Source organism: Cupressus sempervirens, chromosome 1 (assembly GCF_028749045.1).
Source record: "Cupressus sempervirens isolate cs-2001-9-10 chromosome 1, ASM2874904v1, whole genome shotgun sequence".
Lineage (NCBI taxonomy): Eukaryota > Viridiplantae > Streptophyta > Pinopsida > Cupressales > Cupressaceae > Cupressus > Cupressus sempervirens.
In genome coordinates this window covers 194,385,212-194,457,300 of record NC_143118.1, presented here as the reverse complement: position 1 = coordinate 194,457,300, position 72,089 = coordinate 194,385,212, and the positions used below count along the sequence as shown (strand labels likewise).

Below are 72,089 nucleotides of genomic sequence, written 5' to 3'. Positions count from 1 at the left end.
TTTATACATAATGTCCACTACATTACTTGGCATCATCATGTATTCAATAGAAGTAGAGGCATGGTCCATACTAATCACTTCAACGTAGCTTCAAACTTGGTATACACTGGAGACTTGGTAGATATTGTGTCACTCGGTAGAAACTGAATTCCATGTTTACCATGCCTGCACTTAGTAAACACTATGCATCCCATCACTTGGTTAACACTTGCTTCACATCATAGGAACTGATGACTCGGTAGACACTACGAAACTTGGTAACCACTGAACAACTCGGTAAGAACTAAACAACTCAGTCTGAACTGCTAGATTTCACACTACTTGAATTCACTTAGTAACCACTAGAATGCTTGGTATGAACTGTGAAACTTGGTAACCACTGAATTGCTCAACAAACACTAGAGACTGATCAAAGAGTTTGGTAACCATACAAAATTTGAATAAGTTTTGTCACTAATAACAAACGTGACTTAATTCCAACAATCTCCCCCTTTGGCATTAGTGACAAAAACATTTATTAGCCAAAACTTATGTACGCTATCATGCTGATTTTGATTTATGATTTTTCAAAATTAAACTTTGTATCTCTGTTGTATATACATTTTGCATATATCTCCCCCATACAATGTACTTATCATATTAGGCATAATATCATACTGATTTTATATACAAATATCTGTCCTCCTTATATACATGTATCTCTCCCCCTTTTTGACAATAATGCCAAAGATTTAAAAACTACTTATATAAAGACACCAAAATATGAGAGAAACTCATAATGTACCTTAAGAATAAGAGTTAAGGACTTGTCCCAGTTTTCTTGCAAAATTTTGCAAGTTTGAAGTGCAACTTGGACTTCTGCAGAGAGTTCAATTATATGATCTACAACTAAAAAGTTATTGTCATGGATCAATGTTTTAGAATAAGTAATGTGCTTTTGCATTATATCCATGATAGGAAGGATCATGTTCTAGATGTCTATAAGTGTAGACCATATCCTTGCTTCTTCTCTTAATAACTTTTCTTACATATCTGATAGGAATCTAATCCTCATGTGGTGTGCAGAGCTTGAACTGGGGTCAAGCTACAACTTCTATGAACTGGCCTTTAGATCCTCCTCAATCTTATTCAATTTGCTCTTTCTTTCCTTTGTATGCTAGGTAACATCACATAACTTAGCAAAAAGAGATGTTACATTTGTGTAAGAATTTTCAAGTTTTGTCAAAATTGAAGAGAGCTCTACTTACTAGATAGCTATCTGCTGAGCAATGTGCTCAAGCACTTTATTGTCAAACTTCTTCTTTGCTTTCTCTATTAGCTTTTCTTGGCCACTGGAATCCTCATTGAATTTATTAACTACCTCTTCTAATTGCAACAAAATGTGTTGAGAAGAATCAACATCAACACCTATAGCCTCGGTCAAAATGTTTTTAGCACTCTCTATAATTCAAAATTCTTTGTCTCACTCTTCTCTTAATTGCTTCTATTTAGCCTTCTTTTGAAGGAGATGACAAACTAATCTCATCTACTCTACAATAGCATTGTCAAAATCGAACTTGGGAATCTCAATCTCCTTATCCAGATCTATGTCTTCCTCTATTTCCTTTCCACTAATTAGAAGTTTTAGTTGTGTCTTTTGTTCAACTTCTGACATTAATGCCTTAGATTTTGAAACAAAAACAATAGCTGAAATAGTAGGGCTTGTAATAAAAACTTGTATAGTGCTTACTAATGGAATACTTACTAAAACTGATGTATTTACCACATGTCCCAAAATTGAAGTATTTACAGGTAGAATACTAACAGAAGTATGCACAGTAGAAGAACTTACTAGAATATGTACACCTGTAGTAGTCAAAACTAAAGAACTAGAAGCTGTACTTACTGTTGATGATCCTGACTCGGGAACTGAAGAAGTAGAAGGTTGCAACTCGATAGATGAAGTGGTAGACACTTCCATTAGAGATACCTTGAGCTAAGAGGGAGTGAAGAGTGATTGGATATTTGATGTATTTGTTGTGGTCACAATCAAACTTGGTGAAGCTATCTCCATGCTTGATGATGTTGCTATTATTTTTGGAGAGTGAGGAAGGGAGGCTATGATAGCCACATCTATCTTAACTGGATCACTTTCTTCTTCTTCCTCTTTAGCTTCATCCTCTTTTTCTGCACCATCCTTCATCAATACCTGATAATCTCCAGCATCAATGGTGACACAAGGAGTATTGTCTTCTTTATTTTCTTCATCCTTGTCACTATCGTCATCATCATCTTTGATCTCAACTAGATTCTCACTAGGTTTGTGAAGATGGAACACATTCTTCCATAAGTTTGTAGCATTCTTCACAACATACTCAACATCTTTCATTAGAACAAGACAAGTATTGAACTTTAGAGTCATTTTGCATTCATTGTCTTTCAATGCTTTATTCACCTCTGCATCTGTCAAGTTGGGCACCAACTGTTTTAATGTTTGAGCAAAAATGTCCTTGACAGTCTAAATGGTGTTCTCTCATCTAACCTTGACCTTATCCAACAAAACTATTGGGATTTGTGAGGCAAACTAATCAGGAGAGAATTTCCATTCGCCTAACTTGTCCATGATTAGATCTTCAACCTCTTTCTGTTCTGTTGGAGTCCTGGTCTCATATTTGAGTGCTTTGAAGTTGTTTATTCCATCACCTTCTCTTAACTATTTCAATCTTTCTTGAAATGTGGGAGGAGGTTGGTTAAAGACGACATCACTGTCATCTTTTTCAGCTTTCTTCTTAGATCTTCTTGTGAATATAGCTATGGAGGGCTTGGGTGGCTTGGTAATAATCACCTTGCCTTTCTTCCTTGCAGACTCTTCTTCCTTTTCTAATTCCTCTTCTTTCTTAGATTCTTCTTCATCTTCACCTTTTCCCTCGGTAATCATAAGAGGGGCATTTTCTGTTTTCAGTTTTGATATCCTCCTCTTTCCTTTATTCACTACCTGAGGAAGCTTGATCTCAACTTCTATTCTTGCTTTAGCTTCATCATAGGTTCCAAAGAGAGGTTTCTTTAAATCTATAGGCTCATTAACCAGGGCTTCTATTATTTATTTTGCCTCATCAATATTGACCTCATAAGGAAGAGGTTTTAGCCACACTATTCTAGGCCTTACTGCCTGGATGTATACTCTGTCACTATCAACCATAAAATAGACATCATCCTTATAGTCTTCAACCAATTTTTGTGATATCTTGAACCTGTTATTCATCTTTTCCTTGAAAGCTTCAAAATAATTGTCCATGATGCTATCAAAATTTTCACCCATTTTAGCAATAAACTCATTTATCTGATATAAGACGGGCGTGTCTTTTCTCCATACCATTGTGCCTTTAGAGGGGAAAAACTTATGAACATAAAAGAACAAACATGTCAAAAATGAGCCAAAATTGCATGGATTATTCTTCAAGGTTCTAATGCTTTCCATATTCTTATTCAGTTGTTTCAACATCAAGTTTGCTAGGTCATATTCCAAATTCTTCTTAACAACCTTATAAGCTAGGTCAACTACCTCACACGACACATTATTGAGTCAACTAGAGTTGTAAATCTTATGAGCTATGATATGAATGCCAAATTTGAGTTCTACATCAAATACATTGCTAATTTTCATTCCTCTACCATCCTACTCAACTAGGGTTTTCTTCTGAAGCTCATCCTAACCTAGGGTTTCTGTGACTTTAGCCTTGGTAAGCATAGGGAGACCAGTAATGCGATGAATCATCTTCTTTGTAATCAAAACTGGCTGCTCTAACCACAATTGACCATTATGGACTTAGCTTAAGATATACCTAATCTATTTAATCTAAAAGTTTTGTGGTAGGTGAGGAATGTGGGTTAAGCCTTTCTCTTCCAAGTGTTTATGCTCGGGTTTAAGAGTTCCATCCACATAGAGTTCACCTAGGGCACTATCCATTTCTAGGGTTCCTATCTCCTATATAACACATTTGAAATGAGTTTGGATGTCATTGATAAGAAGTACCTTTGGTGGAATCTATGACTAAGCTCCATTTGGATCGAGGGTTTCTGCGATCGCTAGCACCAATTTGAAATTTGGAGCTTTTCACTCAATGCCTTGCACCAAAATTTTAGATCCTTTCTTTGCCTTGCTGCTACTATTGCTAGATGCCATGATCACTTGGTAAACTAAGAATTCTTCAAAAAAATTTGGCTGCAAATTCTGCTTAAGATTGCTAGAATGCTTTGCAAATTGTCCTATTCTCAATATGCTTAATTCACAGTGGAAATGAAGTTGAATTCCTACCTTTTAATAATAAAAATTCATTAATGCTTAGTACGATGAGAGCCATAATGACATAGTGCATGACAACCTGTCATCCACTATCTACACAGATCACTTGGTAAAAGCTTGTAACTCAGCAACCAAACAAAACCTTGTTACTCTCAACTTCGCTCGATATGATCTTACTTTACTCGGTGATTACTGATGCTAAAATTTTGTGATCCCCTTGTATCTGGAATATTGATTTGGATCTTTTGCTTCCTTTCAATTAGAACTGTTTAAGATGTGACCTTGAGAATATAGTTCCAATTCTTCCTCAAGAACTTAATTGGAAATGATGGAGTCACCCACTTCTTGAGTGACTTGACTACCATCACTTGAACTAGCTTGCTCGGTAGATTTAGGAATCCACTACTATCTCATCTACTTCATGATGTTATCATCTTTTTCTTTCTTTTCATCTTCAACTCTACCTATATTCATGCAATTCTTAGCTATATGACCAAGTTCAGTACATGTGTAACATCTTATTGTAGTATCCTTTCTTCTCATGTGATGTCTAAGACAATTTATGCCAATGTGTCCATATTCTCCACAAAAATGACATCTACACCAAGTATTGTAGTCCCAACCAAATATTGCCTTTACAAAGTGTTCAGCTAGATTGAATGGTTTAGATCTGCATTCAAATGCCTTGTGACCTAGTTTCTTGCATTTGTGACATTTGCCTTCAAACTTTGGTTTCTCCTTGCATTCATTAGCTTTATGACCATGCTGACTACAATTGTAGCATTTTCCATTGAATTTTGCCTTTCCATTACTCCAATATTTGTTTGATGTATGACCTATCTTACCACAGTAATTGCATCTAGGTCTTTGATTCCTTTGAGCACCTTGTTTGGAGGATTCAAATTCTTCTTTGTATCCAAGTCTTGCTTTGCCCTTTTGCCTATAAATATTATGCTCATTTTGTTGATTTAATTGATCCATGTCTACTTGGGATTTCATTATTCTTTCATTGAGTTGCTTTTTAGAATTTAGATCAGCTTTCATCCTTTCATTAATTTGCTTTTTAGTGTTTAAATCATTCCTTAACCTTTCATTTTTGGATCTCAAACTCATGATTTCTTCATTTTCATTAGAGTGGTGATTGATAAGACTTTCTTGCTGAAGGGATTGATTTTGAATTTCATTTTTCCTTACCTCCAAGTCTTCTTTTTCCTTATTTCTCTATTCTAAGCTTTCACATAATCTTATTGACTAGATTTCTTTTTCTCTTCTCAATTTTCTTACTTCCTTTTGTAGGGAACCATTCTTTTCTAGGAGTTTTTTGATTGCATCATTTGCTTCATCTAAACTACTTGAGAGGAAAAAATCTTCAATCTTCTCTTCAACATACTAGTGATCATTCATCTGATTTGCAAGTTCCTTCCTTCTCTTTAGGGACTAGGAAAGATGCTCTTTTGCTTCCTTAAGTTGAGCTATTGCCATCTCTAGATCTAGCTTTTCATTGTCAATAGCTTTGTCAAGTCTGAATATCTCCATTGTTTTTTATCTTTTCTCAAGCTGTCAAACTTTATCTTGAGAACCACAAAGCTTTGATACCAATTTTTGGAAATAATCAAGACTAGCTAGGTTACTGAGAGGGGAGGGGTGAATCAGTAACCTCAAAACTTTTGACAAATTCAACACTTAATAACATAAACCATTAACCATTAATAGATCTAATTCATTGCATGCATGAGAAATTGAAAGCACAAAACACCTTGAACACAATTATTTCGTGATCCAAAAACCTTCCAAATAGAAAGTAAAACTAGGGTGGGGATGATACCCACAAAATTTCAATATTGTAGTATAAAGTTGGCTTGTTAAGGCTTACAATGATCAATTCTGATAATCTACCCCGTTAGGAGCAATTAGGACTGCTAGTTCCACCTTGTTAGAGGTTTTACAAACATACAATGAAGTATGCACTCAATAAAGAGATTTAAAGAAAAGACTGTTAAGTCTACCCTGTTAAAGGATTTGAAGCTAATTCACCTATTAGGATGAAACAGTAGATCTCACTTACAACCGAATTGCTGATTAAGATCCTTGAAGTATTGATCACCTCTTTGTGATAGATGTAACTTGACTACTCCTTATTTGACCTTGATATACACTTACTTTGCTGCTAATTTACATTTGCATGCTTATCATCACATTTGCATTCACTTCTATCAAAACATTACTACTCTTAGGTATGATACAATACATTACATATATACCAACCCAATTCCCATAATTACAAGGTTGGCCAATACACAAGTTAACACCAATATTACTGAATCGGCCCAAATGTAGAAACTTGGGTTCTGAAAATCGACTTGGCGAATTTTTGATACAATACATCCACTAAATTACTCGGCATCATCATGCACTCAGTAGAAGTAGAGGCATGGTCCATACTAATCACTTCAATGTAACTTCAAACTCGGTATACACTAGGGACTCGATAGATATTGTGTCACTCGATAGAAACTAAATTCCATGTTTACCATGCCTACACTCAGTGAAAACTACTCATCCCATCACTCAATTAACACTTGATTCACATTACAAGAACTGATGACTCAGTAGACACTGCAAAGCTCGGTACCCACTAAACTGCTCGGTAAGAACTAAACTACTCAGTCTAAACTGTTGGACTTCACACTGCTTGAATTCACTTGGTAACCACTAGAATGCTCGGTATGAACTATGAAACTTGGTAACCATTGAATTGCTTAGCAAACACAGGAGACTGATTGAAGAGCTCGATAACCATACAAAATCTGAATAAGTGTTATCACTAATAACAAACATGACTTAATGCCAACATAAACAACCAAAAGGATTTGTTGACAAAGAAAATAAGAACATGGTGTGCAAGATGCTCAAGGTACTGTATGGTTTGAAACAAGCACCCCAAGTGTGGCATGGAAGACTCCACTCATATCTAATGAGGATTGGTTTCATTACAACTAGTGAGAACAATAACTTGTACTTGAAAAGTGAACCTGAATATAAGGCATTGCTAGTTGAAATAGTTGTTGATGATATCTTATTTAGATGAAATGAGCTAATGTGTAGATCATTTTCTGATGAAATGATGAAGGAATTTGTAATGTCATTGATAAGTGAGATCAAATTCCTCATTGTCTTACAAGTTAAAATAGACCAAGGATGGGATATACATTACATAGTCAAATTATATTAAGGAGATCCTGAATTTTTTTTGGGATTGAAGACTCAAGACCACTTGGTACATTGATGATAAATGGATGCAAATGATCAAAGGAAGATGACTCTACTAAGGTAAATGTGATCATGTACAAATCAATGATTAGTGACCTAAACTATGTGGTACATAGTAGACCTGATATTTCTCATGTTGTTGGTATTATGGCAATATTTTCTTCTAATCCTAAAGAAACACATATGATAGTTGTGAAGAGAATATTTAGATATATGAAAGGAACTTTGGATTATGGCTTATGGTACAAAATGAAAGGAGATTTTAAACTAAAAGTATACACTAATGTTGATAGGGAAGTGATGTGCCAACTAGTCTTGCTCCTACCCTAGCTTCCTCTAGGGTCACCTTAGGTCTTTCACTTGACCTAACATGGTTTCTAGCTACCCTATTCTTCTTAGAATCCTAACAATGAGGACCTAATCCATTCAACTAGTGCACACCAATTAGTAAGAACAACTCTCCATCACCATTCCTTAAGCTTGATTTAGCCTTCCCACTTCTTCACACAAAACTACAACCAACCCCAAAAACTCAAATGGAACCCCAATGGATGCATGGTCATATAAGAAGGCATTTGGATTCCCTCAAAGGTCCACAACCACAATCCAAGTTGAAACACTAATGGAGTTCAAAAAAATCAGGCAAGATTTCACAAAAATGCTTGTAATAGGGCTACAAGTAATCAACCCTCCTAATGAAGAAAATTCCTAATAACTTGCAAAAATCCTTGACAAGGGGTCAAATAAACCATTGATCCATATACCATTTTTAGAGAACTCAAAAATTTTGATGGTCTAGGGTTCTCAACCTGTCCGTACGGTATGACCATAAATTGAGCCTAAAAATCAAGGTTTCCAAGGTAATTGACCAATTTTGCAAGAAACAAATTTAACACTCTTAAAAAAATTCCACCAATGCTCCACGCTATAGTTGGGATTCCTAAACACCTTCTCCTTTCACAAACCATACTTTGATTGAAGCTTTTCATGCATTTAATCACTCATATCACCTCTGCTACATACTGTGATCCCTAGCCATGCATCACTAGCTCGCTTAGGGCATCAGCATAAAAATGCTTCCTTAGATTTATAGGGCCCCTCCTTCACTGCACACTATGTACAAGGAGTCATATCCCCATTCCCAAGAGGCCATAAAAATCCTACAGTGGGAGAGGGAGTCATGACACCATTTTTCTTCAATACTAGATTCAGAACAACAGGCAATCAAGAACCAAACTAATTTATACAAGCAACTAAAAACTCACAAAAGCACAAAATAAAACTATATAGAATCAAAAAATAAACTCCTCTAACACTTCAAGTAACAAAAGTTCCAAATCTAATCCATTAAAGTGCCAAAATCCTCAAAAGCATAAAACTGTAACTATAAACTTGCTATTCAGTTCGTACACACAAAATTCGCTCAAACTTCCAACCCTGCCAAAAGGTCAAGGATGACCTTATAAACACATCCCAAATCCTATCCTAACTATTTTAGACAATTATTTACTCCTAACTACAAAGTTTCTTGAATGCAACAAAAAGTTGTCAATGTTGTCAATGACGACATTGACAATTTTTTTAGCAATTCTTACATCTTTGAGTGTTTGACCCTCAAAATTTCTCCAAAGGTTACCAAACCTTTCCAAAAGAATTAAATGGATTTAAAACATGTAAGAAGGTCCTAAAAACACTTATCTGACCATTCTACCCTACTAAACACAAAGATTCTCAATTTGACCTCATTGAGCAACTATGAGCAACTTAGAGCTCATTGGGCTTTCACACCATAACTCACCTCAACCTAGGATTAGGTTAGTCCTATTATTCACCTAGTGGTGTGGCTAGCACCACTACAAGACAAAATACCCTAGGAGCCCTAGGTCTTTCATAAGCCTACCTAGGTGCCCCTACACCAGGAATGAAATGTAGATGATAGAAAAAACACAAGTGGAGGAGCTTTCTTCTTAGGAGAAAGATTGGTGACATGGATAAGTAAAAGGCAACATTGTATTTCATAATCTATTGTTGAGGTTGAATATGTTGTTGCTGCAATTAATTGTTCAAATATTATATGGATAAAACATTTACTTGAAGGGATATAAGAGGAAGTAAATGGTCTTGTGACAATCTACTATGATAATACCAATACTATAATTTTTTTAAAGAATTTGGTGATGCACTCAAAGACAAAGCATATATCAATCATCACTATTTACAAGAACAAGTTTAGGGGAAATAAGTAAAGTTGGAGTATGCAAAGTCAAAAGAGTGGATTGTTGATATCTGCACCAAGTCATTACCTAAGGATACTTTTGAGTACCTAAGAGGTAAACTAGGGGTCATTCCCTTATCTAATGTTCATTAGAGAAGGATGCATGTTGCATCAATTCATGCTTTATCAGAATATCTATCCATGAGTTGATGATGATGTTCACTCTTTAGGAGAAGTCTAAAGTTGTGAAGAAGGTAAAAGATGTGAGGAAACAAAAAATAATTAGCACAAGCAAGTTATAAGGTATAACTCCACATAGAATTATTTATAGTCTTGGAGATACCTTTGGCATTGTTGTTAAAGGGGGATAATACTATAAAAGATGGGAAATAAATATTGAAAGGGAGAAGACTATCCAAGAGAGTGAATAAGAGTAAGAATGAATTAGTAAGGAGAAGAAGACTGAGAAAGATAATTGGAAGAATATAAAAGTAGATGAGCAAAGAATATAATTAAGAGGGTGAGAAGAAAGAAAAAAATACAAAATGAAAAAGATAATGAAAAAAAAAGGAGAAAAATAATCAAAGGGGGAGACTAGAAAATAAAGCATATGTGTTGCCAAGGGAGAATATAGTCGATGAAGTTTATTGATGTTGATATTGGATGGTACATTTCAAATGTGTTGCCATCAATGCCAAAGGGGGAGATTGTTACTACAATTAATAAACTAATGTTGATCATGAACAATGTTAGCAAAACAAGCACTAAAAGGGATGTGGGAGACTTGGATTAGTTGTTATCTTGTCATTGATGTCAAGACTATTGACTTACTAATTGATGTAAGTTGCCAAATCATCTAAAGGATGTGGCGTTGAGAAAAGAAAAGGTTGGTAAAGTTAGAAGATGAAATGATGAAGTAATGTTAAGTGTTTGAGCTTAAGTGGGTGATTGATGAATCTCTGTTTGACAAGGTAATTGGTTTGATTATTTTACATGATTTGATGAAGAGTTAGAACAATGTACAAGTCAATTACATTGGATTGGTAAGGAAGATTTGAAGTCATGAAGTGAAAACATAGGGAATAAGTGTGTGCTACCAAACTGAAAATGGTGGTCAATAAGAAAAGATTTTGTTCGGTGGAAGTGTACTGAGTATAAGTTTGAGAATTGAGTTTGTAAGTGTTATCAAATAAGAAAGTGTTACTGAGAAAATGAGTGTAATTGAGTGAACAATGTTCAACCAAATAGATAAGGTTATTTGGTAAAGGAAGATCACAAGTTGGTGAAGGAGAGCCATTTTGATTAAATAAATTGTGGAACGACATTGAGTGAGAATCTAAATGAATCTAGAAGATTCTAAGAAGGGAAAGAAGTTTGTTAATGAAATCTATGAATGAAATTGGATAGGTAAGATCAGATGAAAGAGATTCAAGGAAAGGTTTGTGCTCCAAGAAAAATTCAAGCTTCAAGGTGAATTATAGTTGGCACGATGCATAAAACATTTTTTCGAGTGCTAGATACATTGTATATAAGCTAAGATGTGATCGAACAGATAAGAGGAATTCATGGAAATCCTAATGAATGAGATTAAGTGGCAAACCAATGCCTATATAAGGGATGAACAATAAATTTAAAGTTGCTACCAACTTGTGATGGTGTTGATAATCGAATAGAGATAGAAGAGTCACTGAGCATAATAGAGGCCAATAAAGTGTGAAGGAAAGAGTTGGCATAAAGTGTGTGTGTGTGTGTGTGTGTGTGTGTGTGTTGATTAGCCAAGTAAGGAAGGGTGTAAAGAAGAGTATTGAACAGAAAGGTGATATGAAAAGGCAAATGTAGTTGCTATTTTTACAGATCATTTCACTATTACTTTCTAACCATTGTTGTAGAAAATCTCTTAATTGAGTGGATCTAATATTCCTATTTATAAATCATTTTGTAAGGTATCATTTTAATGAATGTACTAAGTCCTTTAGCAAGGCCACTCACTAAGGAGTGACAAATATAGTTGATCTTTGGTGAAAATCCCCTAACAAGGTCACATTTAGTATATGTGTTTGTAACTTTTAACAGGGTTGGCTCTTAATTGAGATCACTTTAGAAGAGTGAATTTCTTTATGGGTGACAATTCCCATAACGATTTTACCCAAATTGGGTTTCCATGTTAAATACCGGTGTTAATGTGTTGCATGCTATTTCATGTTTTCATATGCTTAAAGTTGTAATCTACTACAACTTCGTTAAGTGTTGTAATTGACAAGTAAAGGTTATTTTTTGATAAGTTTAAAAGGGTACATATTATTTTAAAGGACATGTGATACCTAATTCACCCCTCGCCCTCTCAACTATGCAATAGTTAGACTTTGTAAAGTCTAAATGTCCAAAAAATTTGAGAGGACTTGGACAAAACAAGGGAAAGAAGTTTGCATAGTCTTCAGACCTTTGGAGGTTGAAGCCTCTACCAAGATGAAGACTTTCAGATCACACAAAACCATAAAATGAGCCCTAGACTTCTTGACTACAACCAAGAAGGAGTTCAAAATCGACTCAAAACCTATAGAAATGACACTAACTCAAAGAGAAGACTACAAACCTTAAACAAGAAGACTAAAACCTCAAAAAAGGGAAAAATATGCTTGGGAAAAAATGCCCAAATAATACCTAGAAAACCTAAGAAGAAAAAGAAAGTCATATAGACCAGAAAGAGGACAACAACCACCTAATCAAGGAAAGAAATAGAGGGAAACTGTAATGTTCCCACTAAATTGGTCGATTAAGGGCAAGTAATACCTACAAGAAAAAATGTTAAAATCATAATAGCAATAATACTAATTATATTATTCTACCCTCTAAATTATTTCCCAATCTTAAGGACGTCTCCAAATCAGGCTTCATAAATCATATCTATTTTGTCGTCATCCCAGGAGCGTACCCCTTAAGATTTTTCTTGGACAGGCATCCTCTATCCAAGGCTATTCACATATGCATATGTTAACAACTTCAGAATATTCTGGATATTGATTATCAGCCATAGCATCTATGGAGATCTTAAATATCTTGCATGTGCTATGCTACGATATCGACACTCGACTATGGCAGGAATGAAGATCTTAAATATCTCTTATCCTCCATGCTTCGAATATCAAATGGTGTTCATAGACTAACACCCAAGTCTTTATTTATCACACTCAGCTATGGCAGGAATGGGGATCTTAAATATTTCTCATCCTCCATGCTTCAAGTATTAAATGGTGTTCATAGATTAACACCCAAACCTTTTATTTCTCACATATATTTTATTAATAATTTAATTTGATTCTCATTATGATCAATAACTTAAATCATAACTTAGAAAGACTTTGAATAAATATTTATATCTTTTAGGAAAAACTAATATTCTAATTATTATTATCTAACCATTATTATTATAACATATAACAATATAACCATTATAACTATTATCATATTTTTTTATTTATGAATTATAAACATTATAACTCATACTCACATATGCAGAATCCATGCTTTAACCTAACCCTATTCCACGTGTTGGAGAATGTTGCTGCTATGTTGGATTGAAATCCTCTGCTATGAGGTTGTCACTGTCTTTTCTTGTTGGCGTGATATCTGCCTGTGCCTTTATGTTCTCTCCTCTCTGTTTGATCTCTCCACGTTGCATGCTGGTCTTTTCACTATTCGATCCTCTTTCCTCCCCTCTTCTGCCATCGTGTATGCCCAATTATAAGGTATGGAAAGCCATGTTCAAATGTTGCATCAGTTCGCTTTAGCACAGATTTATTCAACTAAGTTTGTGTATTAAATGAATATTTGCTTCATCTTTTGTTATTTTAAATTTAAATCAATAATGAATGAGTTTCTCAATTTAATTCATAATTAATTTTAATAATTTAATAATTGAATGACTCAACTCAAAATTAATTTAATTGCTAAGTGATAAAATAAATCTTTTACAAATAAATAAATGATTTTATTATTGTGTGATATGACATAATATTTTAGCTTAGATCCATTGCAGTCCTTCCCTTCGAATTTTCTTGTCCTCAAGTAATTTTAAAACCTCTTCTTTTTCCCATGTGGCATCTATATTTGGTAGATTTCTCCATTTAATTAGGAACTCAATGATAGTTCTATTCCTTAGTTTCCATTCTTGAGTTTCAAGGATGCATTCTGGTATTAATGTAAGTTGTCCTTCATCATCTAGGGGAGGTAGCTCTGTGCAAGGAGTTATGTGCTGACCCAACACCTTCTTCAATCGTGATACATGGAATACATTATGAATTTTACTGTCTTTAGGACGCTCAAGTTCGTAGGCTACTTCTCCCACTCTTTTTGTAACTTTGTAAGGTCTGTAAAATCGAGGTTTGAGTTTTTCCATCCCATTTCTCTTGATTGATGATTGCTTGTATGGTTGTAGTCTCAAGAACACTAAGTCTCCAACTGTGAAGGATCTTTCAGTGCATCTTTTATCTGCATACAATTTTTATTGATTGTGAGCCTGTTGTAAATTTTCTTTAAGATTTTTTATAATGTCGGCACTCTACTTGATGAAATCTTGTGCACCAGGAACTCGACTCTCTTAAGATATCAGTTCTCCAAATGACGTAGTGTCGTAGCCATATAACACTTTGAAGGGGCTCATTCCAATAGACATATGGTAAGTTGTGTTGTAGCAATATTCACCTAGGTGCAACCACTTGATCCAAGTGTTCTGTTGTTCTGTAGCATAGTTTCTTAAGTATCCTTCTAACCATTTGTTCACAACCTCAGTTTGTCCATTAGTTTGGGGATGGTAACTGGTGCTCGAGGTTAGTGTCATCCCTGCTAGACAGAAGAGTTCTTGCCAAAATTTACTCAGGAATTTTCTATCTCTACCACTAATTATGTTTTTAGGAAGTCCATGGAGTCTGTAGATTTCTTTGAAAAATAGTTTAGCTACTTGAAGTGCTTTGTATTCTATTGAAATAGCAAAAAAGTGAGCACATTTGGAAAGTCTATCCACCACCACAAAAATGCTATCTTTCCCATACACCTTGGGAAATCCTGTAATAAAATCCATGGATATACTCTCCCATTTATGAGCTGGAATTGGTAAAGGTTGTAGTAATCCTGCGGGATGTGTTAATTCTGCTTTGTTCCTCTGGCATGTCATGCATTCTTGTACATATTTTCTTACATCTTTTTTTAACCCTTTCCAAGAGTATTTTTCTCTAATATGTTTGTATGTTTTGTAGTATCCTTGATGACTTGCTAGTGGACTATCATGATATTCTTTAAGAATTTTTTCCTTCATCTTTGATTGAGGACTTAAGTATACCCGTCCTTTGTAAAAAAAAGTCATTACAAACTTTGAAGTCTTTGTTGGGTAGGTTCCCGTCTAATATTTCTTTTTTTTGAGGATTCTTGGCGTATTCTGATAAAATTTCCCATTTCCAATCTTCTGATATACTAATAAGGATATTAATATGAGGTCATCGGGAGAGTGCATCAACGACTCCATTATTAATACCTTTTACATATTCAATATCAAAATTATAGGTTTGAATTTTGCTCACCCATTTCTGTTGCCTGACATTTAGATCTTTTTGACTTAAAAAGAAATGCAAACTGTTGTGATCTATCTTAACAATGAATCTCCCACAAACTAAGTATTGTCGAAATTTAGCCAGAGCATGCATTATTGCCAACATTTCTTTATCATATATAGGATAGAGCTTTTCTGAGTTAGTGAGTTTCCTACTTTCAAAAGCTATTGGTCTTTTCTTTTGCATGAGGACTTGCTCCTATTCCTTCTCCTGAAGCATCACATTGTAATTCAAATGGTTCAGCAAAATCTGGGATGGCTAAAATTGGACATGAACTCATGATTTCTTTAAGTTTATCAAAAGCTTGTTGTGCTTCCTCATTCCATGTGAAGGCTCCTTTTTTTGTTAAATATGTAAGGGGGGATGTTAATTTGGAAAAACCCTTTACAAACCTCCTGTTGTAGCTACATAACCCTACAAATCCTTGAAGATGCATTAGGTTTTTTTGGCTTTGGCCAATCTCTAATAGCATGAATTTTTTCTTCATCTACACTGACACCTTTGACACTTATTTTATGTCCCAAATATAAAATTTCTTCTAGTCCAAATTCACATTTTGAAAACTTAGCATATAGAGATTCTTCCTCTAAAATCTTTAGAACTTCCTCGATATGGTGAAGATGTTCCTCCCAAGTCTTATTGTATATAAGTATATCATCAAAAAATATGAGTAAGAATTTTCTCAACTATTGTCTAAAAATGTAGTTCATACATGATTGGAAGGTTGCTGGAGCATTAGTGAGTTTGAAAGGAAGGACGAGGAATTCAAAGTGTCCATAGTGGCATCTAAAAGAAGTCTTTGGTATATCTTCTTTTCTCATTCTTATTTTATGGTAGCCAGAGCATAGATCGACTTTTGAAAAATAACATGTGCCATGTAATTCATCCATTAATTCATCAATTCTTTGGATGGGATACCTATTTTTAATTGTCTTCTTATTTAAAGCACGATAATGATGCACATTCTCATAGTTCTGTCCTTCTTTTTTACTAATACCACTGAGGACACAAATGAGCTACTACTTGGTTGAATATGTCCCATATTTAGAAGTTCCTTAATTGTCTTTTCTATTTCTTCTTTGTATTTTCGAGGATTTCTATAAGGAGTGGTTATTACTGGTTTAGCTCCTCCTTCTAATTCTATGGGATGTTCAAAACGCCTTTTGGGTGGTAGTCCTGGAGGGATTTCTTAACAAAGGCCTTTTGATGTTTATTCAATATAGGTTGGATATCTACGTGAATACTCTTCCCTTGTGTTATTGACTTATCCAAAATCATGCACTGTGTTATCCATTCACCTTAGTTGTGGCTGAGTATTTTTTCCATTTTTTTTACAAGAGACTACCTTTGGGGACCCATCTGGTAATCCTTAAGTGTGATTTCATGCCCCTCATGAGTAAAACAAATTTCTGAGTTAGGACCATCCATGATGAATCGCCCTAATGAGTTTATCCAAGGCATTCCTAGGATAATATCATTATGAATATCGGCCACATAAAAGTTCCTTTTAATGGTGTGGCCTCCAAGGGTGACCTCTAGATTAGGTACAATCCTAGTGCATAATTCAATAGCTCTATTCCCGAAAGCTACTTTAAATCCATTGAATTCTTTTATCCGCAACTTCCTTCTGACTGCAAGGTCTTTACTAATGAAGTCATGTGAGGCCCCTGTATCCACCAAGGCAATTATTCTTTGCCCTTTAATTTCACCTTTGATCTGAAATGTTCTATTACCTTCTGAAATAACAGCTAATATTCCTTGTCCATCTTCATTAGTCTTTATTCTCTTGTTTGCCTTCTCATCTTCACATACTTCATCTATTTGGTTCAATCTTCCTCTTTTGCAATGATGACCTCGATCCTAGGGTTCTTTACACTTAAAGCAAATACCCTTCTTACGCAATTCTTCTTTCTTTGGACAATGGTGTTCTTTATTCCATGGTTTGTTGCAAGCAAAACATAGTTTTTCTCTATTATCTCTCCTAGATCCATAATTCTGATAGGGTGATTTTGGAGGGAAATTCTTGGGTCTTTCCTTGGGTGTATTTGATTCAATTTTCTTAGCTTTTCGAATAGCTTCCTCAAGGGTTTGAGGTTCAAAAGGTTTGACTAGGGCTTTAATGGAATCCTTTAGTCCTTCTATGAATATATATGTGAGTTGTCCTTGGGGTAAGTTAGGGATCATTATGTTTAGATCCTAAAATTTATTGGCAAATTCTTCTATTGTTCCAATTTGTTTGAGATGGGTAAGTTCTTGGTAATACCATTCATGGTCTCTTAAATCAAACCTATTCATTAATTTTTGTGTAAATTCGCTATAGGAGGTGATCTTTTTGAGTCCTAAAGAGTTTTGGCCACAGTGCCACCATTTGTGGGTTGACCCCTTTAAATGTAGTATAGCAAACTTAATGGCATCTTTTTCTATCATTGGACTATAAGATAGGTACGTGTCTAATTTTTGGACCCAGGCTTGAGCTGTTTCTTCTCTTGAACCATCAAAGCATGGTAGTTTAACCTTATTTATCTTCCCTTGAAGGTTTTTATCTATATGATGTTTCTTACTCATTTCCAAAAGTTTAGATTCATAGTACTCCTTAAAAGAAATTAGTTTTCGTAGCTGGGGATCCAAGTTAGCATACATTTGTCCAATTTCTTCCACTCTATGTGAGGTAGCCTCCTCTTCCCTACTAGTTTCTTCTCTAGGAATAAAAGATGGGAAGGTTTCTCGGGGTGCTAAACTCTGTGATGAAGGCTCGTATTCCTCATGGGAAGAATGGTGATCTCTATGTAGGTTGGGCCTTTCATTATTACTGTTACTCAATTTTTGTATTGTTTCAAGGATAATTCTATTAGAGTTTTCAGTTCTTTTAAATCTTTCATTGGTTTTTTCTATGAAGTTTCTTAGTTCTTGAGCTATTTGCTTGGCCATTGTTGTTGTAGTCACTTCCCACAGGTAGCAGAACTAGGCTCTGATACCACTGTAATGTTCCCACTAAATTGGTTGATTAAGGACAAGTAATACCTGCAAGAAAAAACATTAGAATCATAATAGCAATAATACTAATTATATTATTCTACCCTCTAAATTATTTCCCAATCTTAAGGACATCTCTAGATCGGGCTTCATAGCTCATATCTATTTTGCCGTCATCCCGGGAGTGCACCCCTTAAGATTCTTCTTGGACAGGCATCCTCTATCCAAGGCTATTCACATATGCATATGTTAACAACTTCAAAATATTCTGGATATTGATTATTGGCCATAACAGCTATGGAGATCTTAAATATCTCACATGCGCTATGCTATGATATCGACACTTGGCTATGGTAGGAATGAAGATCTTAAATATCTCTTATCCTCCATGCTTTGAATATCAAATGGTGTTCATAGACTATCACCCAAGTCTTTATTTATCACACTCAACTATGGCAGGAATGGGGATATTAAATATTTCTCATCCTCCATGCTTCAAGTATTAAATGGTGTTCATATAATACAACACCCAAATCTTTTATTTCTCACATATATTTTATTAATAATTTAATTTGATTCTCATTATGACCAATAACTTAAATCATGACTTAGAAAGACTTTGAATAAATATTTATATCTTTTAGGAAAAACTAATATTCTAATTATTATTATCTAACCATTATTATTATAACATATAACAATATAACCATTATAACTATTATCATATTTTTTAATTTATGAATTATAAACATTATAACTCATACTCACATATGCGGAATCCACGCTTTAACCTAACCCTACTCCACGTGTTGGAGAATGCTGCTGCTACGTTGGATTGAAATCCTCTGCTATGAGGTTGTCACTATCTTTTCTTGTTGGTGTGATAGCTGCCTGTGCCTTTACGTTCTCTCCTCTCTGTCTGATCTCTCCACGTTGCCTACTGGTCTTTTCACTATTCGATCCTCTTTCCTCCCCTCTTTTGCCATCATGTACGCCCACTTATAAGGTATGGAAAGCCATGTTCAAATGTTGCATCAGTTCGCTTTAGCACAGATTTATTCAACTAAGTTTGTGTATTAAATGAATATTTGCTTCATCTTTTGTTATTTTAAATTTAAATCAATAATGAATGAGTTTCTCAATTTAATTCATAATTAATTTTAATAATTTAATAATTGAATGACTCAACTCAAAATTAATTTAATTGCTATGTGATAAAATAAATCTTTCACAAATAAATAAATGATTTTATCATTGTGTGATATGACATAATATTTTAGCTTAGATCCATTGCAGAAACCACCTCTCAAAGAACTAGAAAGAAAAATAAATTAGGCTAAAGGGACGAGCTTTGATATGTAAGAAGTTGACAAACAACATAGCTCATGAAGACTGAAAAAACAAGAGTGAGGAAAAGGACTCTCTAATCGTGCTTTTATAGACTATTGCTCGAGATGAAGTTAGTACAAACTAACCCTAACTTTAGAGTTTTGGAGTGTGAAACATCGCCAACTAGACCGAGAGACCACGAAAAAGATCAAAGATATGGAGTTGGCAGATTTATCAGACACTAACAAGTCTAGAATATTGAAAAACTACCAACACTTGAAAACAAAAATAGAAAGATGTGAACCTTTGGGCATCTAAACTTGTCGGACATTGGATGTTCAACAACTCCATAAAGTTTGAGGATTCACCAACAAATAATCGAAAGAAAAGACCTCAATAATCATAGTTCAGAGCACCAGACACCAAATTGTTTGAAAACTTTGAAAGTCTTAAAAATCTAGTACTCTAGAAAAAAGAAGGGAAAAAAAGATCAAAACTGGAGAAAGTGCAAAACCTTGCTAACTCAAAAGACCCAGAAAGCTTGACAGGGGTCACTTAAGACTACACCCAAGTATTGGGACACTCAAAAGTGAACATTATCTAGCACATCGGGTGTCTAAAAATAACCACACAAGACAAAAGAAAATACACTAAATGCAAAAAAGGGGGTCCCCATTTCAAGCAAGTGCTCAAAATGGGATGTGTTGTCAAGCCACAATTAACACTTTTCTCTCAAAGTGTTTTCTCATTTCCTCTAGTTGTGAGAGATTAGTTATGGATGAGTGTCTAACATAGATCAGTTGATGTCCAACCCATCTTGCATTTTATATTAGTCTTGAATCATTTGCACAAGTTACACTTAAGGGGGTTGTTAGTATGAACAAGGCTATTTCTTGTCTACTTATTAGTGGGAACCTATTCACATATTAGCTTAGGATATTGCTAGTTATCCTTATAATCTAGGTAGTGTTCTAGAATGAGTTATAATGAAACCACGTCTCATTATTTAGTTTTAGATACATGTCATTTAATACTTTTTTTAGGCAGTTATTATTACACATTAATCCTACACTATTTGTATCATGTTTAGTTGTCTGTACATCATTACACCTTGCCTATATATTTAAGGTGCTTGCACATTGGAACATGTCAATTGAATATCATTCATATCTCAATATTTATGAAGCTCATGATTTAACATTAGTCTCTATTCTTGATAACTTCATAAGAGAGACTAAAAACACCACAATAAATTCAATGAATTATTAAAGTAGATAGATCAAACCTTAACAAAGTTAGAGATCTACCTTTTTTAATTAAATATTCACAATCAAAGATTTTAAAACATGATTAAAGTAATTAAAAATGACATTAATTTCCTTACCAAAATAATTAAACAAAACAAAATGATAAGAAAAGCCACTTATGCAATGTAGAGATTAAATTAGGCACTTTAAGATGTGCATATCCATAATGAGCAAGAAAGAGGTCAAAAGAGCTCATATGCCCATTGTCTCCATGACCCCACGAGGAACCTTCTTTGAGTAGACAGAAAAAGAGAGAGGGGAAGAGTTTCTGACCTTAAAGGTAAATATTGGCAAGAAAAATAGATTCGAATAATATAATAAAAATTCAAGATAAACCTTCAAAATTGATTAGATGATTAGAAGCTGACCAGGCAATAGCCTAGTCAACAGTAATAAGAAGAAGAGGGAAGATTCGAGTAAAATAGGATAAACGTATGCTATCAGATATGCTAAGAAAGGTATCATTGTCTTTGTCATATAATTTCATTATAATGCTTTCCTTTGTGGTCTGCGTGCAAGCTAGGCTACATGCATTTGCTCCTCTGTAAAATGCAGGTTTTTATTTAGGACTGCCTCTTCATTTTCCTTCTACTTTTCTTCCTCATCTGGAATGGCCACCATGACCGGCACCTCCAATCCTCGCGCGGTTTGTTATTCTTAACTTCATCTTTTTTGTTTCTGCATTTTTTGGGAAGAATATGATCAATATGTACGTGCTTGTGTGTAATTCAGGGACTGAGCAGGATCGCTTGTAATCGGCTTCAAAAAGAACTGGTGGAGTGGCAAGTCAACCCTCCGGTCGGCTTCAAGCACAGAGTCACCGACAATTTGCAGAGGTTGGTTGCTGCTATTTCTTTTACTTTGATTTTCGTGTGTGTGGGGTTGGGATTTTTTTTATCAATGGAAAAGGTGTTTTTGGTCTTTTTGGTTAGGGTTTATCGGGCGCTTTTTAGCCAAAAAATTAATTCTGAATTGGGTTGCTTTTGTTGTACGGCGATGTTTATTTAAATGTGTTAACTTAGGAAACTGCACTGTGATTTTTTTTGTCTCGGTCTGGATTATCAGATGCAGATGTTGTTTCAGAGGATATATATACCCTTTACCACCTTGCATACAGTCGAAAAATCAATTTAATTAGACAGTAGTGTTTGTTTAAAAAAGTATATAAATGTGAATGGCCATCTCGCACATATTTGCGAAATAAATAAAATAGATAGCAGTATGCATAAATTAATGGGAAAGGTGATTGTTTAGGTCACAGCCTAGATGGCATGCCAAGTTAGAGCAGAGGTTGTTTGTGGGAAAAAATAGTTTTTTAAACTGGTTTTGTATTATTTAAGATTTTGTGTATTGTTTATTTGTAGATGGATTATTGAAGTAACTGGTGCACCGGGAACGCTGTATTCGAATGAATCCTACCAACTGCAAGTTGATTTTCCCGAGCATTATCCCATGGAATCCCCCCAGGTGTTTATCTCTCATTGTTTAAAAGATTGAGTTTGATTCAAATATATGCATGCATCTTTTGACTTCTCTGAAATTGCAGGTTGTTTTTCTTTCGCCAGCTCCTCTGCACCCGCATATATACAGCAATGGCCACATTTGTCTAGGTATATATCTATCATTCACTGAAACAAGTGGACTGGTAATATAGTTGTAATTTTTTTCACAGATCTTGGGAAAGGCTATGGATTCCCTTTAAGATGGTGTGCTGTTCTTGGTTTGTGTTCACGTTTGCGGTAAGATTGGCCCACATTGAAACATTCTTGCTTGGGTTCTTTTTGTTTGGACTCAATTAGACTTTGGGCATGTTTAACTGTACCTTATCAACCATTGAATGTATATCATCTGAATTTGGGTGTTCTTGCCCCCTCATCTCTCTCCATGGCCAGATTTGAGCAGACTACCCCAAGATTTAGTCAGCCAAAGGATTTAATAAATGAGAAGATGAGCTGCTGCGTCTTAGATGGATAGGAAAGACTTTCTTTACCAGGAGTTTTGGCAAAGAGTATATAAACCTCATTATTACAAGCTCGAAAAATATATAAAAGGTATTGATTATAGTTTTCTTGTTCACCTAAAGGTTTCTCATTCACCCAGTTGGTGTCTAGCTAGGCTGTGTCTTAAAGAATTACCTATCTTTATTTATCATGGTACGTTGTGCCTATTAGGAATATTATGGATCCATTAGGAATAGTTTTTCATATGTGTAAAAGACAAAATAGCTACATTAGGAAGTGAGTTATAAATGGATTTTTGGGTGTTAAGAGGGTCTTGGTGGAAGTGGTTTTAGTTTGTTTTTGACTTAAAAAATTCCTCTTCTTTGTATTGCCTGAAAACTGCTGTTGCAAAACAGAAAAGAGAAAGTCAATAAGCATCCCGAATTTCAGATAGATAGGTTTTTGGTTTCTACAGTTTGGCTTCACATTCTTATATTGTCAGGCATAGGGATTTTTCTTTCCAGTTCACATTAGGTATGCTAAGTTGCCTTTAGACATGGAACTATTTGAACTGGATGTCCATAGATTAATTGGATGATGGATGGGAAGTGGAGAGGAGGTACATAACAAAACTTGCCATAACTGTTAACTACTCCTTCCCTTCAAATTTTCTGTTCTTAGAAAGCCTACTTAAATAAACACTATTTATTAAATATTTTATAGTTGAAGAACAACCTGAAAAGAATAAAACATAAATTTAGCCCCCTAATTGAAACCAGTTGGATACACATCTTTTGACCCAGTCCAGAAAATGTCAATGGACTGGCAACCCATAGTCAACTTTTAAATTTGTCAGTGCTTCATAATATCTCCCTTATTTATCTTTTTTACAGAAAAAATTGCCATCCAACCAGTAATTTACCCTTGGCTTAACTATTTTCAGCAGGTTAGCAGCAGCCATTAAGTTAGTATTGTAATTCTTAAATTTTGTCATAATATCTACAGAACTTTATTCATTTACTGATTTTTTTCCATCAAGCTCAAAATTTACCCCATGTGTGGGCAGCACAAGGATGGAAAACATGCTTAACTAAAGGGGGGAAAAGTCATGACTCCATTATTGGAGCTAGTTGATCCTTGTTTTTTCATAGTCCAGAATGTGTTGGCAGACCGAATCTTTTAAATTATTCTCTTTGCAGGAAAAAGTGCAATTCAATTAGTATTCTACCCTGGGCTTGGGCAGCAAAATGGAGGAAGAATTTGATTATATGAGTCAGATCTGATGCAGGCAAAAGATAAATCAATCTGGAAATCAGATTCTAATTTAACACCGTTTCATCAGCCTTAGCTATTCCTTAAAATGGAATTCCTAGGTTCCAAAATGGAATGATCAGACACAATGACTTCCATTTGGCTAAAGTCTAAAGTTGTAGAGAATTCATCTTAATTGCAATGAAATCAACTTCTCTGCTACATGAAAAGCAATTGGAAACACAGACTAAGAGACACTTAAGTGCATGGTTGTTCACCCACAGGTTTTTATTTTCCTTTAAAACTGAATCAGCCTGCATATCAGATGCAAACAATCGATACCAATTAGAAGAGATTGATACGGAGACTTATATGATGAAGTAAATCTTTCTTTTTACTTGTTCTCCAGTTTCTATTTATTTTAATATTTCTCTGCCCATCCAAGAAACCCACCTGCAGTTGACTATTAAATAAGAGAAAGGATCAAATTTGATATTAATAATTATATTGAATGTCAACGTGACAAGTTGTTGACATGGGTCGATATTATTATTTATATAGTGTAAATTTTGTTAAAAATTTTCATAAAAGAAGAAACTAGAAAGACATGACGTGCAATTTTTAGCCTAAAAATTGTTTGGTAGGGAAGTTTCATAAGATTGGAAATACCTATGAAGGGTGTGTAAGCAAAGGGAACACATGTCACCAAAGAAACACCATTAGGAGGAGAGTTATTGCTGTATTGACTGAATCACTTTTTTTTGTTTATTAAAAAGCATTCTCTGATCTTGGCTGGACAGTTGGTAAGTGGTACCTATACACAGGTTACAGAAAAGATGTTTTCTTTGCATCCCTACCACTTGGTCACTCTCAAGTCCCAACTGCCCCAGCAAATGGTTTTGTGGGGCAGTTGTTTTTGAGCAAATGGGTTTACATGGCTTAGCACTACATGTATACAGTTGCAACCTGCTCAGATGTATGGTTGTTACCTAAGTCACAAGGTTCATATTCAAATTTGAGTTCGTCCATCATAAAATTCGAACGAAATTCAGCAAGGGTAAGACTTCAGCAAAAAAATTGACATTAAACTTAAGTTATATATATATGTGTGTGTGTGTGTGTGTGTATTTTTAAATATTAGTATATATTCACAAAATTGTGAAAATAGTTTAATATTGCTAAATAATTTAACTAAATAACTCTATATCATTTTAAATAAAATAATATTATATTAAATATCATTAAATTTGGATGAAGTTTGGAAAGGGTAAAAATTCGCTGAAATTCGAATGTTATGGATGAAATTCGCATTTTCTTGTGACTTTGGTTGTTACATATGCATCTTCTGAGGAGCATAACTTTCCTCATAACTATCTCTACGTAATGTTGGTGTACATGTAATTTTGTACCAAGTTCAGATTCTTAGAAATGAACATATAGTTCTGGACATTTTTTATGTTTATACTGTCTGTTCCTATGTACATTATTCCAATTATTTCTAATGCAACAGAACTATGCTCTAGCATCATTGAGGGATTAATTCTACATTTTCTTCTGCTGTAATTGCTGTTCATTATTATGCTTGTTCTTGCTACAATATATTATTATTGAAGGGTCTTGTTATCTGTATGAAGTCTAATCCTATACCAGGAATGCCAAGCTGTCCAAAATTATGAGATCTATTAGTTTTTGTCTGAGTGCTGAGGCATACCAGTACATACGAAGTTTATAATCAAAACTTCTCTCAATGGAAATAAAATTTAAACAATTGAATACATTCCTTCCTGCAACAAGCTTCTTTTGAGTGAGGATCTTTAAGGGGTATTTCTCCAAATCCTTTTGTCAATTTCTTTTTTCTTTTTTTCAAAATCTTACAAGGCAGATGCAAGAATATGTCAAGCCTCCATTTTCTCACTTGGCACCTATCAACAACTGCAAGAATCAATATGATAACTCATCTATTACCCTGTAACTACTGGTACCCTGCTTGATGACCTTTATATAATATATGTAATTACCAGCTTTATGAATACAAAAGATAAACTATCTAGTCCCAAAACTTCATTATTCTTTGGACATCTAATTGCAAATCTCAGTTCACCAAATGGTATCTTTTCATGATGACATGTCATATACATTTGACAATTTTGAAAGAGTAACATTATTTTCTTTTGACATTTAACTGCAAATCTCAGTTCACCAAATGGTATCTTTTCATGATGACATGTCATATACATTTGACAATTTTGAAATAGTTTCTTTTTTGGTGTAAAATTCTATGTACTCCTTTATGCCAGTGTCACTTCCCGAAGAAGCAAGAAGTTCCTCTAAATTCATAGAACGCTGTCAATTCTCTCCTTATCGCTACTTGAGTGGTATTCATGTCCAACCTGAGATCTTAGCAAGACAATAATCTCTAGACTCTTGGGCTGACCATTTGAAACTTCATGTTGAAAATTTTCTTCTGTGGATATTATCTACTGCATACAATTGCATTTTGCAGTAGCATTGCATTCTCTGAAGCACAGTGCCATCCATTGCCGGTTTGTGTTGTTTAGTTGTGTGATTGTTGTCCTGGCCATTTCACTGTTCCTGTCTGCACTTTATATCCTGGTATGATCTGCTTCTGGTTACAATTCAGGTGTGGTGCAGGTGGAGAGGTGTCCTCGAGATGTTGTGTGGTCTGTGAGTTTGTCCTGGATGAATAGACTGAATTTACCAGATTTTGATGGAAATTCCTCACGTTTTGTACATTAAAAACTTAAAAAATGCTCATGTTATTTTCGCTTTCCATCCATTGAACCCCTGTGACTGTAATGGTTAGGTCTTTTTCTTGTTTGCTAGGTTTCCATTTTTCACTTGTGCTGCCCTGCAAAATTTACTGCAAAAGAGATTTATTAGTGCAGATCTCCTACATGACAAAATGGGTTAACAGATGTTTATTCATTTCCCTTTCAGATGTAATATATCTTGCAACATGGAATTTTTTGCTGGCTATATCTTGTTAGAATTGCTTAAAGTTGTGCAAATTTCCTTTCAGGAATGTCTTACAGGATGGTGTATGCGCACTCTGAGCTCTGCAAAGGTGTTTTTAATCACAGTCCAACAGTTTTTATCTGGATTGAATCTGCACACCTTTCATATTTGGAAATTTGCACAAATTTTGTGAATGTCTATTCTATTTTTGTCTGGCAATGAGGACCATAAAGAGAAACTAAACCTTTCATCTTTTTCAAATTTTCTTTTTTGATATAATATGGTGAAGATTAAAATTTTGAATTGAGGACTACTATAAAATTCAAAATTTTGAAGGGTTTATTTTCCATGAATTATTAAATTGATGATAATGATTAATAAGTTATTTATTTTTAAATGATTAATTTATTGGGGAAAAAGTCTTATGTTTTACATTTACCAATTAAATATACACTTTAAGGATATCATAAGAAATAATACGAATCTGGATTAAACAAAGATGAATAGTGTGTATGTGTGTGTGTATAGAGACCCATAGAAGCAGAAATCTGCAAAAAATCTTGATTTTACCTGATTAATTCTGATTCCTAGAGCCAGCTGACCTTTTCCTTGAAATTATCTTGATTAATGAAAAAATGGTTGACCCAATTTTCAATGACCCTTTTGCATTTAAAGCATAGTACAATCATATTAAAAACCCTGAAAAATGGCCAAAAAAACTTTAAAAAACCTATGAATCACTACAATAACTCAAGAAATTGATGAATCACTCAGAAAAAAGGGTTGATTCCAGGATGCAAATGAAGACAATGTGGGAAAACTTGGAATTTTGTCCCTTAAATTTTCTTTCCTACCTTTGGAAAACCTAAACAAAGGAATGGGAGGAGCAATGATGGTCATCAACGGAATTTGAAAAGGCTTCAATCATCCTAAATTATGGGGGGCATGTGAGGTAGTGTCAAAGCAGTTAATGAATTTGTTTTAAATTGTGGTTTTAATGATGACCTGAGCTCTGTGCATGCCTTGCCTCATGGATTTTGATGAGATCAAATATTTAATTATTATACTCTAATTTTAAAATTATAACTACTATTTATGGCCCTTTCATGGGAATGGGGACCCCCTCTTTTGTTGGTCAGTTGAGTAGTTGTTGTGGCAGGCCCTAGTTTGGTGGCAAACTCTCTGTCTCCAAGTCAATAGGTTGGATTCAAGCAGCTCTAGGTGCAAGTCCTGTTCATTTGAGAGTTCAAATTAAGGGAAGAGAGTTGCTAGCTAGGCATCCAACACTAAGATATTTCGAGGAGGGAGGTCAGCCTTAAAATATGGAAGGATTTGGACTGATCTGAGATGCAAGTTCTGACTTTGGATGGGATTCCAATCTGATTTTGATCTCCCTTTTTTGGTCTTGAAATCTGATTATCACCCTTAAAACTTTGATTGATTCACCTTCTTCATTTAATTTGGTTTTCTCCATTTGTTTGAAGGTGACTTTTACCTCATTTGTTTTGGCAGGCTTCTAAACCAGGACAGAAATGGGAGGTATGTTAGAAATAAAATTCCAAGGGCAGGTTGGATTACTACCCTTCCTTCGAAATTCAGTTCCAAGGGGTGGTTGGATTGTGACCACCTCTCGGAACTTTTCCAAGACTTCGAAATTTTGCTTAGTGTTCGTCTTTCCCTTTGGAAATTTGAATTCCTTCTTTTTTTCCCTGATTGATCATAACTTGTTTTATCATACTAATATAAATTTATCATGCTGTATTTTAATATTTATAATTTTAGGGTATGGATGTACCCTGGTTTTTTTCTTGTATTAGTATATATATCATAGTCATAAACAGTTTATACATTATTTCTAGTAGTATTTTTTTTTAATATTAGAAAATGTAAAAATACATCCTTATTGTAACAGTATTAATGATATATATATATATTACATTAATCATAACAGTATGTACTTATAATTTAAACACCTTTTTTATTTGGACATACCCAGAACGAATCTAATCTTCAATTTTTTTTTTTTTTTTGTCATATCAGTGTACTGTACACCTGTACCCATACCCAATTCTAATTCCGTTTCAGTAACTAGCCTGATGGTGAATGAAATTAAGCAATTACGTATTGACAGTAAGCACTATAGGCTAAGCTCAGCCAGGTATGAACCTGGGTTTTCATAATATGAACATCCCCACCTTACTGGTAAACTAGCTCTGATGGATTTACATAAGTAATTTTGGTACTGTCATCGTTAAGCACACAATTATTTAGCCCAAATTTTTGTGTCAATCTAATGCCCTCATCAAAACTGTGAGCTACCACTGAGATGGAATATTTAACAGCAAATCGAGATATCTGTAATCCACAAATGGAATATGCTACTGAGGAGAACATTACAATCTTAATTAATTTATTACTAAAGGATGGCTTTCTGGCGACCTTGGGGAAGAGCCATGACTTCTGAACAGCCTGTAGCTTCTTCTAAGTAAAGATAGATTTCACTTCAATCATCTGTTTTCTTTTACAATTATTGTTTTATTTATAAAACTACAACTTCGTCATTTGTGGGATTGCTTCAGGTTGTATTACGGCTTAGTCCATATGTTGCACCTGAACAGTTTTGATTTGTCTTGATGTTGTCTGTTTGCATAATGCTTTATTTGTATGTTTAAAATCCGCTCCAACATAAAAATAATGGAATCTCATTTCTTTTTCTACACCTATTATTATATTGTGAAGTGTATGGTACTTTTTATTCTCTGCCCATTTGCAACAGAGTGCCACATTTGGATGAAAATATATCATATCACAGTATGAGTCGTATGCTCTTTTAATGGTTCTTCTTGCAACATAGCCACCTATTTACCTAGTCATGGAATTGAAATGCTAGTTATTTACCCCATTCCTGTTGTTTCGACTTCTTTTGCATTCCAGTTCCCATATTTCCATTTTCTGTTTGTTTTTATTATTTCTGCACTGTCACATGGTCTGATGGTTCAGTTTTTGCAACCCTTTTCCCTAGTCTGTTGTAGTAACTGGTTTATAGTCACAGTGTAAGTTGTGATTATCAAGATGTCTAAAGCCATCTGGAGATGTTTTTATGGAAGAGATAACCAGAGAAAAACAAGCAAGTAGTAGGACGATTCGTCCTCTTGGACATATCAATCGCATCTTGAATGATCTGTGGGATGATTCCTCCTCTTGGACATATCAATTGCATCTTGAACGATCTATTCTGTGTTCTCTTCTCTATTAATTGAATAATTGTGGTTGTGTGTTGTTTGCATATGGCACACCTAACATCTTAAAAATGCTTTAGTGCTGCTTAGCATATTTTCTTCATTGCCAATCCTTAATCTGTTTTCTTACTACCTCTCCGTCCCCTATTTTTAAGTCCAAGTGAGTTGTACTAGGGTAGGAAAGTCCGATTGTTGGCTCAACTTGTTTGATGCTGGGATGGCTTTGGTTTTTGTTTTCCTCAGTTTGATTATTTTGCTAGATGTGATTTGTTGCATTCTTGTAATATTTCTTTTATTGGACTATCATGTCTTGTGAATGGATTTGTCTGATTTTTAACATTTATTAATTCAAGTCCATTGTGACTTAACACTTGGACATGTTGTGAATGTGCCGCATTAACATGTTAGTTTGCATGTCTATCTGATACATGTTTTCTGAAGTCACACTGTCCTGTAGATTTTTTTAAGATATCTATACTAGTTAATCTGTTTCATATATCAGGATCAGCATATTAAACTTTAGTCATCGTTTGAACAGATATTTTGTACGATTCTTGGTCACCAGCTATGACTGTTAGCTCTATCTGTATCAGCATTCTTTCAATGCTATCAAGCTCCACTGTGAAGGTTTTATACTGATGCCCATCCTTGGTATTTGAATTTTGTAAAATGTACTCTCATATGTAAGGCAGTTTTCTTCAATATCTAATTCGTATGTTTGTTGGGTTCAGCAAAGGCCAGCGGATAATGATCGCTATGTAAAAAATTGTAGAAATGGGAGATCACCTAAAGAAACAAGATGGTGGTTCCATGATGACAAGGTGTAAATAGAAAATTGTTAATATTCACTATTATGGAAGTTTGGATTTCAAATCTCCTCAAAGGATGATATTCCTTTTGAAGTGCCCAGCTTTTCTAAAGCAAGAATGTAAGTTGATTTTGTAACTTCTCCTGAACTTGTACATCCTATTGATAGCTATGTGTACGCTGGTATTTACTTTGAAGGGCTCTGATTTGAGATATCATCTACAGAGTTTATTTTGTAATTTGGTGTTTACTTTGATGAGCTCTGTTGCAATCAACTGCCAAGTATAGCTTTTTGGTTTTCACTTTGATGAGCTCTGTTATTGCATATCAAGTTTTTGTAATTTTGCATGTCAATTGCTAATTTTATTTTGCGAACTTAACTATTATCTAAATAAGTTTATTCTGTGAATCGGAGTTACTCTATAAATTTAATGTTTTCTAGGAGGAATTCCTAATTAGATCTTGTCACTGGGTGGATATATTTCTTTGGAGTGTGGGGGTGATTATTTGTTCTAGAAGCAGTGTTCGAAAAATCTCTCTCTAGTTAATGGCCTATACTCTTCTAATATTAGGTCCCATTAGATTACTGTCGTGATATTCTATTTCTTACCAATAGTGTAGACTTAACAGAGTCAATCCATATAATTCATGTAGCTTCTTCAATAGTTCAGAGTTTAGCAGCTTGTAAATGATGAGTATACCTTCTTAAAAGTATTAAACAACCAATCATATGTTGTATAGAGTAGATAATACTTCTGATGCAAAACAGGTCATTTCTGCCTGTAGATTGATTGAGGTTATATTTGCAAACAGATGTTTTAAAGTTTTGCCACTAGATGATTGTTTTCTTTTTGATGTAATCTTTATCTTCGTTCCAGTATGTGGCAGATATGGATGAAGCAAGATGCATGTGTGCTTAGAGAGCTATGTAACTACATTTGTTATGGATATAGTCTGTTTACCTCCTTAATTTCTCGTATTTTTGCATGTGTCATGTAGTTCTGAATAATGTTTGGACTCAATGACCTAACGAGCACATGTTTCTTTCTCGCTCAAGTAATTATTTCAATCATGTCTTAAAATAATTTGTGCATCGCATAGTTTTTATGCAGTCAGGGTATGTTGGATCTGGTAGAATCAGGGAAAGTTTAAACGGGTAATGTCTTACAATTGGCAATGCTTGTCAGATGATTCGAGCTCTAATCATTGCAGTTCTTTAGGGGTGGTTTTTATTTCAATATTAGATTTTTTGGGATGACTGTAAATCACAATATGAGATAATATATTGAGGTCCTATAATGTGTGAAAGCTAGAGTTAGGATGCAAGTACTATAGTAACTATTCATAGGAACTGCCTTTGGTTTGGTATTATGTTATATGATATAGTAGTTGGAGATGGAAGGTCCAATAATGAGATATTCAAGTTTGCAGTTCTAACAAATCAATCTACTCGCATCAGGGCAATAGAACAATTTTCCTTACAATATTCTCATATCTGAGGATTAAAACCGTACTATATTTACATATCCTATGATCAACAGTATGTTCCCATACGAACCCATTCCATTCCCTAGTTTTCTTAGATTGAAGATTTAAGTGATTGCTATTCCTTGGGTTGCCACTTCACTTTACATTTCTCCTAAATAGCTTCACTCTTAATCTAGAGGGACAACATCCAATCTTATATATCTCTATCTTCATAGTTTTGAGGTTGATTAGGTCTTTTCAAGTTGGCTAATACCATAATATAATTTCCCATGAAAATAAGCACCAACTCTAATTTGTCAAACAAATAATTTAGCTCCTAATTTAGGTGAGTCGAGATTTGTGACGCTGCATGTTCTTTAGGCGATTTTTTTTAATCTCAATATCTGTGTCAACTTATATGAAGGCAGTGGAACTATAAAAATCTTAATTATACTTGATGTCATATATTTTAACTTTCAATATTTGTGTCAACTTATATAAAGACAGTGGAACTATAAAAATCTTAATTAGACTTGATGTCATATATTTCTAAATCTGTAAACTCAAATTTTAGTTAGAGCTTCTATACCTACAAATTATAGAGAAAACACAAGAAAAATAGGAAATTTGTTTTTGGGTGATGTTACTCAACTCAAACTCAGCTCAAGCCTTGAGTTGATATGGGTTGCATCCTTAATCTCTATATTTTATTGTTGAGCCTTGAATTGATATGGGTTGTATTCTTAATCTCTATACTTTATGGTACTTGAGCCTTGAGTTGATATGGGTTTTATTTCTATGGTAGTTTGTAAGCTTATAACAAAGCCAACTATAAAAGAAAATGAACTATCCAAATAGATGGTTTTTTACTTACCATATGCAAATTGAGAAACAAACAAACAATTAACTATTACTAATTATTTGGCATGCAAGTTACAAATTTTGAAGTTGTAACATGTGTGCTTATCTCACATAACCACCTCCTTATTGCTTAATTTGTGATCAAGAGGACTGATTGTCTATATATTAGAGTTCTACTCACTACGTTAGAAAACCCTTGTAACACGCATTACTTTTTAAATTCTTATAATCATAGACATTTATATTGAAATGTAACTCTATTGTAAGATCCTCAAATGCCCAACGACACACCTAGAATCTCCAAAAAAAAAATATCACTACAACCAATAGAGGTCAAAATTAAGCATATGCAAATAATATACCAAAAATACCTTTCACATACTTGATAAGCTTTACTCCAGTGTCCTCCAATATTTTAAAACCTCGTAGATAATAGTATTGCACTTAGCATCAAGCATTAGAACAAGGTGGCATGAAAGAGTGAAGTATCATTGAATAGTGGTGCAAACAAGATAACAATATGATAGAAGTGAATCAATGATAACAAGCATAACCTCTTTCTAGAATTTTTATGAAAGTCGAGGGCTGCATTAAGGGGATAAATGATTGAGACTAAGAGGTAGAGAGGAAAATGAATTGGATTGAGAGGTTAAATGAATGGAGGAATGAGAGGTGCATTGACTTTTGATTGTCATGTAGTTTTTATGAATTTAATCATGTGAGAAGGAGAGAGAAAAGGGGATTGAAGAGAGTGCCTTATGTGTTTGCATTATGTTGTTGCTTATTCTTTCAGTCTGTATAGATTCTATATATGGATTTTCATGTGACTATTCATATGTTATTTTTTTGTTTTGGCATTCTTGTGATGCATCTAGCTACTATTATATTCTTCTATTCGTACAAAATCATTGTTGAAGTGGATAGAAGGATTTACTTTTGAATTTAGTGATGATAATATATGCATGATGATTGTACAATGACATGGCATGATGTTATATATTGTCTAGATACATTCACATGTATAGATGATATTTTGGCCATATTGAGTTGGTGGTGGTTTTATTATGTGTAGTAATTTTGTACTAGTGATTTGACGAGATGTATTATTGCTCATGTGTTGTTATTGTTTTGATTCAAGGAATCTGTTATTTGCTCATTATTGTTGTTAATGCTATTTGATGTATTTTAGTTAGATGGTGTTAATGATTGTAGCATTGAACAAACGATTCCAATCAATGAAATCAAATGTTTGAATGATCCATCAATCTTCAAATATTTGATATCTATCTTTTATGGTTATATATATATATATATATATAACCACATTCTTAATCATGATAATAAGCAAATGCTATTGATAACTAACAAGAGTTATACATAAATCATTTAGAAGGTAACTTGAGACAAAAAAAAGAGTGATATTACAAGTTACAATAATGACAAATCTACTAAAACTTAACATGTTATCAGAGCAAAGACTTGAAGGAGATTTGCCATTTCCTACAAACTAGTAGATGATGGAATAATATATACAATGATTGAATAACAATGGTGTCTATCTTACCTTGATCTATCCTGATTGGATAGAATTGTTAGTCCCTGTTTATTTATAGGCAGGGAACTAATGTTTTCATTGGTGTTTACAATTAATTTTTACAATAGTTCTTAGTAAGTTTCTAAAGTTTAAGAATCAATTTATTTTTAAACTATTTTTCAAACAATAATTTCTAATTAGTGATTGGTCAATTGTAATTTTGCCAGGTGTTAAATTTCATTTTTGATACAAAAAATTAGAAAAAATATGATCACCAGAATTTTCTTTAAAATCTAAACTTCTCAAATTTTCTACAATCTTCCACTGTTCCGTATTGTTGTGGAAGTTTCTGCAATGTCTTCCACAAATATCGGATATGAACAATTAGAAGATTAGAAAATGGTAGAAAAATAGAAACCATTGAAGACAACATTGATCTAAGATCAATAAACCTGTTTGCCCTACTAATCTCCATTTGAAACTATCAAGCCATGTGTACCGCTTGAGACCACACAAAATTTGGGTAAGAACACCATCAATAACACCCTACGAACATTGTATCCCCTTGTCGCCTTTAAGAAGAAGTTTTTTATAGTAGCAAATGAGTATAAATCACGCCATTAAGGTTTGAACTGACGGAGCTACAGTATCAAACCATAAGCCCCAACACATTGGGAGCCTCTCTTTAGTCGGTCCTCATAATTTTTTGAAAAATCCTTTGTTTTTTCTTTCCTAAGATGGGCTCTTTTCAGCCACAGAGAAACAGACGACTTTGACCTCTCCTGCGGTGTAATATGTTGGTGTAGCGGTTGACTATATGCAAAAACCCCACTGTGGATGTCCTCGAGCACTAGTAGCTTTTCTCTTTGCCTGATGTAAACCCTCATTGGTGTGTCCACTTTAAACTCTTCATCCATGACAACCTGTACAACATCCTCGTCCTTCAACCTTAACTCCACACTCCTCAGAATTGAGTTGATAATGATCTCCAGACGGTTCACAAGAACCCTAATCTTGTGAATCTCTACATTGACATGGTTGTTGGGACCTAAACCTATGCTTTCTCAAACCCTCCTGATGAACCTCATTTCCATCTGTCCCTGCTTCTCACATCGGTGGTTCCTCTGCTTCCACCGCTCCCAACTTTTCCCTTGTGCAAATTATGAATTTGGGGATAGCAATGTAACAGGCCCAAAGCATGTGAAACTAAAAATATAAAATGAAAGATCAAAAATATAAAATGCTGAAACTATTGATTTAGATTTTCATTGATACATTTCAGAAACATACAAAACTAAAATTGACAATGACATTGAAATGATATTGAATAATATATTGGAATTGCTGGAATGATATGAATATTGATATGAATAATACTAAATAATACTGTATCATTACATTGATGTCTGGGCATGTTTATATAGTTTTATTTTCCCTTACAACAACTACGTACGGGAATAACTTTCCAACAACTATATATTGAACTAATTTCATTTATCTAAGCTAAACACAAAAATTAACCTAATTAATGTAATAAACCTAACATTCCCCCCTTATTACATTAATTCAACAATCATTCTCGTTAACCTAATTAATGTAATAAGTCAAACATTCCTAACCTAATTAATGTAATAAACCTAACATTCCCCCCTTATTACATTAATCCAGTAAAATTGAAAAGCCTTCACCAATATTACAAACTTTGATGGAGCTCCATCTTTGAAAGTAGTCTACAACTTCAGATTGCAAATCTTAACCCTGAAGTTGCCCTCCTGTCTCAATATCCCAACTTCAGATTATAAATCCTAAAGTTGACCTCACAATAACATTGTTTCCACCTCCCTTACACAATGAGACATAGTTCCTCCACAATTTCACATCTCCATGGAGTGTGTCTGATGCCTGCTTTGTGCTGCACATGAGACACCTTTCCTCCAAAAGTCCACATCTCCTTCGAGTGTGTCTAATGCGTCCTCAAGTGCCGTAGAAACAATCACCACTAACATATGGACGTCTTTCCTCCGAAAGTCGACATCTCCTCCGAGTGTCTCAAACGCCATTCTTGAAATCCTGCCCCCCCTCACTCAATAGAAGGACAATCATGTAGCCAAGCCCCCTCTTTTCTTCAGGGACATAAATCTATCAATTCCTCTCTTATCTTCAAGGAGGAATTGGCCAAGCACCAACTTTACAGGGACACAAATAGTGGCTTCTCATGCAGTAATCATCTCTAAGTGAGAAGCTAGCTTGAGATGATAAAAATCCCCCAACCTCCATTTCCTTCAGCCTCCTATTTTCTTCACAAAAAATAAGGCTTGTTCATCCAAAATCTATTAAATGTCCTCTTCTCCCCATTGATTAACCTGCTCTGATACCACTGTAACAGGGCCAAAGCATGTGAAACTAAAAATATAAAATGAAAGATCAAAAATATAAAATGCTGAAACTATTGATTTAGATTTTCATTGATACATTTCAGAAACATACAAAACTAAAACTGACAATGACATTGAAATGAAATTGAATAATATATTGGAATTGCTGGAATGATATGAATATTGATATGAATAATACTAAATAATACTGTATCATTACATTGATGTCTGGGCATGTTTATATAGTTTTATTTTTCCTTACAACAACTGCTTACGGGAATAACTTCCCAGCAACTATATATTGAACTAATTTCATTTATCTAACCTAAACACAAAAACTAACCTAATTAATGTAATAAACCTAACAAGCAATTGTTTCAATTGTGCCCAACACACCTGAGTTGCAGCACAATATTATCATGGTTCAGATTCACCAATAACAGAGCACGAGATTCATTTGTAATCAAGATAAATCATTTACCCTTTCTTGGAAAAAATCTTATTTGACCACCGATGAGATCCATTGTACAAGCAAGGTATTGAATTTGCTCAAAATGGTGTCAAATCTTTACCAAGAAAATCAAATATCGCTATACAAGGACAATAGGTAACCATTATATATAGTGAAAAAATTGGAGATTTGTTAGGTTGATGATGAATTTGATACAAGAGACAAGACATAGTTAATCTTTTATGATTTGAATTTTAAATGCAGAGACGAAATAGTTTCAACCCTGTGCACAACAAGCATTGAAGAAAGTTCTAATCTTCTCATTGTAATCCACAAAAAAGTATATTTCCGCACCTTTTCAGATGCAATTTACGAAAGATAATAATGGCGTTGTCTCGCTTTTTATGGCAATGCCAACGCATGCACTTGATGCTGATGCGATAGCTTTGCAAAGTGACATACCTGCGTGTGAAGGTGTTGAAAAGTGATGTTCACTGACAAGTTTTCAATTATCCTCAACTATACATTTGTAGATAGATAAGATAGATAAAATTTTAATGTCCACGAGGCTAAAAATAGCCTATGGGACACTAAGACAACTCAAGCAGACTTAAGTAGCGCTGTTCGCCTCTTGTGTAGACTAATGATGAGCCGCCCCAATTGCTCAATGTACTCTTCATTGAACAGGTTATGCCAAGAACTGTCACATATAGTATCCGCAAACTTAACCCTGCTATCCTTGTAGGCCTCACATTCTAGAATAAAGTGCTGTTCAGTTTCCACTTTCCCAGAATTGCAAAATCTGCAAATTCTCTCTTCCCAAGCCTCCTTTGGCCTCTTCCAACGCCCGGTCTCACAATGAAGTTGGTGAGAGTTGGTTCTCAGCTGAGCAATAAGAATTTTAGCTCTCCAAGAAATGTTGGCTCCTATGTACGCTTTTTCGAGTTGATCACAAGTGGGGTTGAACTCATTTATATAATATAGTTTCTTCCTCCCAATCTCGCTTCCCCAATTTCTCTTGTAGAATTTCTCCATAACAAAGACCTTTATTTCTTTATTATTTGTGGGGCACATATTGAAATGAATATTCCATTTACTCATCCACTTGATGTTTTGTTGCATCCATGTCCTTTTTCTCTTACATAGTGTGTCCCTAAAGACAACTTTCGGCCATCTATCCTCTTCCATTTTTTCGATTCTTTTTAGATAGCTTAAAAGGCGAACCATAGCAAGTGCCTCGATAGGCACAGCCCCCATTTCACTTAGCATGATGTCATATGGAACAGTGCTTTTAATTTTAAACTTGCTTGTAATCAAGCGCTTTTGGATTCCTTCGATTTGTTTCCATTGTGCTATAGTAGTGCTGCTGGCCCATAATTCACACCCACAAAGAACAACTGGCAACACAAGAAGACCGAACAAGGTTTAAACAAGGTTTGTATATGACAAATTATCTAATTCTAGGAATCACAAAAGTTTGACAAACACTCTTAAATAAGTTTTAGTGAAAATATTTATTTTTATTTTTTATAGAAATAAATTATATTTTACATAGATATCATTATTTGTAATCCTAATTTCTAATTTCAATCTTGAGATAATTTATTTAGTATTAATCATGATAATAATTTTTGTCTCAATTTTGAAATAACTTATTTAATATCAAATTTAGAAAAAATAATTAAAAAAAGTACCTCAAACTTTTGCCATTATTGATTTATATTTTCACTAAAAATATTTACTGTTCTAAACTTTAATCTTAACTAGGGGCAATGACCTAGTAATCGTTGAGGCTAACTTTGTGTACCTACTGTTCCTAATCTATATGTCAACATTTGTCGATTTTTTGATGAACCTTTGTGAGTGAAGAGCTTAAAGCTACCTTTTCAACTTTCCCTCATTTACACAACTCTCTCTGTAGAACTTGTATAGTGTGAGGTGGCCTAAAAGCGCCCTTTTAAAAATGTTCACTACAAACCTGTTACTAAGACTCACCAATCAGCAACCAAGAAAACTAAAAATTAAACAAAAGCAAACAACTATTGGTGTTCATGGTGATTTGTTTTGGCATGTTTGTGTGCAGGTACTGGGGTTTTACTTGGTAGTAATTGGAGGGAAAGGTAATTGTTAACATGGTGGCATTGCATACATGGGTGACAATTAGCTCGTTTCCCCTAATTTTTCGACTTCGACATATTTACTCATATCCTCTTCATAACTGTACTCTTAAATAGACTTTTGCTCTCACATATTATAGAACAGGGTATAGTATTTCACTTGAAATCCAAACTTTAGCACATTTGCTTCCACTTGCAAACAAATTATAAAGACACTTCACACACTTGGGAATCAAAAGGAATTCAATGCCATGATTTTTTTAATCGAAAGTAATTATTTACAAAATCTACAATCTAAATGGTAGGTAGATCACAGATTTACACTTATGTTTCCTCCTCCATCCAACCAACCTACCTATATGTACTACTATTGAAATATTAGGTGGCAAATTAAAAAACTTATGTAAGGAATATGTTTCAATATTTTTTTTATCAGTCACATTTGAATCTTTATTCTTCCACTCCATGTCCAAGCCATCAATTTCAATTATTATTACTAACAACTATATTATCTAGCACCTAACAAATACTACTCTAGAAAAATTCCACTGAAATGTGACAATAATTCCTCTTTTTAACTTAAAGATTAACATGTGGGAGAATGTGATGTTATTTTTTCTAGCTAGATTTTCATTTCTAATTTTAAAATTTGACATAATATATGATTGTTTCCACTAGTTAGACATATTTTTGAACTAATTTCTTAAATATTATGATATTAATTAAAAATTTCCATCATTTAAACACATTTTTAATTACTAAATGTATTTTGATTTTTGAATATTTTTAACATTTGTGAATGTAAAATTAAAACACGGAGATAAACTATTTAAAATTTGAGGGAGTTTTTTGAACTCTAGATTATTTCTAGTCACATAGATAATTTTTTTAAAAAAAATTTTAAATTATTTCTACTTAAAGATATTACAAATGATAAAATTATTAAAAAAACCAATCTTTACGACTTTTAGTAAATCATTTAAATAACATGTATAAGAAATTAAAAATTGAAAGCAACTATTAAATCAGATTTCTAAAATTCAATTATCTCAACAAATATAAATCGACATGCTTACATACCTTGCACAAGGCAGGGGCTCCAGCTCCCTGGAGCTCTTGTTCATATCAAGTTCTAGCAAATGGAGATATTCCTCATTGCTTTCATCTTGCGAAGGCTACATCCGAAAGTTTTATCGATTTATTCTCAGTTGGAAGGTTTTGTTAGAACCGATGAGGGCTTTTGGAGTATTGAACGAGTGATACATCACAGCCAGTGTTAGTTTCGAGACATCTTCTAGTTCTTATGTAACAAGTGCATCTCTGCAAACGAAATAAATTTGAGTGAGAGGACCCAGTTGGGATTAGGTTGCATATAAGATAGCAGTGATAAATTTTGGAAATTTTTAGTGATATTGTATGAATGTATATGAAAAGAAAAAGTGAAAGTTGATTGTTTTTTATTGTGAAGTTTGATTGCAAATGTATTAAGATCAACCATCAGAGATAAAAAGTGCAGTGTTTCTGGATTGAAAGACCTATGTGAGTTTGCAAGAGGGAATTGTGGCACTATCATGGTTGGTGCCTCTGGCATGTTGAGTTGACACTCAGATTAAGAAGTTGGTGCTCAGGAAAAAGAGATAGTGCTCTCAAGCTAGGAACTTAGTGATTCCTTACAGTTGGTGACTTAAATTTGTACATATTATTTTGTTTTTGTGGCTGAAGGACAACAAAAATGATGCAGCAAGTATAGTTAAAGAAAGTAGAAGATACGACATTCCAAATATCAATAATACGAGCTGTTGTAATCAGTCAAGAGGACCGCGACTCATATGGTGAAGTTCCATGTTGAAGAATGAAGAAACAACCTGCTGCCATATGGCTGAGTTGGTAGAACATATCTAGACCAGTTCTAACATTTAGAGGGAGTCTAAAAATTCATAACAGACAACCTTGTACAAGGAGGTCAGAAAAGTTGATATCAGATTTAGAGGGAGATGTTTGACATTTTATTAGAAGTAATCTTGGATGAGGAGGTTGAAAGGTTAGTGTTTCTTCGTGAAGGAGAAGTTCAAAGTGCAATCCCTTGTAATACACTCTTCTCTATGAGAGAAATTTGAGGTGAACATCCTTATTCTTTGATATGGTTCATGGTAGATGTCATCACAACACCATATGAGAGAATCTGTGGCGACTTCATGTAAACTTTTGATGTCATGTGTGTATGGATCTACCCCCCTATGTACATCATGAGGAAGTGACGACTTCCAAATGATTATCACTTGTATTTGTTAAAGTTATTGGGAGGTGATGATCTTACAATAACTTAATTTTCTATTATGATGAATATGCTATGATGTCTAAGTAGATCATGATAGATTATGTCTTGTATGGTATATTAATCTCCTTAAACAAACCATGAATATAATATTCCTATGGTAAGTATTCTTGAGGATACGTCTGCACATACCTTATGGACATTTTGAGTATTTGGTGAATATCACACGACTTAATATTATGAGGTGCAATTACTCCTAATATCATGAGATGATATTTTTTTGGTGGGTATCTTCTGATTAGATATATCCTTAATCATGCCAACTTGATACTACATTGAGGTAATATCTAATAATGTATTTATCCTCACTAGTGTTGATCATATGATTCCAATTGATGAGATCATATGATTGAATGATATATGAATCTTGAAACATTTGATATCTACCATTCACGATTATTACCATAGAGCATTAGTATTATTGTTTATCTATATGTATGTATGTAGACATGCACGCATATGTCTGTAAATACACACACACACACACACACACACACACACACACACACACACACACACATGCATATACATATATAAAAATTATAATCACATTCTTAATCATGATACTAAGAAAATGTTATTGACAACTAATAAGAGTTAGAGAAACATGGCTCTAAGGAGACATGCCTCTTAATATCATATACGTATGCATTGACAAGGTAACTTGAAACACAAAAAAATATATAAGTGCTATTACAACTTATATCAATGAAAAATTTACTAAAATTTAAACATATGGAATTACTATTGCAATATTTAGATGATAATTATATGTGAAAAGGGGCACTGTCATAACATTTGAATATTAAATAGTTCTCATGTCCCTCCGATGTCTCCTGCTCCTTCTGCTCCTGTTGCTCTTGCATTTGAATATGCTATTCCTGCCTCTCGTCTTGTGGCTGATGGGGTTGCATGTAAGTTTGCTAGTGGTGGTGGGAGAGCTTCGCCCATTACTACTCTCGACTCCTCATTTGCAGCATCCATTTTCGACGGGGCTAGGGTTTGCTCACCCACTTTTGGCGCCCATTCTTCTCCTTTTGCTCCCTCTTCACTGGGTGCTCGTCCTGGTTCTGCAGGGTCTCCTGGTTCTAGGGGAAGAACTTTTGTAGACATTGCATGGTGCTATCCCTCATGCCAGTTCTTTTGGGCCTTCTCGTCATGATGTTTCCCTTGTAAGTGTCTCAAATCCTATTTGGGTTTCTTTAGACCCAGAAACAGTTGAAGATATCTTCCATACGGCAGAAGAACTCTCCTCTTTTGCTACTATTTTTCGCTTTCAGAGTTTTTAGCCCTCTCTTGTTGATCTTCACGCCTAGATCTCCAAGCATTGGGGACCAATTATAGACAATAATGTCCACATCTTTCCGAATGCAAAAGGATTCTTTATAGCTAAGTTTGAAAGTGTTAAAGATAGGAAGACTATTATGTGTGATAACGGTTTTTCATGGTAGGGTAGATATCCACTTATGATTAAACCGTGGCATATGGGTTTTGATCCACTTACTGAATCTTTTAACAGGTTCCCTATCTAGGTCCGGCTTCTGAATCTCTTGATGCATCTATGGAAAGATTCTATTTTTCAAACTATTGGGAATGCTATTGGTGATTTTTTATATGTGGATTCTGACACTTCGAATATTTTCCATTCGATGTGTGCATGAATTCTTATGGAGTTGGATGTTTCTAAGGGCTTTCCCGAGGAGATTTGCATGGATTCTGCGAGGGGTTCCTGGACTCAAATGTTGGATTTTGAAGGTATCCCTTTTCGTTGTAGAATATGTCACATGACAGGTCATATTGTTGATCATTGTGGTGCTAGGAAGTCCAAATCAAGGCGACCACCTTCTTGGTGGTCAGGGGCCTCTTCTGAGCACTATACGGTGCATAAATCTTCGGTTGCACCCCTGGAACCTGTGGGTGATTCTACCCCTGATGATGCTTCTGGTTATCATTTGGTGCCTGTGGTAGAGGAAGATGTTTGGACTTCAAGTTTGGACCCTATTCCCACTATGGCTCCTACCCTTGTATCAGATGCTCTTCCTAGGGGCCAGTCAATTTCTGGCTCTCCTAGGGAGATTGTTGTGGCTTCTGCTTCCCTTGGGTTCCATCGTTCCATTTCTTCTGGGGTTTGGGTTGCTAAGGCTGTGAAGGTGGAGGATGGTTAGATTGTGGTAAAAAGAAAGAAAACTAAGCCTTCTACTCCCCCTTTAGAGATGAACCTCTAGTCGCGCAAGGAAGGCACTAAATTAAAAGGAAAATCATAAGTTCCCTTGTTCTCACTAGCTTTTTCGGTGAGGTGCTAGCTATTGAGCAAGTGTGCTAGTTGTGGTACTGGTGTGCTGGTTGCTGGCTTTTGCTTGCCAGTTTGTTTAGTCTCTAGGTTCCAAGTCCTTGTAAAATCTGGTTGCTTTTTCTAGTCTTATCTTTTGGTTTCAGGTCCCTGTAAAACTTGGTTTTGGTTTTTTAATTGGTTTCAGGTCCTAGTAAAACTTGGTAGTGCTTCATGGTTTATCTTTTTCTTTTATGTAAAGGGTTTCAGGGCCCCTTCAAAACCTATTTTTACCTTAATCTAAAAACATTTGAATATTGAAGAATGATTATGATGATGAAATTCTTTTTTTAGTGATTTATGTTATGCTATTTATTTTACACACACTTCTAACTATTTTATTAATATGAGTAGGTATACTTGGCATGTGAATGCTTTTGTGATAGTAAGCACCATACATCAACATCACCTAGCTTTATAAGTTTGAGTGCGCTTATATTGCCAATGATAGTATAAGAGTTAGTCATATGGTCATCTACACCAACTAGCCTAATTTCATTCCTAATTTGGCCAATAATCACTATATTACATTTATAATCACCCATGGTAACTGCATGTTAATATTTGGTTACCCCCTTGCATATTGTGGAAGATCATTAATGTGTATTTGTGCATTGTCAATGTTTGTAGTTGTCATGGTTAAGTATTTTAATTGAAACAATAAGTATAATAAAGCATAAATCTTGACAAATTATTATTGTTTATAGTCAAATATGTTGTAGTATTTGATTTAATTGGAATTAAATGATATGATCTATTTGGATTTTTGAAATTTTTGTTCATAGTCTCAAGCAGTTTTGTAATATTTTATTAATTTTAAAAGAGAACCCTTTTAACTATGAGAAAAGCTCATTTTTTATTTACTTATTAATTCTATTGGCTTGGAGTTCTCAAACACCCTTGTTGGATATTTTACCATTTTCTTGGATTGGAGACAAAGATAAGATAAGATAATATTAATGTCCAACAAGAGACCACAACACGGGTCTATGGGATGAAGAGCTTACAACCAAGAAGATAGCACCAAATGGAACACCAAATGGAACACCAAACAAAACACCAAACGTTTCCAACAAAAGAACAAGCACAAACCTAAAATAGAAGATGAAAAAGAGAGCAAGAGTCACCCTGAACAGGATTAGGGTTTAGGAATCCTTCCTCAAAGGGAATAAGGACAACAATGAATGAGATGGATGAGGGTGACCAGGGGCTTTGTTTTGTTGTCGAGTGTTGCGAGAGGAGTGTCGCTGGCGAAGAGGAACACTGTGGGGTTTCACTGATCTAGAGTGGCCAGTGTTTGGGAAACTATACGGTTGCTTCATATCCTAAGCTAAAAATAAGAGCAAGAAGGTCATGATAAGTTATACTTGGGTCTGACCTGTGGGGGAAGATAGCTGCAAAGTGTGGTCGCGAAGCTATATGGATTCACGAAGATAGAGTGCAAGGCAACGCTAATCTGTGTACCTAAAGAAGTCCAAGAGGGATTTGCACTCTCTAAAAAAACTATAAAATCTCTTTCTAATCTCGTAATATATGGGGCATCTGAAAAGGAAATGGGTCTCAAATTCTACCTCTGCCATGGTACAAAGTCTACAAACCTAATCCTCTCTATCGATATGGTGGTTGATTTGAATCTAGAATCGATGAGGCTGTTAGATTGTGGTGATTGTTTAGGAAAGTACTGTACATACTTCATAAATTCTTTGGGGCTCGGGGCATCACCATGAAAAAAATTTGGGGCCCTATTTTATCAGAATTTTGGGCCGAAATGTAATTATTAATTATAACCTTAAAGTAGTAAAAATACTTGTATAAAAGAGCTTAGGGTTAGGGACTGTTTCATAGTTGTGATGCGAAATTGGTTCTTGTGGCGGTATTGAGCGGTAAGGGATTACAGATTGTAATCAGGTTGTAATCACTAGATTGTAATAATATCAGACTTGCTGTTTGGTGGATGTAGTCTAGGGATTGGGTGAACCATGTTAAATCTTGGTGTCTTGTGTTCTTTTATGTGTGATCTATTATTTTCTATTATTGGTTATATTTGCATGTAATTGCTATTTCTATCCATGGTTTAATCCTAACAAGTGGTATCAGAGCAAGGTTGTTTTTCAATTATCCTCTATAGAAAAATCTCACGATTGAGTGGGAGTGATGGCAGACGAGGGCAAGTTGAGGGTTGACAAGTTTAATGGGTAGAACTTCCAGTTATGGAAGATGCAAATGGAAGACTATCTTTATCAGATTGATTTATGGAAGCTGTTGGAAGGCAAAGCCAAGAATCAAGGATCTATGTCAAATGATGAATGAGATCTTTTGGACAGAAAGGCACTTGGAAGAATTGGATTATACCTGGCACCATTAGTGGCATTTAATATTACAAAAGTGAAGACAACAAAAGAGTTGATGAAAACCCTAGTGACACTTTATGAAAAGCCCTCCGCTTCAAACAAGGTATTTCTCATGAAGCGTTTATTTAATATGAAAATGGCAGAAGGTGGATCTGTTGCAGATCATTTAAATGAGTTTAATACTATTACTAGTCAGTTATCTTCTGTGGGTATCAATTTTGATGAAGAAATTAGAGCTCTCTTGATTTTGTGTTCTTTTCTTGAAAGCTGGAATGGCTTGGTAATGGCTATGAGTAATTCTATTCTTGGATCTAGTACCCTAAAATGTGAAGATGTGATTAGTGTTGTTTTGAGTGAGGAAACTCGTAGGAAATCCTCAGGTGGATCTACATCAGGAAGTGCTTTGAATGCACAAAGCAAGGGCAGAATGACTAAGAGAGGAAGAAATTCTAGAAATTGTAGAAAATCAAGAGGAAAGTCAAAAGGGAGGAGGTCTCAATCGAGATGACCGAACGACTGCTGGTACTATGGGAAACCAGGTCATAAAAAAAAAGATTGTTGGAATCAAAAGAAAAATGAAGGAGATAAACCAGATGGAGACACGGAGGGAAATGTGGTAAGTAACAAATCTGAAGAGGATGCTTTGCTTTTGTCTTTAGAAAGTGTTGATGATTCATGGGTTTTAGATTCTGGTGCTTCATTTTATGCTACACCTCATAGAGGTTATTTCATTGATTATGTCCAAGGGGATTTTGGGCTTGTTTGTTTGAGAGATAATGAACCCTGTCAGATTGTTGGAAAGGGAAAAATTAAGGTTAAGTTGCATAATGGAAATCATTGGCTACTACATGAGCTAAGACATGTTCCAAGGCTGAGTAGGAATTTAATTTCAGTAGGGCAACTCGGTGATGAGGGTTGTGTAGTTACTTTTAATGATAAAAATTGGAAGGTTTCAAAAGGTTCCCTTGTAGTAGCAAAAGGTCTAAAAGTAGGCACCTTATATCTTTGTACAAGTCATATTGTTCCTTCTACTTTAATTGTTTCAGAGAAAAATGAATGTTTAGGAACAATTGCTGCACTTGAGTAGGGAGAACAAATAGCTGCTGTAAATTCTGATGCAGCGCTGTGGAACAACAGACTTGGGCACATGAGTGAGAAAGGTATGAAAGTACTTCATTTAAAGAAATTTTTACCAGGTCTAAAATGTGTTAATATGGATTTCTGTGAAAGTTGTGTTTATGGAAAACAAAAGAGAGTGAGTTTTGTGAAGACTGGGAAGGAAAACAAAAAGGAGAAATTAGAGCTTGTACATACTGATGTATGGGGACCGACTTAGGTATCTTCCCTTGGTGGCTCTCATTATTATGTTAGATTTATTGATGACGCAACTAGAAAAGTATGGGTCTATTTCCTTAGATAGAAATCTAATGTATTTCAAACTTTTAAGAAATGGAAATGCTTGGTTGAAAATAGACTGGTAAAAAGTTAAAATGTCTTAGATCTGATAGTGGTGAGTAATGTAGTCATGAATTTGAAGATTATTGCTCCACTAATGGTATTCGTAGACAGAAAATTGTTCCAAGGATTCCATAGGAAAATGGAGTGGCTGAACACATGAACAGGACTATAATGGAGTGCGCAAGTAGCATGAGGTTGCATGCTGGGTTTCCCTTACAAATGTGGGTGGAGGTTGTCAATACTGTTGTATGTTTGATTAATAGAGGTCCCTCTACTCCTTTGGGCTATGGTATTCCAGAGGAAGCATGGACTGGTAAAAAGGCGAGTTATTCTTTTCTCAAAACCTTCAGCTATGAAGCATTTACTCACATAGATTCTAAAAATAGAACCAAGATGGAAGCTAAGTCAAAGAAATGTGTATTTATTGGATATGGTATTAATGAATTTGGTTATAGGCTTTGGAATTTTGAAAATCATAAAATTTTAAGAAGCAGGGATGTCATATTCAATGAGAAAGTGTTGTGCAAAGATCTGTTGCAGCAACATGAGAAGAAAGAAGATGATTATGTAGTGCTGGATGATACTCCAAAAGCTAATGTTCTATCCATTCCTTATGATGTGCAACAACTGCAACAACAAATACCACACACACTAGTGAATGTTAGATGGTCAACAAGGAAAATTAGACCTCCAGAAAGATTCTTTCCCTCTTTGTATTCAATTTTACTTACTGATGCTGGTGAACTTGAATGTTATGATGAAGCTATGCAGGTGGATACTAAGATTTAGTGGGAGTTTGCAATGAAAGGAGAAATGGACTCTTTGCTAAAAAATAAGACTTGGGATTTATGCAAATTGCCTGTAGGTAAAATAGATTTACAAAATAAGTGGGTTTACAGGTTGAAAGAAGAGGGAGGAGGTAAATAATGATTTAAAGCCAGGTTAGTTGTAAAAGGATTTGCACAGAATAAGGGCATTGATCTTGATGAGATATTTTCTCCTATTGTTAAGATGACTTGTATCCGTACTGTTTTAAGTCTTGTGGCTACTGAAGATTTTCATTTAGAGAAGCTTGATGTTAAAACAACCTTTTTTCATGGTGATTTGGATGAAGAGATATATATGGCTTAGCCACAGGGATTTGCGGTCAAAGGTAAAGAGAACTTAGCGTGCAAATTGAATAAAAGTTTATATAGCCTGAAGCAAACACCTCAACAATGGTATCTGAAATTTGACAATTTTATGCATAAGCATGGATACAATAGGTATCATTCAGATCATTGTGTTTATTTTAAGAGGTTGGATGATGACAACTACATTATTTTATGTTTATATGTTGATGATATGCTTGTAGTTGGGTCTAACATGGATCACATTAAGGGGCTGAAATGCCAATTAGCACATGCATTTGCTATGAAAGATTTGGGGGTAACAAAACAAATCCTTGGTATGAAGATTTGCAGAGATAGGAAGAACATAATATTGACGCTATCTCAGGCTAATTATGTGGAGAAGGTGTTGCAACATTTCTCTATGGAGAATGCTAAAGCTGTCAACACACCTTTACCTGGTCATTTAAAGTTGACTAAGGAGATGTGTTCTAAGACACAGGAAGACATAGGAAGAGGAGGATAAGATGTCCAACGTACGCTATGCTTCTACTGTAGGAAGCTTAATGTATGCTATGGTATGTACTATGCCAGATATTACACATGCAATGGGAGTTGTTAGTAGGTATATGAGTCATCTAGAAATTGAGCATTGGAATGCAATCAAATGGATTCTCAGATATTTGAGAGGAATATATAATAAGTGTTTACAATTTGGGGGCTCTACTACTAATTTACAAGGCTATGTTGACTCAGATTTGGAAGGGGATATTGATATAGTACTATAGGTTATGTCTTTACTGTTGGTGGGGCAGCCATGAGCTGGGTTTTTAGGTTACAAAAGGTTAATGATTTATCCACTATAGAGGTAGAGTATGCAACTGCTATAGAGGTAGCCAAAGAGATGATATGGCTTCAGTTCTTCTTGGAAGAATTGGGACATCCTTAAAGGGCTAATTATTTGTTTATCGATAGTCAAAGTGCCATTCATCTTGCAAAGAATTCAGTTTTGCATTCAAAGACCAAACACATACAATTATTGTACCATTTCATTCAGTCAGTTTTGGAGGATGGACAGTTAAAGCTGGACAAGATACATACAAATGACAATCTGGCAGATATGTTTACAAAAGTAGTAACAAGGGAGAAGCTGAACTCCTCTTCAACTTCGGTTGGTCTTTTAGATTGAACATGAATAAAAGAACAACAAAGTTTAGGGTGGTTTGATCCAGTGCGAGCCTCATGGGGTAGTGGCATAGCTATAGGATTAGTCTCTAAGTGGGAGATTGTTGTTTAGTGTGGAGCTTGATCAGTCCCCAAGTGGGAGAGCGTTAGATTGTGGTGACTGATCAAGAAAGTACTCTACATACTTCATAAATTTTTTTGGGTACTATTCGTAGATTCACCACTAAAGTAATGGCTAATTTATGGCCAACATGTAGTAACCCTAAAGCGGGGCAATACTTGTATAAAAGGGCTTAGGGTTAGGGTTGTTTCATAGTGGTGATGCGAAATAGGTTCTTGTGGTGGTATTGAGCTATAAGAGATTACAGATTGTAATCAGGTTGTAATAATTGATTTATAAAAATATTAGACTTGCTGTTTGGTGGATGTTGTTAGAGTAAATAATTAATTATTTATTCTATTACTTAAGCTTACTTAGGTAAATGCATTTATTTAATATTTTTGTATTTAATGCATGTAGTGGTTAGTTGTTGACAACACGAGAGTTTGTTCCCTTCTAGCATGTTCTCCCTTTTGTGGATGTGTGTTGAGTTGTCAAGCTTATCTTCTACCACCTTCCAGCTTGTTCTACAAGCTTCCATGAGCTCTTTATAAGCGGGCTCTCTCATTGTATTTTCATAAGACATTGTGCATATTGTAAATACATTTTCTTCTTGTGTTTTCACATATTGTCTCTCATGTCCATTTAGGGTTTTTTCCTTACTCCTCACTCTTCCTTCCTTGGCTTCTCTTTGACAGGTTCTCGCATGCAGGTGATCTTGGGCATCTTCAGAGTTGGCTTTCATCAACTCCAACAGACGTAGCCTAAGGATTGGGTGAACCACATTAAATCTTGGTGCCTTGTGTTCTTTTATGTGTGATCTATTATTTTTTGTTATTGGTTATATTTGCATGTAATTGTTATTTTCTGTTCGTGGTTTAATCCTAACAAGTGGTATCAAAGTGAGGTTTTTTTTTCAATTATTCTCTGTAGGAAAGTCTCACGGTTGAGTGGGAGTGATGGCAGACGAGGGTAAGCTGAGGGTTTGAAAGGTTTAATGGGAAAAACTTCCAATTATGGAAGATGCAAATGGAAGACTATCTTTATCAGAAGGATTTATGAAAGCCGTTAGAAGGAAAAGACAAGAATCAAGGATCTATGTCAAATGATGAATGAGACATTTTAGATAGAAAGGAACTTGGAAGCATTCGATTATGCCTAGCACCATCAGTGGCATTTAATATTACAAAAGAAAAAACAATAGAAGAGTTGATGAAAACCCTAGTGACACTGTATGAAAAGCCCTCCACTTCAAACAAGGTATTTCTCATGAAGCGTTTATTTAATATAAAAATGGCAGAAGGTGGATCTGTTATCATGAAGCATTTATTTAATATAAAAATGGCAGAAGGTGGATCTGTTACAGATCATTTAAATGATTTTAATACTATTACTTGTTAGTTATCTTCTGTGGGTGTCAATTTTGATAAAGAAATTAGGGCTCTCTTGATTTTGTGTTCTTTGCGTGAGAGCTGGAATGGCTGTGAGTAATTCTCTTTCTGGATCTAGTACCCTAAAATATGATGATGTGATCAGTGTTGTTTTGAGTGAAGAAACTCATAGAAAATCCTCAGGTGGATCTACATTAGGAAGTGCTTTGAATGCACAAAGTAAGGGCAGAACGACTGAGAGAGGAAGTAACTCTGGAAATCGTGGGAAATCTTTTTAGTACCACATGAAAATAAATATTAGAAATGTAAATATGAAATACCACAAAATCAATCACACATTTTGACAAAAGGATTTAACATAAAATACCACAAAATGAATCACACATTTTGGGTTGACATGTAATTATTAATTATAACCCTAAAGCGGTAAAAATACTTGTATAAAAGAGATTAGGGTTAGAGATTGTTTCATAGTTGTGATGTGAAATTGGTTCTTGTGGCGATATTGAGCTATAAGGGATTACATATTGTAATCATGTTGTAATCACTGGATCATAATAATATCAGACTGTTTGGTGGACATAGCTTAGGGATTGGGTGAACCACGTTAAATCTTAGTGTCTTGTGTTCATTTCTGTGTGATCTATTATTTTTTGTTATTGGTTATATTTGCATGTAATTGTTATTTCTATCCGTGGTTTTATCCTAACAAGAGCCCACCTTGAAGGAGCCAAGAAAGATACATAGGGCATGGGTCCACTATCTATGTAAGTAGTCCAGGCGCCAAATGATCCTATCTTGAATATCCAAGAAGTGTTCGACATAGAATTGCATCCTCAGGCGTAAACCCACAAGAGGATCAACCTAGGTCTGGATAATATACTATCTATAGATCTCCAATTTGACATATCTATTCAGCTCCTACTGAGAGGGGAGGAGGTGAGATGTGTTGGAGTTGATGAAATCCAACTCCGAAGATGCCCAAGATCACCTGCATGCAAAAACTTGTCAAAGAGAAGCCAAGGGGAGAAGAGCGAGGAGGTGATCTTGGGCATCTTCGGAGTTGGATTTCATCAACTCCAACATGGTATCAGAGCCTCCTTGCTGTTGCTTCGTTAAAGAATTTTTGAAGCTATGATTTGGAGTGACAAACCCTAGTTTGTTTATGCATTTTTTTTTCAAATTAGGGGATCAACAAATTTTCAGAGCACTTTCAGCCCAAATGGACACTGCCATTGGATCTGGAAGGTTGTTTGTAGTTAGGATTCATATAAAACCTTTTGTTTTTAGAGATAGGGCTCCGGGGGGCAAATTTTTTTTAGCTCTACAGGCTGCCCTACAGACTGTATGGACATTTTCGGCAAAAAAAAAAAAAAAAAAAAAAAATTTGGGGTGCGCCGCCCAACGGCCATCGTCGCGCCACTGCAAGGCCGCCACCGCGCTACTTACGTGTAGCCCACAGCGGCCACCGCAGGCAGTGCCGCCCCGAGCACTGCCTCCGCCTTGACGCTTCTCTCTGCGGCACCTCCGCCAACGTCTGCCACTCCGACAACAGTCTCCATTGGTGGTTTTAATAGACGCACCACCAATTCTCACCACATCACCCTTGCCACATCATCATTGCCACGTGGCATCCTTTTTAGTTGCGATGATGGTTTAGCCGTGAAATTTAAGCTCACGGATTGTTGGTGTCAGTATGACATCATCAACATCTTAGCCTTTGTACCTCTCTAGGTTCCCTTTTGGACCTACCCCCAGTTTTATGGCCATAACTTGAGCATACAGAGGTGTTTTTTCGATCTGAAAGAAGCACCAAAAAGCTAGTTCCAAGATAGAGACATTGGTGTAGGTATTTTTAGATTTTTATGCTTTTTCATTGCCCATTTTTGCAATCAAAGTTTGAAGTTGTGTTTTTTACTCCGACAAGCATATCTTTTGCGTCCCATGCCTGTTTTTTGAAAACTTTATATTTTTGGAAAGCTGGTTTTCTCACCTTTTCAGAAATGTGGTCCTTTTTTTTAGTTTTTGGCCCATGCTCTTTCTATCATATTTTTTGCATTTTTGCTATATGGTGGATATTTTGAGTGTTTTAGGCTCGAGGATCATTTTCCTGGCATGGTTTCTTTTGTTTTAGGCTGTACTATATTTTATTGTAGCTTGTTTTCAGTTTTGATCATTGTAGCTATCATTTTGAAGCACTTTTATGTATCGCACTAAGATAAAGTGTCACTCTTGCATTTCGAGGGTCATGAACGTTGTTTTGAGTCAGTTGTACTTGCACTATTTTCATAAAGAACCATGGGGGGGATAGTTGTTTGTTGTTTTAGGAATTATCCCTTTGTCAAGTGAGTGTCCCTTCCACAACATTAGCCCCATGTAGCGTCACTGGGACCATGTCTTTATAAGTGTCTGTACCTCTTCCTCTCTCATTGTTCTTGGTTCGTCTATAGGAGACTTTGGTCCACCTTCTCAGTTGCCTGTCATCACACCTCATTTGCATTAAGGTGGGGCTATGCTATTGTTCTAATGCATCCTTGGTTCAATGGTTCGATAGTGTGAGCTACATATTTAGTGGTTGATCCTATATACAAGGTGATTGCAGTGGTTGTCTACCTATGCATTTTGGTAAGATGGATCATCTACCATATAGACACGCTCGATTCGTACCTTCTTCCATGGAGGTTCTTTAGATCTACAATTTTGGTAAGAGGTTCTTTTGTGGCTTCTACATGCTTCAGTGATGCTTCTTCATGATCACTCATTGTTCCTGTTTTAGGGGACATTTCCCTAGTTGGAAGCTTCTTTAGTTCTTCACTAGGTTTACCTCTTTTTGGGGGAGAGTTTTTCCCATGTGGTTTTCTCTCTTTCCCCGTCTTACAGAGGTTGCATTTAGTTGCATTGTACATGGGTACCTAACATGGCCTCGTTGCCAGGACCCATTCTACATTCTGCATTTTTTAGTTTTGTGAGCTTAAGACATTTCCCTAAGTTGCACTTAAGGGGGGGTGTTAGAGTAAATAATTAATTTACTAATTATTTATTCTATTTACTTAAGCTTACTTAGGTAAATGCATTTTATTCATTAGTTGTAGTCTAGGAGTTTGTTATAAGTTGTTGACAATACTGGAGTTTGTTCTCTCTTAAGTCATACTTATCCTCTCACATTGTTCGAGGACTTTTCACCTTATGTGGATGTATACTTAGTTGTCACACTTATCTCCTAGCATCTTCTAGCTTGTTCTAGGAGATTCCTGGAGCTCTTTATATTTAGGCTCCCTCATTGTATTAACACAACATATTGCATATTGTGAATACATTTTTTCTTGTGTTGCAATATCTTCTTCTCTCTTATGTCCATTTAGGTTTTTCCCTTGCTCCACGCTCTTCTCTCCTTGGCTTCCCTTTGACAGGTTATTCGCATGCAGGTGATATTGGGCGTCTTCGAAGTTGGATTTCATCAACTCCAACAAGATGGAGGAGAAATTATGTGGGTATTAGCTCTTTAGATTATTCTCACTGAATTCTTCTCGCCTCTTGATTTTCATTTCATCTTGTTGAGATTTTGGAAACTTCTTCAAATTTGTGTATTTTCTTGGTTTGAGATAGGGATTTCTTCATTACTATGATCTTGTGGTTCAATTTAATGGATGCATATGAGTTGGAAATGATTTACAAAATAAAACATAAGTATTAACATAATGAAAATAAATGGGGCACACTATAATAACAAGATAATTAGTATGCCTCTTGTGTGCCTTGAGTGCTCCTTTAAGCCAAGCACACAATGATAAGGCTTGACTATCAGTCAAGATCAAACTATTTGGTCTTCATGAAATAATTGTTTAGTTTTGCATGATATATCACTTCAAGTTATGTGAATGTTTCTCTCGCCTTTTCAATTTTATCCATTTTTTTGTGTCGATTTAAGTAGTGACTATATGGGATTGTGCATTTGATTACCCCATGGTACTTCTTGCATTGTATTCTTTATTGGATTTCTCATCTTGATTGGATTATATACATGTGGATTTTATGAGTGATGATGTGATTGCATTATTGCTTGAGTGATTATTTTGGCCATATGACTATCTCTATGAGCATAATGTGTTTAATATGAAGGCACACATGGTTTGGTAGTGTAAGCAACAAGTATTATAGACTATTGTACCTATTCAAGCATAGACCTAAGGCTACTTTACCTTCCTTCTTGCACCTCATTTATCTATTGGTGTACATGTCACTAATACATTTGGCATCGATTTGTGATGGCTAAGTGTCGCAATTATAACGGAAATGTGTCGCCACTGCGACAGTAATAGACGTCATTTTTTTTTAGTCACAAATTACGACGTCTATCCTCTGATGTCGCAATTTTGACGCTTGTGGTGGTAGCCATCCCATTACTTCCCTCGATGTCGCAATTGCAACGTCCTCAAAAAATTGTGATGGGGACGTGACGGTACTAGCGGTGGGGTAGCTATGGCCTCGACGCCACTGGCCATCGCAATTCTAGCATTGACATCGCAATTGCGACGTCCATGCAAGAATTGCGACGGAGATGCTATGTCTGCAATGCATGTTCCGTCGCAATGGTCGTGCAAATGTCGCAATTGCGACGTTCGCAGAAAGTACTGGGGAGGGGCCGCTGTGGTGGCAATGCTAATTGCCGTCGCCGCCACAGTGACCCCGCCGCAAGCATATTCAGCCTGTTGCACCTTTAGCCATGGTGTTTTTGGTACTTTTGGCTGGAAATACATTTAGTTTCTTGACTATATTTCTGCAACCTATGTGGATGCATAGCTTTTACACATGACCCATTCATTTCCCTTCCCTTACAGAGAAAAGTACCATTTTTGCCTCCCTGCCAAAAGGAACATATAAAGATTCATTAGGACTAAAAGCAATTTTCTCAAAAACAAACATATACACTGCAACATTAATACAAAAAAAAAAGCACCTGAAATAAGGAACCATCTTCCAGGGATAGGAGCTTAGCAGCCTCACTCTCATTATCTATAGAATTTTGGACCACACTACCATTCTCTAGATGCTCACCAGCTACAAGTTTACCATTTTAATCATTTTTTGGAAGTTTAGTAGCATGATTCCGAGTAATAATACTTGTCAAACCATTTGTAGAATGTTTGACATTCTCATGATCTGTTACCATTAATTTTTGAATAAGCTTAAGAATTTCTACCAATATAGTTCTCATTATCATTGCTCACATCACAGTTCTAAGAATGTCTAACAACCATAATATTAAAATTACCTACAGAATCAGTTCCCTTTATTTCAGATTCCTACTTCTTAACATTATTACTAGACCCATTCGATGTGCATCCATTACTTATGGTATGACTTGTCTAGAAGACATTATTTGTTTGAATACCATTGGTTCTTGGAGGCACCATCTGTAATGTAGCATCATGATCTGCTGATGATCTGGATTTACTGCATGACTGGCCAGAACTTGTGTTCTTTTCTAAACTTTATGAAATGAAATTGACATTTGACAAATTTTCTACCTATTGGGATATCTTGTTTACACCTGCAACACTAAAAGAGATTGCTGTAATTTGGAAAGAATGCATGTTTTCTGTCACCTAGGGGGCATATGAATATTGTAAGTGGTTTTCCTTTGGATGTCCAATGTTCAATGACACCCTCTTCTTTAGTTTAGAGCCATTATATTGAGATTCAGACCAACCTGCTGTTTGAATGCTAGTTTTCTTATCTCGTATATAGAATAGCATGTAAGCTTTCTGGGAAATCACACTTTTCTCACTGACTTAATAGACCTAGAGTACAAAATGTCATAAGAATAACTTCAATCAGTCTAAGCAACTTAGTATAATTAGTGTTACCATATAAAGAAAAGGTTCTACATAAAATTGTAGTTCTTTTGTGTATTCTGTTATACACAAATTATAATGAGCTTGCTCCACAAAATTAAACATGTCTTCACAACTGTAGCAAATGTATACCTGATTATCATCTAAAGCATGCCAGATGCCTGTGGATGAACGAATAAAGCAGAAATAATGACCAGAATGTGTGCTCCAGCCATCATGAACAAGAACACCATAAAGAGTGTTCTTAAAATTGCCCTCCTATGATTGATCAATAGACAAAGAAACTAGAATATCATTCAAATGTGCAAAATTTATTAAAAAACTAGCAGATATTACAAAAACTACATTATTAGATTCCACTAAAAATGTGATCCATTGGCAAATAATATTGTAAGGGCTACTTACATGTGAACTGCTAACAAATGGTTTGAGATCCAACGTACAACCAAAGTCTACTTTTTTGTCAATTTTTCCTCTAGATCCAACTACACTGAAGCGCTTGAGATGAATTGCAAGAACATGTGCTGCTTTATCAATTTTGAGTTGTTCTAGAGCCTTCACTTTTACTTTGCATCGTTCACATTGATCTCTTTTCACACTCCCATCTAACTGCTCCACTGCCATGTAATGGGATAATGCTTTCAACAAGGAATCTGCTCGAATGATCTCTAGGCTCAAATATAAGAAAGGATCAAATTTATTTGGGCAATAAGAACATTGTGTGCACTTCACCTACAAGCCAGGTTGAAGCAATTGGTAATGAGTAAAATACTTTTCTAAGACTATAACCTAGAGTTCCCAACATAAAAATAATTTTGAAAGGTTTAAGTGACTCAAAAAAGCAGAAATAATGACCAGAATGTGTGCTCCAGCCATCATGAACAAGAACACCATAAAGAGTGTACTTAAAATTGGTCTCCTGTGATTGATCAATAGACAGAGAAACTAGAATATCATTCAAATGTGCAAAATTTATTATAAAACTAGTAGATATTACAAAAACTATATTATTAGATTCCACTAAAAATGTGATCCATTGGAAAATAATATTGTAAGGGCTACTTACATGTGAACTGCTAACAAATGGTTTGAGATCCAACGTACAACCAAAGTCTACTTTTTTGTCAATTTTTCCTCTAGATCCAACTACACTTAAGCACTTGAGATGAATTGCAAGAACATGTGGTGCTTTATCAATTTTGAGTTGTTCTAGAGCCTTCACTTTTACTTTGCATCGTTCACATTGATATCTTTTCATACCCCCATCTAACTGCTCCATTGCCATGCAATGGGATAATGCTTTCAACAAGGAATCTGCTCGAATGATCTCTAGGCTCAAATCTAAGAAAGGATCAAATTTATTTGAGCAATAAGAATATTGTGTGCACTTCACCTACAAGCCAGATTGAAGCAATTGTTAATGAATAAAATACTTTTCTAAGACTATAACCTAGAGTTCCCAGCATAAAAATAATTTTGAAAGGTTTAAGTGACTCAAAAAAGCAGAAATAATGACCAGAATGTGTGCTCCAGCCATCATGAACAAGAACACCATAATCAATCATTTTCTAACATCTTTTTATTTTGTTTATCATGTAGTGCATCATTCGATTTGTGGATGATTATGATTGGTGAAAACAAAGTGAATATTGTTACCAGTCACAAAAATTATTTCCAGTGTTGAACTAGAATATACAACAAACTCTGTGACTTGACTTCTATTAGTATATAAAGCTTTCACAAAGCTTCCTCTTATCATATGTAATATGTTAGGATACAGAGAAAGCCAAATTAATCATTTAAGAAACAAAATGGCTAAAGAGATGAAATTCAATTGCTACAAAAATTTAGCTGGGCATATAACAAATGTAATGTTGTAATACAGAATTGAGCTAGCCTGGCATAATGAAAAAAGAATGGACAAATAATATAAGCCTGTAATTCTCAAAAAAAGTGCGATTTCTGGGATATTTCAATAGCCTTTTACTAATTTTAATAAGTACATTCATAAAACTAAAATTATAAAAACAAAAATATGTTAGTTCAACCTGAGAAATAAAATTAACCTAGCGTCTGAGTAAATAATTGTTTAGCAAATGAGTAAAAATGTAATTCTACATCATGCATCTCATTCTGTAGAAGATCAATATCTCATATTCTGGTGTTGATGGATAGACTTACAACATTCACTCAATCATGCTTGAATTTCATAAATAAATAATCAGCTAAGTCTATTTCCCGTCCATGAATTTTTTTGACCTGGAACTTTTGATAAATCCGAGTAATGAAAATCTAGAGAAAATAAATGTTGTTTCACATGTAAACATGAATTCTTAGTGTTATTTTAATAAATTAATATCTTCCATGACCTATATTTACATATTTTGATATCTTAAAAATGTGGCTAACTTTCGTGACTAAAAAACTATATGGACCATATTCATTGTAAACACTGCTTTAAATCAATCAAGAGTAGTGCTCCTCACTATAATTCTATTTCTTTTGAACATACCATTTTATATTAAAATAGAAAGCAATAACATGGTATTTAGAATTGGTTGATGGCCTATACATATCATTAAATTCTAAATTCCTACTACACATTCTCATCTGTATTGCATCATGTCTACCCTACGAAGATATAGCTTATTTGACATTTGATAAAATGATGAAGACGAATGAAATACAATAAGAAAACATTAAGATTTCTTTAAAAATGAGAACATTCAATGAAAACCTGTACCTAGTAAATTTAGATAAGTCAAAAGTCAGCTTCAAAAAGCATGATAGTTGGCCCAAATAAAACATATATAACAGATGATGAACAGGCTTGCCCTTCCAAATTTTTCTCCATTTCTTGGATTCGCTTCTTAGAGGACAAGAGAAACTCTCGTGCACCAACTAAATTATCAATACTAGACCTTAGAACCTCATAATCATGCCTAACTTTGCAGAGCTCCTGCTCATTTTCTGTTGCACATTGTCTTTGTCTTGATGTTTCTTGTTCCATATCTTCAAGCTTCTACTGTATTTCCTTGAGGACACCACTGGTACCCCTAGAAACCTTCTCCATTTCTTCTACTTATTCCCACATGCTCTCAATCTGCAGTGCCTTTTGCTTCACTTGATCCTGACTAGCAGAAGCTTTTTGCTTCTCTAAAAGCTGGGATGTTCAGGGAGATAAAGTGGGAAAGATAGAGAGGAACAGATAAAGAGATATGGAGGAATAAGGAGAAGGGGCGATAAAGAGATATATAGATGGTGAATGAGAGAGAAATATATAAGGAGATATAGAAAGAGGGTGATAGGGATAGAGGGATAAATAGGTTATAAAATAAGTAGAGAGAGCTAGAGCAGAGATGGAGATAGGGAGAGGTAGCAAGAGGAAGACAGAAATCATGAGATATGCTCCTAAATTTTCCAATTAGAGTCCTTTCTCATTGGACAAATAAGGAAGATATTCGTAATGGTGCCTAGTAATCATGTATTACATAAATACATGCAAAACATAGAACGACGTATTTTTTCTATTTGATTTTCTACCTCTTCAGTGTACCCATTGCACATCAATGTAGTATTGCTAGTTTTTTAATTCATGTTATGCATGGAAAAAGCATATAGTAAGGGTCACATCAAATTTTTCATTGGTAAGGAGAAACCCAACAAATTACCCACCATATTACATGGGCCTAAGGAAAGCTTTATGCTTCACCAAAGGCAAGGCACCTGCAACTAAAAGTCAGGATGATCGAACTGGAGTGAACAATGACTTTACAGTAAACACTTTGAAAACTTGTTAAGAAAATCTATCAACCTGCAATAAGATTGTATTAAAACTAGAATTATACATATCCATATTATTAAAACTTAAAATACCTGTCAGTATTAAGTGTTCAAAAAAGCACACGCCGGACACCTCTTGGAATGTTCAGGGCCTCCATAACCTTTGCTACAATAAGAAAGAAATCCAAATAATATTAAATCTTTGTTGAAACTCCAATTCACAAGGATGTATAGTTATGTTCTAATAATCAAATACTAACAGTAAAAAACACAAATTTGAAATGGATATGTCACTAGTTTTTCTCCATTCATTCAGAAAACAAGCTTGATACTAAAATGTAAGTGTTTTCTCTTTAAATTATATCATGTTGATCACAAATACTAATCATAGATTAGTTATCTAAAAGGGTGCAATAATGATAAAGGAGCCAAATACTAAAAGATGCAATGAAGAGTTGCAATCCTTCAAATGATATTAAAAAGGCATCAATAACCAGTCCAAGGACATTATTTAGATAGAAGATTACTTTATATTCTATACAGACATAAGTGGTAGTAATCCACTAGACATCAAAAAGCCAGATCCCATGAGTACAATGATTAAGATCAGGAATAGTGACATATATTTAGTATCTTATTGAGCTTCGCTTTGTTTTGAGAATAGTTTAATATTCTCTACTATACAAGGCCAACCACGTGAAGGTGGAAGCTCATTTGGCCCCACCCCCCTCCCCCTAACATCACTCTACATTCCCTATTAACATCTAACATTCATTCATTCTTTCAACCATTAATAAAAAGTAACATTCAATCAATATCACATGATAACATTCATTAACACATTAGATTCGTTAACATGCAACATTCATCAATATTCTGCATTAACACATAATTCATGAACATTCATTAGCACATAATTAAATTCATTGAGACATAAAATTCAGTCATTATCAATTAAGGTATGTAGATGACAATCATTTCTTTTTTTTTCTTTCTATTTCTTTTTCTATGTAAGCTCTAAGAGGAGCATCAGTGTCATCATCAATTCCCCCCTCATCAGTTGTTCTGTTCTCTATTCTTGATGATCTCAAATTCCTATGCTGTTGCAAAGGGGGGTCCTCTGCAATAAAAAATAAAAGAGTTAAATTAAAAATAATTTATTATAATTGTTACAAGTATTTAATTATTTTAAATAGCATAACTGTGGCGCTCTTTACCTGATCTGACCACATGATTTTTTTTGGACTCAACGTCAACACGGTCATGAACATCGACCCCTCGATCCTCTATAGCTGCTATACAAAATGTTACATTAATCCAAACACCAATTGCAATTACATATAAAAATTTAATAGCAAATGTATACCTCCACCATTGGGATGCACATCATGCGAACCTTCGACATCCACAGATTATGTAGAAGGATTGTCAGGCTGCATTCCAACATCATTCGCATTGTTATCATTGCTTGCTTAAAAAAGATATACTCACTTTATATTGGAACTTAACATCAAATAGACTAATTGGTAAAGTATTCAATTTGAAATAAATTTCATTTAGCTTATTTACCTGTGGCTTAGATGCATCATTATTAGAACCTTCCACACTGATTTCAGCTTGTAGCCATTCAGCCATGGCTCTATAGCCTTGTTGGAAGCCAATTCTCTTATCCTCTTCTGTGAGGCATCTCTTGAACTCTAAGCCCTGCATTTTTGTGTGGTATGGTGAATTTTACTTGCATTGTTTCATCAACCAATAGAGGGTAGTTAAAATATCAAAAGGAAATGGTAAATAGTTAGCAGGGTTTCCAACCCTTGTTACACCTTATTTTGGTCATGTTGGAGTTGTTCTAAACTATCTTTGGTCTTTGGGAGTCCTAGAGGATCCAATTTCACTCTTGGTTGGGTGTGTAGAATAAAGGTCAAGTGCTGCAATCTGCCCTGTCACTGGTAACAACAAGTTTTCCTTAGACCTGATTTGTTTTGGGTTGTGTTAATGTTTTTTTTTGTTTCCATTTATGTTAGAGGGTTGGAGTTGTCCAAAACACTTGGTGTCAAGGTTGGGTGTATGAGGCCTTGAATGGTACAAGGGAGAAGTAACTAGTATGCAGCCTTATGTGATGAGTTGGGTCCATGAATTAAAGGAGCAGATGTTGTAACAACATATTAGTTCTTAGGCCTAAGAATGGTTAATGGTTATTAAATTAATATGATGATCATGAATGATCTTGGATCCTCAAAATATGTGAGGATAAGAAGCCTATAATATAGGATTAAGGCATCTATCAAAGTTGCCAAGTGTTGTAAGAATGTTGTCATAACAACATTTTGCACTTATTGCAAATATTCCATGCAACATGGATAGCCTTGGATTCCTTTGATTGTGGGAGGTTATTTTTGACCAAATAGGCCCTAGAATGGTGGAGAAGACACCTAATGGAGTGATGTATTGAATCTCCAAGCATTGGTTGCATATTGTAAAAAGTTTGAGTTAATGAAGTGGCTGGAAAACTCTATTTTTGAAGTGATATTTTGGTTTTTGAAGGAACAGTCATACTTGAAGCCTAAAATGTGTTGATAGAGTGGTTGAGACGTGTTCTATAGTCATTTTGAAGACTTTTTCATGTTATGTGTTAAGGGTTTGGATGAAATCTTGAATATGATAAACCTAAGAGCCAAGAACCTTCCCATATAAGTTTTAGTGGATTTGGCACTTAGATCCATCTAAGTGAAAGTGAGAAAGAGAACCAAAATTAATGTGTGGATCATCGAAGGTGGAATTTTCAATGTGTGACTCTTGTAGTAAAGAGTGAATAGGATTTAGTTAATGATCTAATCCTACTAGGAGATCCTATAGAAGCATAGGATACTAGGAGATAAGAGAAATCTCTTGCTGGAAGTGGAAAACTAAGCCTAGGAGTTTTATCTTACACCAGTGCTTCCAAAGTGTGTTACTCTACATCATATATTGGTGTGGAGGAACACTGAGATCCAAGTTGAGGATCAGGAGCATAGACAAGCTAGTCTATCCTAGCATTTCCCATCACATTATATAAAAAATTTGATACAATTTTTCATTTACTAATACTTACAACTCTTGCTTGAAGTTTTGAAAAACCACCAGAGCTGAGCTTGTGTGTCCCGTGCTTTTCTAGTCTTGCCTTTGTTGCCTTTGATGTGTCAGGAAATCTATGAAAAGTTTGAAATATGTTAGATAGTATAAATATAGAGGTTAATTAGTACATAATTAGATTCTCAACAATATCACATACCTTGCTGTACTCTCCACTGGTGTAATATTATTTTTCTTGTCAGCTTTATACTTTCCATCCAAAATCAGAGCCTGCCACTCAACCTTAGGAACATAGGGTAGACGCTCGTACTTGGGGTTATCCCATAATTTTTTTCTATACTGGTCCCTAATTTACTTCAAACATAAACCAGCTTTTTCAAGGAGCTTGTTTCTCTCAAATGTACGAGGTCCAAAGAGTTGGGTCATGCTCTCTATAAGATCATCCTTCAACGGTTTGCGTTGGTTATTCCACCTTTTAAGTAAAAAAAAACATGTTAGACTCATAAATGAAGTGAAGCTACCTTTAATATAGTTCAAGAAATGGATGAAAAGGAAAACTATTATAGCAATGATATGAAATCAAAATAGTGGTTTGGGGTTTTAGTTAGGATATGATGTTCCACCAGGTACGCAGGGTTGGCTCAAATATTCGCAAACACTCATCACCAAGTTTTCTCCAAAAAACATCATTCCCTACAAAACAATCATGGGATCATTAGTCGATGAAGAGTTATAAAAAACTAAATTACTATTATATCACTATAGAATAATAATAACTAAAAAGTACCTGGAACTTTGGCTACTTTTAATGGAATGCCTTCATCGTTGCTGACGATCAATATGACATCCTTCACCGTTCCCGTACTAGGAACATAGGAACATCCAGGAAATGATGCTGCAACTCCTATTGTGAAAAGTTTCATAAGTTTCATAAGTCTTTATCACGAAGTATAAAAGAACAAATGATAATTGATGTTAAAAAGTTGTAAAAAAAAATTGTTTTTTGCTGTCATAAGAGAGAAAAAGAGGGATTTGTGTACCAGCAAATGGTGCAACGGTCGATGCTTGTAAGCTGCGTGTTGCTGACTCAGCAGTTGGAAAGAGATTTGTGGTTGTCCTGGATGGAGGCGGCATCGTCATAGGATTCAATTGATGTGAAGCTGAAGAATAAAATTGTTAGAGCATGCATAAATATAGAACGCGTGGACTAGCATGGACAAGATTGTTAGAGCATTAAAGAAAAGGATTGTTCAAGCATGTATTGTTAATGATTATGATCATTCCTATATATATTCAGTGGAAAATAGAAGTGGGGAATGGAACATGCAATCTACCTGAACCACCTGCAGCACCCTCATCATGGGAACGGGGCTCAAAATCACGCAAAAAACTCTATAAAGACAACGCATCCATATTTTAATTAATGCCATAAAAGAGCATAACATAAAAACTATTATAGAACTCTTTTTATAATTAAAAATTTCATTAATACTTACTTTTAAGGTTTCAGAGGTGTGCATCAATTCAGATCCCCTTTCTCTTATTTCTTGAGTAGTAGGCTTTATGGTTGCCAAACGTAAAATTTCTTTGCCAATTTTCTTTAGCAACTTTTTAGTCGAATTGATCAGGTCATCGGTGTCTTCTAAATCAATACAAAAAGGGTCCTCCTTAGGGGGGGGGGGGGGGGGGGCTGCTGATTAGGGACTGCAGGTTACTTTCCCTCCCTTCGACCACTAGCCCTCTGTGACAACAATAGTATTAGTATTATCAAAATTACTCCAAAACAATGAAGAAAACAACATTAAAAAAATAACATTTTGCTTCTATCTAGTTTGCACAATTACAATGAGTTTTACCTGCTCGTGTGTAGATGAGACGGGAACATCGCCAGCATCCCTTCCGGGCGGTTGCTCCATATTGTGCCCCTGTGTCAAAGATCAAGTATAAAAATGTTAGCCAAAAATTTATTGACTAAATGGTATGTTGGAGTCATTGATTAGAAGTTGGTTTAATAGTATGTACCACCCCCATGATAGTAGCCTCATTTGTATCTATGCGGTTCAAATTGTAATCAATAAGAAGCTCTTCCCTTGCACGTATTGATTTTATCACATAGATGAATACACGATTTCTCTCGCGCGCCTCAAATATGCAATTGGGTTGCTTTATAGTTGACCCAGATCATGTACTATTTATAAAACCCGCAATATTCCCTGTTGCTTTTGGCCTTCCATCAATGTATATAGCCACACTTTTACTTTGATTATTGTCTTGCTGTTGTATATAATTTTCCGAGAGGGCATACCTACGCATACTTTTTTTATATTGAACAATATGCATCCAACTTTTGTAATCGTAACATGGTCCAACATACTCCATCAATTCAGAAACTTTGTTGTAAGACACCTTTATGCCATCCATAGAAAATAGGCCCAAACCATGTAGTGATGATGGTGCTATGCGATATATCCTCTCGTTAACACAAAAATTAGTGTTTATTGGAGGAAGTTCCTTGGGTACCCAATGTTTTTGTAGATGTTGGTACCTGAAGGGCACCTCGATGTCACCTTCTATCTCATCATCATAAGAAAATGACCCCCCTTGAGAAAGGAAAAATTTCATGCGTTTATTGAATTTCCTTCTATTCCTTTGACCTCTAGTTAATCTCCCTGTTCTAGATAAACTGCATGTCTCACTTTCCTCTTCTATTCCTATATTTCCCTCACTCGAGGAAGACACTTCTAACAAATACCTATTTTCTGGTACTTGCAAATGGGAGAGATCTTAGAAGACATAAATCTTACTATTGATAAGTGTATTAAATAGACTGTCTATAAGGAGTATTGACTTATACTTGTCGATCCATGAGACTGTGTGGGATGCTCCTAAAAGGGGTTTAGTTTCCTGCAAATGTAATTCAATTATCGTAAGCATAATCACATCATAATCATAATCACATCCATAATTAGCATCACATAAAAATTAAAAACATTAAAAGCTACACAATAAAACACTTAAATCAGGCTCACATTATAAGCCTACCAGGGAAGTAGGCCTAGTGAAGTGCTACAACTGGGTTTTTGTATCAACTGATGAGTTGAGGGCTTAGTCACCTTGGGGACATGCTATTTGAAGTTGTTTGATGTGTGTGGAGGTGGAGGAAACACCTAGTTAAGGTGAAGTCAAGTTTGGCACCTATTGAGGCATTGTAAGCATTTGATAGTTTGTTGATTAGATTGCTTGGATGAATCCATTGGATGGATTAAGGGACATTCATGGGATTATTACAAAGATGTAGAACCTAAGGTGGCATAAGGATTTTGTGCACACTCTAATAGGTTATGGAGTTGGCTTGGATCAAGGAGAGGGATCTTATGAAGATGCTTGGTTGGTGTTGTGAGAACACTATGGACGTCCCTCTTGTTATGAATGATTGCAAGTCCACCTAGGGTCTCTGCATCACCTATAGAGGTAGAATTATTAACCAAAAAATTGGGTAAGCACTTATATTATGTTTTCCCTATGAATTTTATTCTAGGTACAACTCCCTTTTATAGATATTTAATGAATTCCCTTTTCTAAACTAAACACTTACAAATGCTTTTGACCTGAAAGAAAATAAGGCTCAATACATTCACGCATCAATATGTGTTTTAAATAGTTTTGTTTAATTAATTTAGATTAATAGTTAATTTAGATTAGCAGTATTCTATTTGTAGTTGAAACTTGTAGCTTTTAAATAGATAATGAATAAACTATGTAACCATATATATAAGACAAATATATTTCTATCAAGAAATGAATATTAAATAGATTAAGAATTGATGGCATACCTCTAAATTCCATCATTATCATCCTCATCATCATCATCATCATCATCATCATCATCATCATCATCATCATCATCATCATTATCATCATCATCATCATCATCATCATCCTCATCATCATCATCATCGTCGTCGTCATCATCATCATCATCCTTTCCATCATCGTCGTCATCGTTGTCGTTGTCATCATTTTCGTCGTCATCATCATCATCATCATCAACATCATCATCAACATCAACATCATCTTCATCATCATCATCAGTAGCAACATCATCGTCATCATCATCTTCTTCTTCTTCATGAAAATTTGTGTCAGGAACATCATCCAATAACTGTCGATCATGATCACCACCTACATCATCTTCTACTTCTTCGGTATCTTCTTCTTCCATCGCATTATACTTTATTGGCCTTCCTCTCGGTTCATGTCTAACAACAAATGACCAACCCGGTTTATGTGGAACCTCTGAGTAAAATACCTGCTCACATTGGCTTGGAAGAACATAAGGCTTATCCCCAACTGGCTCAAACGACCTTGTATTAACCATTGTAAATCCATTATCATGTTCAATAATAGTTCTATCAGGATCATTTGGATTAAGTCATAGCCTGTACCATTTGACAATGAAGAGTACTAATTTGAAGGAACTAAAGTCACACTCAAGTATCAGATCCAAAATGCCATAGTATCGATTTTTAGACTCTTGAGGATGTAAGTCGTTTCTAGATGAAATATTAGTCACTTGAAAGATTGCAGTTATTCCTGAATCACAATTTTTCTTCTTGTCATCCAACACTTTGACGCAAAATTTATTACCATTACAGAACATAGCCTTGTGGTGTTTAACTTGCAATAATATGTGAAACATGTCAAAATTATTGTATCGTGAGTTGATAAACATACGAGTGATTAATAAATTTGTACATACCTAGAAATCTCTTGAACCACGTGCTAAATCTATTTCCCTTTGCGTAACATTGGAATCTCCATTACACTGAGCTTCTTTAACCAATGAAGATAAACCTTCCCATGTTAATGTGTGACCAGAATGTTGACATTGTTCAATCCATACCGTCATCCAATCAAGATTGTTTGCAATATACAAATGTAGTGCATCCCACTCTCAAGCACCTTTACAAAAAAAAATAGACAACTTACAACTGATTTATTTTGAAGATTAAGAAATAATTTATTACAATAACATCTTATAATTGATTACCTCTCACTTTCCTCAATGTACCGTTCCCCATCAAGTACTCCCCTTCTAATTTTTTAAAAGGCTCGAGATCCCAAATGTGATCTACATGGATATTTGATGCAAACTTAGGGAGATATTCAGTAATGTACACCATAGTCTAGTATACCATATATCCCTCTACCATAGAACCCTTAGGATGTGCTCTTTATCGAACCAAAGCCTTCAAATATTTCAAATGCCTCTCAACCATCCACATTGACCTACTGTGTACAGGTCTACACAATTCAATCTCCTCAACTAGGTGTATGAGGTAGTGTTCCTGTGCATTGAAAAAAGTTGGAGGTAGACACTTTTGCATTTCACACAGTAAATGAGGAATTCTTCTCTTCCAATAGTTTATATCTTCTTTATGGATTTCTTTAGATGACAACCATCTACATTAAGAGATTCAAGTCACAAAAAATATATAGATATGAGACTTTACAAAATAATATACAATAGATTACATAGCAAGAAAAACAAATCACAAATATAATAAATATATACAACAAATTGAATAGATATTACTGCTTACCTCATATATTTTCCAAGATCATATATCACTTGTTTGATGTTATTGTTGAAGTGCTCTAGGAGAGATAGAGGAAGCACATACTGTAGTAATTATAAATCAATCATTTCATTGTTTTCTAACATAACATAACGAACAGTACACGTAGTTTATGAATATATTGTAAATACAGAAGAACATAACTTACCTTGACGAAAGTATGCCAATCATGCATTTTGAGCCTTGGCCCAAATTCACTTTTTTTTGATATGAGATTGTTTATGTTCGCAGCAAATCCTGTGGGAAATCAAATTTTTCGTATGACTTCTTTTATGGCATCACTTTGCTGCTTCGTTAATAACCATGGAAGGGCACTTATATTAATCTGATCTCTGTTGCTATTTGAGTGAATGAAATTCTTCAATGCATGATTGGATTCATGTATGTCATTACAAATTTTGACAATTTTTTCTTTGTCACACCTTCCATCCAATATTTTCCACAATGTCTCTGTTATATTCTTTCCAATATGCATAGTATCAAATAAATGCACAATTTATAAGTGCTCGTAGTAGGGCAACCTACTAAATTGTCTAGGATAGCTTTTTAGTCCCTTTGGAAGGTTGTCAGTATTTCCTTGACGAGCTTCATGATCATCAATTACACAATTAGTAAACAAAAATCACAATAAAAATATATAAATTACAAACATAAACCATTAGGTGGAATGACATTACCTCGACGATTAATTCTATTATATTCCAACTTCCATAGGTGAGGTGTCATTCTTCATGGCTTTGATGTAGTCTCTTCTTTCCCATTGAAAAGATGTTTTTCCGTACTTCAATACTTATGATTCCTGTGGAGGAAGTGTCTGCACTCATCAAACACCTGCTTTCCTAAACTTTTTGAATGACGAGATTTCATCTTTGGACCACAAACTAGACATGCAAATTTTCCCTTTGTTTGAAAACCTACAAGATAATGATATAATTGGATTATTAAATATGTTGATTTTTATAATTAGAATTATTGTGCATAACTTGAATTCACTATAACATACCACACAAATGTGTTAGCCCTGGGGCATCATGTATTGTCCATGAAAGTATTGCATGGAATTGAAATTGTCTTTGTCCTATTGGTCTAGACACATCATACATAGTGACATCATTCCATAACTCCACCAACTCGTCGATAAGAGGCTCAATATATACATTCATAACTTTTACTTGATATTTACCTACTTGAATGAACAGTAACATTACATAATTATTGTGACCGTTTTACTGCAAGATTTGCAAGTACATGTAAATAAATAACTATCAAATGATAAGATACCTGGAACAATCATTGCCAACATAATGTGCTCCCTCTTTATTGACATCCATGGAGGAATGTTATTGTTGATAACAAAAATAGGCCACACCGAGTAAACAGATCTCATCTCTCCAAATGGATCGACACCGTCCGCTGCTAATAAAAGCTTGAGATTACGAGGTTCTTCTTTGAAGTGTTGCCACTTTTCCTCTATGTACATAAATG

The 72,089-nt window shown here is 34.9% G+C and overlaps 1 protein-coding gene across 2 annotated transcripts; it reads left to right on the top strand.

Annotated features, from left to right (window-relative positions):
* The first annotated feature begins 21,192 nt into the window (after positions 1–21,192).
* On the top strand, positions 21,193–31,494 carry LOC149576772 (putative ubiquitin-conjugating enzyme E2 18). 2 transcript variants are annotated; one of them, XM_089819825.1, is made up of 7 exons: positions 21,193–21,437; positions 21,535–21,625; positions 21,712–21,815; positions 22,344–22,446; positions 22,526–22,589; positions 30,924–31,012; positions 31,117–31,494. In XM_089819825.1, exons 2-7 carry the CDS (start codon positions 21,590–21,592, stop codon positions 31,210–31,212), a joined length of 492 nt encoding a protein of 163 aa, XP_089675951.1. In that variant the 5' UTR covers positions 21,193–21,437; positions 21,535–21,589; the 3' UTR covers positions 31,213–31,494. The 2 variants fall into 2 exon arrangements, with proteins under 2 accessions (XP_089675951.1, XP_089675945.1); XM_089819819.1 differs by lacking the exon at positions 21,193–21,437 and having other exon boundaries at positions 21,452–21,625.
* The last annotated feature ends 40,595 nt before the right edge of the window (positions 31,495–72,089 follow it).

Bases quoted from the DNA above. Each gene is read 5' to 3' on its own strand.
- LOC149576772 (XM_089819825.1), top strand. From the start codon at position 21,590: ATGGCCACCATGACCGGCACCTCCAATCCTCGCGCG. The intron at 21,626-21,711 runs GTTTGTTATTCT...TGTGTAATTCAG, and splicing joins GCACCTCCAATCCTCGCGCG to GGACTGAGCAGGATCGCTTG. The intron at 21,816-22,343 runs GTTGGTTGCTGC...GTTTATTTGTAG, and splicing joins GTCACCGACAATTTGCAGAG to ATGGATTATTGAAGTAACTG.